This window comes from Eublepharis macularius, chromosome 7, assembly GCF_028583425.1.
Source record: "Eublepharis macularius isolate TG4126 chromosome 7, MPM_Emac_v1.0, whole genome shotgun sequence".
NCBI lineage: Eukaryota > Metazoa > Chordata > Lepidosauria > Squamata > Eublepharidae > Eublepharis > Eublepharis macularius.
This window is the reverse complement of record NC_072796.1, coordinates 11714875-11786963: the sequence shown is the minus strand read 5'-3', so window position 1 is coordinate 11786963 and position 72089 is coordinate 11714875. Positions and strand designations below refer to the sequence as shown.

General features: G+C 46.5%; 1 protein-coding gene across 1 annotated transcript; it reads left to right on the top strand.

The window, feature by feature from the left end:
* Nucleotides 1-14982: 14982 nt before the first annotated feature.
* Nucleotides 14983-53974, top strand: UBE2QL1 (ubiquitin conjugating enzyme E2 Q family like 1). Its single transcript, XM_054985347.1, has 2 exons — nt 14983-15848; nt 52604-53974. Exons 1-2 carry the CDS (start codon nt 15066-15068, stop codon nt 52733-52735), a joined length of 915 nt encoding a protein of 304 aa, XP_054841322.1. The 5' UTR covers nt 14983-15065; the 3' UTR covers nt 52736-53974.
* The last annotated feature ends 18115 nt before the right edge of the window (nt 53975-72089 follow it).

The following is a 72089-nucleotide window of genomic DNA, read 5'->3' as shown; positions in this document are numbered from 1 at the left end:
AGTAGATGAATTTTCACTCTTTTCTTTTGAAAACAAAATTGAATTAATCCACGCCATCCCACTTGTGCCTGTAGTGGACAGGGTAAGCAGGTCCAAACATGTGCGAAGGGGTAAAATACCTCCACCAAGACATGTGATAACTGTAATACACCATTACCACCACAGGACGTGTTCAATATTATGCACCAGGCCATGGAACAAGGTATCAGCTTTGTGAACCCTGGCTGATCCAGGGATGTGGCCTGTTTGTTGTCAAATCATACTGAGGTGCCAGCCAAGGGGAGGGGGCATCCTGCTAGTGTCAGCTATGCACCCCCCCCAAACCTGTACTAAAGTTCCTACGCTGATGGGACAGGGGGCTGGAAGGGAGGAGGATGGAGCCAGCTGCAAGTTGAATGCTCAGGTCCAAATCCAAAATGTTTATTGCAATATATAACCAGCACAATAACAACCTAAATGAATCTACAAAGTACATAAAAGAATGGTATCAGTATCCAAGAGAGCTTAAAATGTAGATAAAAGACACAGGCTATGAACATTTCTAGTTTTGTGCTGCGATTAATCAACTCCGGTGGATTTACTGGTGTAAATATAAAAATATAAAAACAATATAAAAGTTAAAAATTTAAAAGCCAAGCTCGGCGATAAACAAATAAAACATGGAGGACCCGAGTATCGTGTCCAACTGCCTCTGTAACTGATCCTTGTGTGTTCTAAGTGCTATAGCAAGGAATCTAGCACAAGCCCATGTGAACTGTGGAGTTGCATCAGATAATAGCTTCTGAGTGACTTCCAAATCTGAGCAGGTCGGAAAATTCCTAAACAAGGGATGTAAAATTTCCTCCTTGTGTGCTTCCTGGTAAAAACTGCAGTGCTCAGGTCTTATGGGTCTTGCAACAGCCACATCTAACATAGCCAAAGCATGTCAGTTTTAGAGATGGGCACGAACTGGAAAAAAAATGAACCGTGCAGTTCATGGTTCGTCACATTTCATGAACCATGAACTTTCACAAAACTGCCCCAGTTTACGAAGCAGTTCATTTGGTTCGTGAAAATGTCACATCCAGCTCAGCAAATCATCACTTCCGAGTCAGCAGAAAGTCACTTCCAGGCCAGCAGAAGGCCACTTCCAGGTCAGCAGAAGGTCTGCAGAAAGTCCATCCTCTGTTGCCTAGGAAACTGATTGATCGGTGCCAGACTGTCTGCAGTGACGAACCAAAAAACGAATCAGAACCAGCCTAAAGTTTGTGGTGGTTCATCAGAAATGGGCTCTGACGAACCGCCGGTTTGCAAACCACGAACCGGCCCAGTTTGTCACGAACTTTGGTTCGTATTTTGGTTCGTGCCCATCTCTAATCAGTCTAGATGGCTTTATCCTCCCTTCTCTCAGTTCCTAAATATAGGAGCTTAGGTAAGGGTTACCTTTGGGGTGCCCTTTCCCCCATGCTCCTCAGGGCCAAACAATATGTCAGTTCCTTGTTCCCAATGAGTTCTCCTGGAATTGGCAGTTTCAGAGGGCAGACTGTAAGGCATCTCATCTCACAGCGCTTTCCCCCCTCCCAAAATTCCACCCTCCTGAGGCACTGTTCCCCCCCAACTCCATGAATTTCCCAACTCAGAGTTGGCAACTCTGTTTCCAGGCCCAATTCACTTTCCCTGCAGCTACACAGAAGATTTGAAAAACTTGGTCTTAAAAGTCTGCAGAGGCCCAATTTGGGTCAGGGCTATGGTATGGGGAGAGGAGCTCCTGTCCCCGCTCCCTTTCCCCAAGTCAAATTGAGCCCCAGCATACTTTTATAATGACATTCCCAGAAGCTGCTGTGTGGCTGTGGGGAAAACCAGAATAGTTTTTAAAAGACTTCAGTAATTCGGCCCTGAGCCCTTGTACTTAAGCTTTGGGTCATGACCAACATCATGGCACTTATCCAGTCCCAGAATTGCCTTGCCCCCCCCAGTATAGCCTAGGCTTGCCAACCTCCAGGTGGACCCTGAAGTTCTCTCAGAATTGCAAAGGATCTCCAGAGTAGAGAGATCAGTTCCCCTGGAGAAAATGGCTGCTTTGGAGGGTAAACTCTATGGTATCACATCCTCACTGAACCGCCTCCCTTCCCCAAATTCCACCCGCCCCAAGCTCCATCACCAAATCTCCAGGAATTTCCCAGCTCAGAGCTGGCACCTCTAGCCTAGCCATTTTCATTTATATTCCTTATGCTGCCACTGTCTTAAAACGGGGTTGGATTCTGCAAGTCTATTCCATTAGTTAAGGAACTTTCCTCCAACAGAAGGAAACACCCCCTGATGCAAATGTCTTGTGTCAGAGGGAAGCACCTCTGCTAGGTCTACTCAACCCGGTCCGGGAGGAGAGGGGTGGGGAATTAGTCCCGAGGGTTTTGATGGTACCATCCCTAAGTGAAAAAGCTTGATTTGGTATTTTTATAGGCAACATTCAAAGAAGCCATTTTTTTAGGGCCTTGAGAATCTGGTCAAAGGGAAACAGGAAAAAACAAAGGAGCTTTTTTGGCGTGTTTTACTTTAACACGCCCCAAGGAGCAGAAAGGAAAGCTCACACAGAAAAAAAGAAAGAATTGTAGCACCACCGATCAATACAACTAGCAGATCTTCACAGGGGCCTTTGTTAGGCTGTCTGGAAGAGGGCAGGTGAAGGATGTATCTCCTGGCCCAGCCAATATGGATACAAAAGCTGCCAGAAAGGACGCTGTGCACTCTGATGGTGTTCCCAACAAAGATTCAGAGCTACTCTTCTGGCAGTACTTTTTCCTTACAACAAAAATTAGGAGAGCCCTTGTGAAGTCCTTGGCAGGTAGATCCCCAAGTCCCTCACAGCAAGCACTCAGGTGCATTGGTTGAAGTAACTTTTATTAGAGATCTATACAGTCCAAGTGATCTATACGAATGCATTGGCAGAAGTGACTATTCAAAAAGGGGTTGTGTTAATTATAGGGAAACTTCCCGCCCTTTGGGTCCGTTAACATTCTGGCGCGAAAACCCCAAAGAGTTACATGAGAACTGATTAGTTTAGGCTAGGCATAGTACAGAATGAAATCATCTCAGTCTCTGAGCAAAGATACATCGCTCGCCACCCGCAGCTTGCATCCAAGGACACTTGCTGCAGAAGTGAAAGTAAATACAGTGAAGTGAAAGTAAGTGAAAGAAGTGAAAGTAAATACAGACAAATCCGCCCCCCCCCCCCGCACTGGCTCTCTTGTACATTTCATGTTAGCAGGTTACACACTCTCAGATGATCAGTACAGTGCACAGAATATAACTTCAGCAAACGGGTATGATCAACACAAAATACAAAACACATCATTGGCATGTATGCAGGCAGGCATACATGACAGCCGTGCTGGATCAGACCAAAGGTCCGTCTCATCCAACTGGTCATTTCCAACAGTGGGGAAGACCTGTCCTTATTGTCTACCTCCCAGCAACTGGTACTCAGAGGTACATTGGCCTCAACCTGGAGGTTCCATCTAGCCATCAGAGCTAATACCTGTGGCTAGACCTCTTCCCCTGTTCCCACATAAGTTCGTCTAAGCCGCTGGGCATTACCATATCTTGTAGCAGCAAATCCTACATTAAGCATGCAAAATTTTCTTTTGCCAGCCTGAATCTACTATTAACAGCATTTATATAGCCCTTCTAAGAGTATTTGCATACATTATCTTACAGTAATCCTTTCAACAACCTTGCGTCTGTCAGTATTATTTAATACCCATAGAACTTTCTATACCCTTGGTGTCTTAAATTTCCATTAAAACTAACATGCAAACCATTAAAACTAACATGCAAACCACATCCACAGAAAATACTGATTTTTAAAAATAAAAATATCCATCGCTACTAGGGTGCAATCCAGGCAGTGAGGGTTGCTGTTGTCATGGCAACAGGACCCAGAAGTTGCTGGTTGAAGCATGAAAGCTTTCCCAGTAGAGAAAGGAGACCCTACTCTTTCAGCCCCACCAACTCTACAAGCAGACAGGCTAGGGGTTGCCAATCTCCAGGTGGTGGCTGGAGAGCCACTGGAATTACAACTAATCTCCATGCCACTGAGATCAGTTCCCCTGGAGGAAATGGCTGCCTTAGAAAGTGGATTCTATGGTATTATACCTACTTAATGTCCCTCCACAGGGCCCACCCCCAAATCTCCAGGAATTTCCCAGCCTGGAGCTGGCAACCCTAAGACAAGCACCCTTTCAGGTTGGGCTGGAGGCAGAAAGACAGAGCACTAGAACAGCAATCATTTTTAAAGCTTCCCGTCTCCAGGGTCTGGCGATCTCCCAAAATTACAATGGATCTCCAGACTACAGAGATGCATTTCCCTGGAGAAAATGGCTGCTTTGGAAGGTGGATTCCCCTCCCCTCCCCAAACCCCACCCTCCCCTCCCCAAACATCACCCTCTTAAGCTCCACTTCCAAACCACCAGGTATGTGTATATACGTGAGGATTCTGCACTCGTGGTCAATGCACAGACCAAATCTCTACTGGAAGCAATGGCTGGGTTCATTGATAACAATTAGAATGAACACCTGGAGACCTCAAAACCAGTGGGCCAGGGGTTAAGGACTCCTCCACTGTCTTGGTACTACAAGGAACTCTGCATATGCTCTGAGGAACCTTCTACAACTTAGTCTTATAGGTGCTACTGGACTCTTGCTCTTTTCTACTGCTACAGACAGACAGACAAACACAGCTACCCATCTTGAACAGATAGCCACAGTGTTGGATAGGTAGCTTTTTCAGGATGCTTCGCAGCCAAACTGAGGATAGGCACATGGTAAGGGGCAACAGCAAACACTACAGAGGTTCGAGAGAGAGAAAGGACATCGTTCTCTAGGAGAAAAGAAAGACTGCACAGCTGCCAGGAGAAGGCTCTCGAGGAAGAAACAAAATGAAGATAGACGTTGCCATGGGAACCTGAGAAGATAAGATGCACAGAGTGAAATGTCTGGGGGTAAAAGTGAAACAGCAGGCCCTAACATGGAACGATAGCCCAGGAGAGTAGAATGAAGACACTGAATGGCAGCTTTGGCTGAAGAGACAACGGGAGCACAATGTTCTTTTCTGCACATCAAATGGCAGGTAGGATTGACCCATTTCTCCCTGATACAACTTTTGGTTCCCTTGGAGAGAAGCAGGGCTTTTTTTCTGGGAAAAGAGGTGGTGGAACTCAGTGGGTGGCCCTCGGAGAAAATGGTCACATGGCTGGTGGCCCCGCCCCCTGATCTCCAGACAGAGGGGAATTTAGATTGACCTCCATGCCTCTGAGCGGCACGGAGGGCAATCTCAACTCCCCTCTGTCTGGAGATCAGGGGGCGGGGCCACCAGCCATGTGACCATTTTCAAGAGGTGCCGGAACTCCGTTCCACCGCGTTCCCCCTGAAAAAAAGCCCTGGAGAGAAGTAAGTACAGTAAGCAATCCTCACGTGCCCCGTGAAGACCATACTTATTGCCACCATACTTTCAGCCTCTGTGTCCTGCAGTCGTTTGAGCGGGATCAGAGTCTTTCACTAGCTCATACGGAAGTCTTGGTTGAGGGAGACACACATGATCTTCAGCCATATTTATTTATCTATTTCATTTCTACCCTGCCTTTCTCCCCACTGAGGACCCAAAGCAGCGTACCTTGTTCTCCTCGCCTCCATTTTATCCTCACAACCCTGTGAGTTGGAGAGAGAGTGCTGAGAGTGACTAACTCATGCACGAGAGTGGGGGTTTGATCCTGGGTGATCACTACACCACACTGGTTTTTGTGTGGTGCCTGGTGTCAAATAGTAGTGAGTCACCAGGTGATTGCCACTTGCTCTGGGTATGTCATGCAAGTCATGTAGGTGGTAGTGAGCCACCTGTTGGTTGCTGCCTAGGGTTGCCAGGTCCCTCAAGTCTCTCAGCAGGAAACTGGGACGCTGGCTCCTACCCTGTCACCGCTCCTGCTGTAGTGACCTGCTGGCGTGCATGATGATGTCACTTCCAGGAGTGACATTATCACGCAGGGTCAAAGGGTGCCCCGCGTGACAACGTGATGCACACTGGAGAGGGGCAGAGAGAGCGGGTAGCTTTCTCTCTCGCACGCCACCACCGCCGTGCCCCGTGTCCCTGCCTGCGCTGGCTGCACAGGGGTGGCTGCCGCCACAGCGAAAGAGCGAGCTGCGGTGGCCACAGCCTGCTCTCTCACCGCGGCCTCAGCTGCCCCTGTGCAGCCCACGCCGGCAGGGATAAGGGGCGTGGCAGTGGCAGCGGCGGCGAGAGAGTGGGCCGTGGCGGCCACAGTGGCAATGGTGAGAGCAGCCTGCTCTTGCCACTGCCGCCTGCACTCTCTGCTGCCACCACCTGCTCTCATAGCACGAGAGCACGCCCTACACCCAGGGGCGCACAGCGCCCCCCCCCCCGCCAGCAAGGAAAGTGGGCGTGGGGGAGGGGGGATAAGGGGATCCCCCACCCTGGGTGGGGGGTGGTGGCAACCCTATTGCTGCTGGCCCTGGCCCTGATGAGTTCTCTCTCCGGGGCAGGGGGCGCCTGCAAGGGCTCTGCCTCCTTCCTTTTATTAACAGAAACCAAGAGTTGAAGGCTGGCAATATTGCTCTGGTTGCCTAGCAACCCTTTCAATGTCCGCAGAAGGCATTTGTTTCTTAAAAGCACAGGTGGGGCTTCTATACTTTTAGGGTGTTTTAACCCTAAAAGAATAGAAGCCCCATTTAAAAAAAAGATTTCAATGTTTTCTGCAAACCTAGGGCTTTTCTCAAGTTTGTAGAAAGATCTGTCTGTTCCCTGCTCCAATATCTAGATTTAAGTATCCACAGATGGGGCTATGCTGAGAATTATATATATTGATTAGCAGTTATGATGTTTAGTGTTTTTGGGAGAGGAGCACACAAAGAGGGGGAGCACATGAGAGAAGGGTAACATGTGAAAATGTAGTTGTAGTACTTTGGTTTGTGTTTCAGTTGGAAGACTGAATGAAGTCAACGGCTTCATAAAAAACTTGGGCCCAGAAAAGGAGCTGAAAGCAGAGAAAGCCAGCATCATATGAGAAGGCAGAGATGAAATCATGTGTGAAGGAGTTACAAACATAAAAAGAAGTGAGGGGGAAAGAGTAAGAGGCATTCAAGGGGCACCTCTGGGGGCGAAATTGGAAAAGTGCAAGTAATAGACAGGTACGTAGGTAAGAATATAATTTTTTAGAATTTTTTTTAGTTAACATTTCAGTTATACTTTAAAAAAAAACGGTTTAAAATGCTGTATTAGTTGGTTGCAACAAAATTTTTAAAAAGTGCAGAGGAACCAATGTGCTGCTGGGTTTACATACATACATACACATATGTGTGTATGTGTGTGAATATGTTTACATGTATTTTAATCTATGTATTAGGATGTTTTATGATTTTAAATTGTATATATGATAAAATATGTTTTTAAACTTGGTTGTGATCTGCCCTAAGCCTACTGATGTGAGGAGGGTGGAATATAAATTAAATATAAATAAATAAAATAAATAAAGTGAGCTCTGACTCATCAATGTTTATGCTGGAATAAATGTTATGCAGGTGCCGCCAGAATTCTGGTTTAAAGCAAAATTTGAAGTTAATACCAATTTAAAATCTCCTAAAACTGAATCCATAAAGCAAATTAAGCTGAAGGTTATGTTCCTGTGCAAAAAAGAAAATGTTTGACTTCTGAGGTTAGCCCAATTTTCAGCTGGAAGCATTATTAAGTCATGTGTTACTAATGCCTCGCAGCTCAGTGAATTTGGTGCATATAATACTATTTTTTCTCCACCCGCTACTTCAGTTCTGCAACATTCCTGGTCTCAAATTGTGAATATTTATCACTCTACCAACCTTAAAAGCATGGATATTTTATTTTCCATCTGGTTGGAAAATGCTCTTGTGCCTACTAGCCTTTGTTGCTAGGGGATTCTGGACACTTAGGATCCAACTTTAGGCATTTTTACTTTTACTTTTTTGGCATTTACTTCCAAACGAGTGAGCATTCATTAGTGATAGATCCAGAGGAGTTAGCTGTGTTAGTCTGTAGCAGCAAAATCAAAAAGAGTCCAGTAGCACCTTTAAGACTAACCAACTTGATTGTAGCATAAGCTTTTGAGAATCACAGTTCTCTTCGTCAGATGCAACTTGATTGTAGCATAAGCTTTCGAGAACCACAGCTCCCTTCGTCAGATGCAACCTGACGGTTGCATCTGACGAAGAGAGCTGTGATTCTCGAAAGCTTATGCTACAATCAAGTTGGTTAGTCTGAAAGGTGCTACTGGACTCTTTTTCATTCATTAGTGTGCATGCATAGGACTGAAGCCTAATCCCATAGTCCTGAACAGAATTAACCCTTCTACATCCATCAAAGTCAATAGGTTTAGAAGGGCATAACTCTACCCAGGATTGGATTGGAATAATTCTTGCCTATGTTCAGAGATACCCAGGATCTATCTTTAGAGGGAAAGGCGATATAATTCTGTAGTGTATATGGGCCACATGACCATAGATATCACACCTGTATCACAAGGTGTTAATCTGCTGGCATTAACAGAACTTCCCTTGGCAGATTCTTGCCAATGTCTCCCTCTACTTCAGTTCAAGCCCTCACTTTGCACCACACCCCAGCAGTAGAATTGGAAGGAGCTTCGTGGACAGCAGCAGGTAAGGGAAGTTGGAAAGTTCCACTCCGCAAGCTTTCTTTTGCTCACTGTGATTTGGACTCGGTCCTTGGACTGGCTTCCTGGGTTGCATGAAAGCTGTATATGCTTGCAAGTGAACATGTTTTAATTGTTTTGGATGTCGGTTGGCAGGCACGCTTGTTTAAGAAGTAGATGGATTTCAAAATGGGAAATTTGATTTCAACTCAGAATTTAAACTGCCCCGACTGAAAACCCCTAATCAAAAACTCCGCGATTAAAAAGTCACCGGTTTTCTTTTTTGCAGAACGCATATGGAAGTGGCCGAGGGAACGCTGCCAGTGGCATATTGGTAAGCAATGTCCCTGAAGGGCAAGCACTTGCCACTTGCCACTTCATTCCCAAAACAGAAGCACCGGAGGCAGAAAACCACCTCTCACATTTGGACTTTGGGGTGCTTTCCTGTTCCAGACAATGTAACAAATGGTGATTTTAAAAATGTCCCTTGACTAATCCAACAAAGCAATGAAGTAAATTCAGTTGTTGTTAGAGTGAGGCAGGCAGCGGCCTTCGCTGTAAAACATTCACCTCACCACAGATATATCTTGCCTTGGGGAGGGGAAATAATCAAGTATCAATCATCAAATATGATTCATCCTCGAAACAAGCTCCGGGCTTCTAAACAGGCTCTGGAAGTTGTGAAACACACATTGGCTATCACAAAGTCAAATTTGGTTGGATGACATTCAAATTAGTGTACATTTTCCCCACACTTCTCCAGGGCTTTTTTTTCTGTGAAAAGAGGTGGTGGAACTCAGTGGGTTGGCAGCACATGGGACAAATCCTGGCAGGAGGTGGTGCCCCTGGTAGCACATGCGCACGCACAAAGCGCATCATGCTCCCATGTGATGACATCACTTCTGGGAAGTGCCATCATTGTGCAGGGCGCAGCCACCCCTAGGAGCGCTCCCATAAGGGGGGGGAGTTTAAATTGCCCTCTGCACCACTGGCAATCTAAAGTTTCCCCCTTGCTCCAGCTGCCTGGCACCAGTCAGCTGGAGCAGGTGGGATTTTAAAGTTAAATTGCCCTCCACGCCAGTCAGCTGGAGCAAGGTGGGGATTTAAAAGTTTAAAGGTTACCGGCCACATGACAATTTTCTAGAGGTGCCGGAACGCTGTTCCACCGTGTTCTGGCTGAAAAAAAGCCCTGCTTCTCTCAAAGTAAAATTGACCCACTGTTGTGAGTCAGCCAGGGCTGAGTGATCGTGAGGACTCCTCAGGGGAAGAGGAGCTCCGTGCAGCCAGCCTTGAACTGCCAGATGCTAAGGACTCCTCAGAGAAAGGGGAGCTAACAGAAGCTGACTAGCAGGGAATGCCTGCTGATCAGCCAGCACCCCCAAGAGCTGAGGCAGGACCAACGCCCTCTAGCTCTGATCCAGCAGGTAAAACCCAGTTAGCCGACCCCGGCCCTCCAGGTTCACCTCCACCCTTTGAGCACCGTAGACGCAAGCTGAGAACTGAACTGCAGGCAAGGAGGCAAAGTGCACGCCCTCTGGCCAGGCGCCAGCTGCTTGTTGAGAGTGATGAGGAGTGAGCACAGGATAGCTCACTCCTGGCTTGCCATGCACCCCTTGTCCTGGGGAAAGGCGAACGGCACGGGCGGTCTCCCAGCCACTCGCGCTGCCTTTTGCCTTTCCCCAGGACAAGGGGCACGTGGCAAGCCGGCCACCCCTTGTCCTGGGGAAAGGCAAAAGGCAGCGCGAGTGGCTGGGAGACCGCCCACGCCGTTCGCCTTTCCCCAGGCGCGCTCCCGGGGCTGGCAGCGCGCTCCTGGGGCTGGCAACTGCGCCCAACACCTCCTCTTTGGTGGCGCCGGGGGCAGACTACCCCCCTGCCCCCCTGTTGATCCGGCCCTGTTCGGACTTGAAACTCTCACCTGGCTTTGAACTCGTGCACCAACCTCGGACTAGACTCAGACTATCCTGCCTGTGCTGACCCAGCCCACGACACCCACCCTGACCTGTAGAGAAGTATTCTGCTTAAGTTCACATCAGGCAGAATAAAAATTCTCTTCATCTGCTTGGTAAATTCACACAAACATCGCCTGCTGTGGTAGTCAAAGGAGGAGAAGAGTGTGCATTTGCACGTGTGAACCAACCCTAAAGAGCTGACATGCAATTTTTTCCCCAAGCTGCTGCAGATCCTTTTGTTGGACAAATGGGGCAAGCATTATTTTCATAAATAAAATAAATGTACACAACAGCATCATAGGAGCTCTGCTGATATTTAAAGATGTGCAACAACATAGGCAGGGCCAATTGTGTGGGTCATTCCCACCAAATCAGCGGTGTGGGACTCACCTACCGAGAAAAGTGGCTCCCGCAGGACAGCTATAAATGGTACTTGATGCAAGGGAGGCTGTGAAAGAGGGAAAGCTAATATATAAATACCAACCAGTTTGCACTGGAGATCGATTAAAGCACAAATTGATTTAAGCTTTATGTGTGAAAATGACCTTACTCGAAGCTACTGTAGATCCCTGGGGTACCGGGCAAATAGCTTCATTCTGCACAGAATAGAGAGCAGTGGAGCAGTCCCTAAGCAAAGGAGTTTTGCTCAATAACTGCAGGGAAGAAAACGTGACGAGGAAGAGAAGCCCCGTTTCACACACCCATTAGAGATGCGGTTTTGCCAGTACGTCTCAGTGAAAAATTTGGTGTAACGGCCAATTTAAATGAAGCCTCAACATGAATACCTAGACTTTAAAAAAAAATTATTTGTCCCATTTATATCCCAGTTTTCTCCCCAGGAGGGATAACTCAAAGGGGCTTACATCTTTCTCTCCTCCTCCATTTTAGCTCAACAACCCTGTAAGGTAGGTTAGGCTGAGTGGGTGTGAGTGGCCCAAGGTCACCGAGCAACTCTCCTGGCAGAGTGACGATTCAATCTGGAGTCTGCCAGTCCAGTACTCTAACCACTACACCACATTGTTTCATGCATACTCTAGTTACCCAGAACATTTTAATGACACTCCCGTTTCCTCCAAGGAGCTCAGGGAAGCATACGTTATCCTCCTTCCCCTTTTTGTGTTCACAACACCCCCCTGAGGTATATTATTCTGAGAGACAATGACTGAGGACACCCACGGAACATCATGGCAGAGACTGGAACCCACTTCTCCCAGTTTCTAGCCCAGTATTCTAGCCATCACACCACAGTGCCTATTTTTTCGCTATCCCACTTGCACCTCACTTCCCTCTCTTCCTTTTGCACTCTTCCCCAGTCTTTAAGTGGAGTTTGTAGACTCCCTGAGGCAGAGACCCCTCCTCTGTGCTTTGTAAAACAAACTACAGAGAGAAGACCAATGCTGAAAATACCTCCCCCTCCCACAAATGATTTATAACACTCACACACACACACACACTGGCCACAGTGATCTCCAGTGTTGCTTATGCACAGGGCTTTTTTTCTGGGAAAAGAGGTGGTGGAACTTAGGGCCAAGCTACACATGACGAATGACACTTGAATGGCAAGTGAACAGACTCACGTGTATTCCTCCCTGTTCACTTGTGCTCCCCTTGATCACGTAGTAGTGAACAGGGAGGAATACACGCGAGTCTGTTCACTTGCCGTTCAAGTGTCACTCGTCACTTGTCGCTTGGCCCTCAGTCTGTGACAGACCCAAGGTCACCCAGAAACATGGTTGCCAACCTCGCGGTGGGACCTGGCGCTCTTATTACAATTCATTTCCACACCACAAAGATCGGTTCCCCCGAAGAAAGTGAACGTTTTTAAGTGTTGCCTCTGTGGTGTTATACCCTGCTGCAGTCCTTCTCGTTCCCAAATCCCATCCTCCCCCAGGTGCCACCCCCAAATCTCCAGGAATTTCCCAATCCACAGTTGGCAACCTTTCCAGAAAGTTTCTATATCAGTCTTGGCTTAGTGCTTTACAAATTAATGGCATTATTTAAACCTTATTCCTGCTAACACTGGCCCTACTACAGAGGCTACTCATTCTCGGTCTGTCTGAGAAGTATCCTGTTTGGCTGTTGCAGCACCGTGAGTCAACAGCCTAACCTGCCTATGCTCCAATAACTGTTTTTTGGATGTCACTAGACTTCTGGCCACTCAAAAATGGTTATGCATTCTGAGTGTTAAAGAGATCAATCTTATGTATTTGTCTCTGCCCATCTAATCATCCATCCACCAAGACTTGGGTCCAGTAGCACCTTCAAGACCAACTAGACTGACTCTGGACAGCTTATACCCTGGAAATCTAATTGGTCTTTCAGGTGCTTCTGGACCCGAATCCTGCACTTCTACTGCAGACGAATACAGCTACCAGCTTGAATCTGTCTGTCTGCCCCACCCCTGAAAGAGAGACTGCTGAATTGCTACTGATAAGGAAATTCAAGACAATGCATCCACCTGGACTGAATCATAACATTGGCGTCCTGTCTCATTACCAATGCTGATTTCTCCACACCCACTACCCCTGTGCATACCCCACCCTTTTCAATCACGCCTGCTATTGTCATTCATTGGCTATTATCATTCGGCTTCTGTAATCACGCCACTCTCCCAGATATAAGGACAGATGGACTCACGTTCTAGCTGTATCTGAAGAAGTGAGCTGTGGCTCACAAAAGCTCATACCCTATGCCAAATTTTGTTAGTCTTATAGGTGCTACTGGACTCTTTCTGGTTTCTACTGCTACAGTAATAACAACATTTGATTTATATAAAATAATATAATAGTATAATAATAACAACATTCGATTTATATACCGCCCTTCAGGATGACTTAACACCCACTCGAGTGGTTTACAAAGTATGTCATTATTATCCCCACAACAAAAGACCCTGTGAGGTGGGTGGAGCTGAGAGAGCTAGAAGCTGTGACAGACCCAAGGTCACCCAGCTGGCTTCCAGTGGAGGAGTGGGGAATCAATCCTGGTTCTCCAGATTAGATTCCTGCTGCTAACCACTACACAAATCTGTCTGTTTAGCCAGCCAGCCAGCCAAGAAAGGGGTCGCCTCCTAGCAGTGCAGAAGCCCTTTTCCTTCCCACCCAGGACGTCTCCTCTTCTTCCAGGCGGAGTCCTTGCGGCGTGAGGGCGATTCTGCGGGCAGGCACAGACACCCCCGCGGCGCACGGCATCCCCCTTCCCGTGGGGCGAAGCGTGCAGCCCGGGGCCATTGCAGCCCTGCGCGCTCGGCCACCGTTGCCAGGTCAGATAAGCGGGAGGCGCAGGAACAGACGAGCGCGCGTTTGGAAAACGCCGCGAGCAAGCAAGAGACTCGAGGGTCGAAACGGCTGGCAATTTTACATGACTCACTATGGTGGGAATCGTAGCAATCTGCCCCCCCCCCCGGTCCACGTGCTTCGTGTTCACACGCACCCCCGACCCTGGATCAGGGAAGGGTGCGAGAGCAGCGATGCTGTGAGTTGCCAACCTCCATGTGGGGCCTGGGGAACCTCTCAGAATTACAGCCGATTTCCAGGCGACGGGGCTCAGTTCCCCCGGAGAAGATGGCAGCTTTGCAAGGCGGACGTCATACCGCCGCCCTTCCCGGCTCCACCCCCAAACCTCCAGGAATTTCCCAGCCCGCGGCTGGCAACCGGGTCGCCCAAAGCAGCAGCGCGCGCCCTCTCTCGCGCATCTCTCCAGCCGCCCCCCCCCCCCCGGGGCAGCCCCCCGCCCCGTGCCCGGAGCAGCCAGTCGGGGCCCGGGCTGGCAGCACGTGAGCGGCGCCTCAGCCCACCCCCTCTTGCGCAAGCGGCGCGTCGGGGCTTCTCCTCCTCCGCCCTCTCCGCGGGCCATGCCAGCTCCGCCGCAGAAGCCGGGGCAGCCTGCGCGGGAGACGGCGGCGCGCGGCGGGCGCGGGGCTCGCTGAAGCCAGGGCGGCGAGGCTCCGGCTGGCCCAGCCTCGGCGCCGGCGCCCCTCTGCTCCCGGCGCCCGGAATAGCCGCGGAGAAGCGCTTTGCGGAACAAAGGACGCGCGAAGGAGACGCGGGGGAGCCCTCGGCTGCGCGGGGCCGGGTTGAGCGGGCGCGGGGCCGGCGGCGGGGATCTGCCCCCTCTCCGAGCGGGGCCCTGCGGCGGCAGCGTCCACAAAGGAGGAGGCGCCCCCCCCCCCGCCCCGCGGGGGAGCGAATGGCCGCGGGCGCCGAGCGCTGATGCCGCCGGCAGAGGCGGCCCGAGTGCTGCAATGCCGCCCGCAGCTGCATCCCCGACGGCCGCACTGAGCGGCGGCGCCTGAGCGCGGCAGTCCCGCCAGCATCTCTGCTTGCCCCCCCCCCCCGCGTCTCCTCCTTCGGGCCGTCCGAAGAGCGGCGTGGGTGGCCGGCTGGCTAGCGGCGCGTCTCCCCCCGGGGCGCTCCCTCGCTGACTCGCCCCCTCCCCGCGCCAGAAGATGGCTACTCTGCTGCGGAAGATCGGCCTGATCCGCCTCCACAACCGGGACACGGAGGACCCCAAGCACCACCACCACCACCACCGCGGCAGCTTCCAGCAGGGCTCGTCGCTGCGCGGCAGGAGCAACCCCAGGAGCAAGGCGGCCGCGCCGTCGCAGGGCAGCCCCAGCAAAGAGGGCGGCGGCGCCAGCAGCCCGGCCGCGCGCAACAAGCCCAAGAAGGCGCCCGAGCCCGCCAAGGCCAAGCCGCCGCCGCCGCCGCCGCCCCCCGACGGCGCCCGGGAGGCGGGCAGCGGCCGGGAGGCGGGCTCGGGCCGGGAGCCGTCGGGGGGCGGCGGGCGCTCCGGCTCGGGCTCGGCCTTGGCCCCCGCTGCGCTGGTGCCGGCCGGCCGGCAGGCGCACTGCACGCAGGTGCGCACCCGACGGCTGATGAAGGAGCTGCAGGACATCGCCCGCCTGAGCGACCGCTTCATCTCGGTGGAGCTGGTGGACGAGAGCCTCTTCGACTGGAACGTCAAGCTGCACCAGGTGGACAAGGACTCGGTGCTGTGGCAGGACATGAAGGAGACCAACACGGAGTTCATCCTCCTCAACCTCACCTTCCCGGACAACTTCCCCTTCGCCCCGCCCTTCATGCGGGTCCTCAGCCCCCGCCTGGAGAACGGCTACGTCCTGGATGGCGGCGCCATCTGCATGGAGCTGCTCACCCCCCGCGGCTGGTCCAGCGCCTACACTGTCGAGGCCGTCATGCGCCAGTTCGCCGCCAGCCTCGTCAAGGGCCAGGTAAGGGCGGCGCAGCCCCGCTTCCGCCGGCAGACCCCTCCCTTCCTTGGCCTGCCACAGCGGGGGCTGCATCCCAGCTTGGTTTGGACCGGGCCAGCCCAGGAGAGGATGCTGTTGACCTCCATTGCTGTGCAAGATCCAGTCCGATAGCTCCTTAAAGACAATCTAGATTTCAAGGGTAGGAGCTTTCGAGAGGGACCTTTGACTCTCAGAAGCCCCTACTTTGGAAATCAATCAAGGTGGGTAGCTGTGCTCATCTGTCCGTAGAAGTAGGCAAGAGCAAGAGTCCAGTAGCACCTGTAAGACTAACAAAATTTGGGGTAGGGGATGAGCTTTCATGAGCCACAGCTCAGTTCTTCAGATCAAGATGGGTGGCCGTGTCTGTATTAGTAGACAAGAGCAAGAGTCCAGTAGCACCTACAAGACTAACATAATGTGGGATAGGCTATGAGCTTTCACGAGGCGCAGCTCCCTTCTTCAGATACAGCAGAAGCTAGCTGTGAATCACGAAAGCTCCTACCCTACCACAAATTTTCTTAGACTGCAGGTGCTACTGGACTCTTGCTCTGGAAATCAAATTGGTCTTTAAGGTGCTGTTAGGAGGATCCTCCTCTTCAACTGCAGATCCCCCTGAAATTGACTTCGATTGCTGTGGGTGGCAGGGAGTGAGCAAAGACCCTATGCTGGGTCAGGCCGTCCCCAGGAGGTTGCTTAGGGGGCTTGACCCCAGAACCAGCCCTGGCTGAATGTGACCTTGCCAGGAAGGCCTTCCCTTTTTGATGATATCTGGCTGGTATCTTACGAAAGGCAAAAGCCGTTCAAATATCCTTAGCGGTGTTCTTGCTTGTTTAGTGACTTCTTGTGGCACCTGGTTGAACACTGAAGTTCTGTAAAGGTGTTTCTGGTGCTGAGCCCCCCCCCCATGGCTTGGCTGCAGCCCCCCTTTCCCCACTAAGACATTTCAGGCACTGTTTGAGAGGCGCCCCCCCTCCCCCCCGCACATTACACTGCATGCTCTGTCAGGTCCCGACATCCTGTTCTGTGACATTGTGAGGTGCCTCTGTTGGGCCACATGCTGTTTCGTGGCTTACCCCCCAATTCAGTTCCACATCAGTCAGGTATCAAAAAACGGGTTCCGGGCACAGACAAAAGACATTTTGTCTCTCCATTCTTGTCTGGCCGTTGGACCCTTCTGAGTAGTGATCCACGTAATGTGGCGCATAGAAGGAGCACGTTTTGTGTGGCTGTGTGGTTGTTGGCCTTTGGGGTTCTGGAGGTGGAAAAAAGAGTCTGTGAAGAAAGGGGGAGGGAGTTCAAGGGTGTACATCTTTGTTCAAGCGGAAGATGACTGCGGTGTGGTATTCTGTGGAGTAAGCATGAATGTTCCCAGTTACGTGGGCGTTTGCATAGCCTTCCCTGTTTGAGGAAAGTTAGCTTTCTGGGGGAACATAAAAATATAAAAAGAGTAAAGAAAGATAAATGCAGTAATGTGCATTATCTGACATTTTACATTGAACATTTTCCCCTCCTTGGAAACCCTAGCATAGGAAAATTTCCAACATCCTCGATCAATTTAGCATTTTTCTTCGAATTATAAAGATACCAAGTATGCTGTGTAAATTTTAGGTGCTGTGTAAATATTTCAGAAGTTTTTTTAACAACCAAAAGGCGTTGAACTGAAATATTTGGTTAGCACTCTTAATGTGGTTTAAACGTTGTCATCTGATACATTTATAGCTTTACGTGAATGCGGTTAGTATTACAATGCATCTTAACATTTTAAAACATGACAGCTTAATAGCATATGCTCTCCTGCTGTCATTTAAATTTTAAGAAAAAAATTATTAAAAGTGTTAACTTACTCATTTTAGCACTCCTTGAAATTGGGAATGATATGTTGTTGCCATCTGCAAATTTACACCAGTGGGGTTCAGCATTTAACTTCCCAGTTTGCTGTATCCATTCATTATGTCATTAATTCAGTTTAGAAAGGGAAAATTTTCCACATAGCCATGTCATATCAGGAAATGTTCCAGAGTGAATTTTTCTTCCTCTCTTCATTCTTTCACAGCACAAAAATTTGGAGAAATCTGATGAAATTGACTTGCAGGGAAATTTCTTTTATAGAATAATTAACTTGTGTAATTCGCCCGCCACAAGATGGAAAAGTGGCCGCTCTCTCAAAAAGCTGAAAAGAAAAAGAAATTTTAAAAATTATGGCAGCGAGTCCATTGAAAACAGGAGTTGCCCGTGCACTAGGACCACCATATTTTCAGGTGGTTATCGCCGTATTCTGGACAGTGCATTGGATGTGGGTTATCTCTGTTATGTAAAGACCTCTGGCAGGCCACTGTTAGAACTTAAATTTGGCAAAGCGGTCCTTGCATTATGCAAGAGTTCCATTCTGAAAGGTTTTTGATGTGGTGCTTTGTGGTGATGACGTGGAGGTTATGTGCTATGGAACAAAGACTTGCGCTTTGGATGGAGAGCCTCTACAGCTCCACAAAAGGATATGAGGAAATGTAGGATAAAGGGAGGTCGGAAAATGTGCTGGTTGCAAGTTCAAAGCCCCTCTGATTTAGTGCCCGGCTGAAATCCGTGGGTCTGTGCTGCCCACCCAAAGAAACCTGCCTCCCAAAATCTAAGAGATTTTTGCACTGCAAGATTTCCTGTTGCTTTTTGGCTCCTTATAGTCATGACCGATCAAGCTACTAAGGAGAATCCCCTCCTTCTGTCTAAGGTTACATAATGCATCATGTCTGTGGAGCCCAACCCCATGCATGTGAACTCAGGGTCCCACACTGTTACTCCAAAGAAATTGCAACGGTGCAGTACTGTTGAGAGTTACTCCAGTCTAAGCCCACTGACTTCAATGGGCTTAGACTGGAGCAACTCATCGTAAGATTGCACTGAAAGTGAGATACGCCTTCGCAGTGGCGCCTTAGAGACAAACAAGATTTTCAGGTATAACCTTTTGAGAGTCAACGGTACCCTCTTTGCAACAGAGACAGTTCCATTGGCTCAGTTGATCCATTTAATTCCTTTGTGAAGATGTTTTCTGTCCCCCAAGGTAATTTCCTGAGGCAGTGGTAGGGTATTTGGGGAGGGAGAAATCCAGGAAGCTAAATCTCCTTCCCCCAGTTTATTATAATAGGCTCAGCTGTAGTGGCTGCAAACATCTGTTTAGGAAGGCATCAGGAGTCTTAACGCACTTTGTGTCCCTTCCTCCCCATGAGGCATACACTGTGATCACAGATCAAAGCAAGACCTTAGGAGAAACTAGACAAGGCAGTGGGAGATCCATAGATGGATCTGTGTCTGTTATGTGCCGCCAAGTCGTGCATCCGACCTATGACGACCCTATGAATGAAAGACCTTCAAAACGTCCTGTCATTAACAGACTTGCTCAGATCCGGCAAACTGGAGGACGTGGCTTCTTTTATTGAACGAAGCAATCTCGTTTTAGGTCTTTCTCTTTTCCTACCGCCTTCCAGCATTTTTAAAGATAAATTGTGGCTGCTGGACCTCTGATTCTGTTTGGGGTCAAGGTATTGGAGGAGGGAGAAGAGAAGGCGTTTTAATCCTTTCCTCTCCTGAAATGGTCTTGCTGATAGAAACCATATTTTCCCACCACACAGGCGGGAAGGGACAAAAGGTGGGTGGGCTGGTTATGATCAGAGAAATGAGTCATATTGGGGAGAGGAGGTTTGCCAATCTCCAGGTGGTGGCTGAAGAGCTCCAAGAATTACAACTGATCAGGTGACAGAGATTAGTTCCCCTGGAGAAAATGGCTGCTCCGGACAGTGGACGCTATAGGATTATAGCTGTTGAGCTCCAGCCCTCCCCAAACCCCACCCTCCCCAAGCTCCACCCGCCCCAAATCTCTAGGTATTTCCCTACCTGGAGATGACAACCTGACCCCCCCCTCTCCTGCTCCAGCCCAATCGGGGCTCCCCGCGGTTCCTTTTAATCTTCTGCTGGCCTTTTAGGGTCTTGTTTAGCCTTTAAAGGAAGCTGTACCTCCTTGATTAATAACCCTCCCGTCTCACATTTACTGGTAGTGGTTTAGCACAGGCAGCTGTAGGTCACAAAGCACTTTATAGATTTCAGATCTCCCCCCACCCCCCACCCCAAACAGCAGCATTTCCAAGAGCAATCAAGTGTATACAAGTTATTGCAACTGTCTTGTGTGTTTGAGGCACTTTTAAGTGGGACATTCCCCCATGCAATCCACACTTTAAAGTTCCCTGTGGAAGGGAACTCACCGCAAGACCGATTGTTCTGTTCCTGCTTTTAAAAAAATAGCTCTAGCCCACAGTCTTGGGAAAGTTACGGTTCAGTTTTAACCTTTGCGAGGCCCTTTGCTCTGCCAGCAAGCGTCTGACTTTACCTTCTGACAAAATACAATCCAGTTTTGTGGCCTGTGTTTTGTTAGGCTCAAAGCAGTTTCCCAAGGGGAAAGATTCTTTGTCCGGTGGACATCTCAGATAAAGCTTGACCCCCTGCATTTTCTTTCAGACAGGGAAGGACATTTGCGGTTTTCACCTGCTTTTGCCCTGCTTCACCACAAACATCTTAGGAAAAGATGCTCAGATATTGGAAAGATGCCCTTTCAGAACAAATCTGTGACTCCTGAGTTGTGCCTTTGAAATTTTGCCTCCCTCTACCACCCAATACCAGTCATTGATGCCAGCAGGGCTTTTTTTCAGCAGGAACTCGGTGGAACGGAGTTCCGGCACCTCGTAAAAATGGTCACATGGCCAGTGGCCCCGCCCCCTGATCTCCAGACAGAGGGGAGTTGAGATTGCCCTCCGCACCGCCGAGTGGCACGGAGGGGAATCTCAACTCCCCTCTGTCTGGAGATCGGGGGTGGGGCCACCAGCCATGTGACCATTTTCGCTGAGGGCAATTTAAACTTTAAAAAACTCCCCCTTTGTTCCAGCTGACCCAAAGTGACGTCATTGTGCGGTCTTGAGTTCCACCACTGAGTTCCACCACCTCTTTTCCCAGAAAAAAAAAGCCCTGGATGCCACAACGATTTTTACCCTTGAAAATCCACCCTGTGAAAACCTTGAATGTCCATTTTAGGATCACAGATTCTAGAACACCAATTCAATATTTCATTCTAAAAGTGCCTTGCTTAATGTTTTAGGACCAGATGATAGATTGATTAGTCATATGATCTTTTTTGTTACTCACATGGGCAATTCACGTCACTTCCAACCTGATGTGAGCAATTGCTAGTCTTCATGTCCCTACATGCTTCCAAGTTTTAAAAGGTTCTTTCTTAATTGCTTTATGTGATTCAAGAGTAACTCTTTTTGACCCTGCTGTTCATTTATTTTCCATTCCTACATAAGATGACAGCATTGTGAGGAGACGCTCATAATAATCATCTGAAGAAGCGGGCACGAGTCCACAAAAGATTGAGCCGGAATAAAAATCTGTTAGTCTTTTTAAGATTCCTCTTAGAATCAGGCAAAGAACCCTGTGGGAATTTCAAGGTGACCTACTGTTCCCCTCCATCCTAAATGAGGTGGCTTTTGCCTTGCACCCCTGTTCTTTGTTATTCAAAGACATCAACTCCTTGAGATTTACACAAACAGCTAAGACGGGAAAAAGCAGTATCAGTAATATATTGGAAGCATAAAGGCTTGTTTTTCTCTTGCAGTGCTCCGTTCCCTAAAATAGGTTTGCATTTCTCGCTGCACTTGAATAAGAGATGAGACGTATAAAATCTATGAAGCCAGATTAATCTGTTCTGGTGTCCCCAGCACAAACAAAACAGCTCAGTACACACCAGTTTAAATCCAATATTTATCATGACACTTAGATTACTTATTTCATACCTCTTTCTTTAATCAGATTGGGGAGTAACCAGAAATGGTATCGTTTTTCAAGGAAAATACCTTATTTAGGTATTAGAGAGTTTTCCTAATCTGCTAGTTCTTTGGAAATGGATATTTTCCTGGGAATCTTGTTATGGTTGTTCATTCCTAGATTGAATAGAAAAAGGAATGCCTGTTCGTCAGTGAAGGAGTTAAATGATAGTCATCCCAAAATAGTTTATTCCAGTAAAAAGAGAAGGTAATGCCGCACGTGATGCAAAGGGGGAAACGAGAGAGTATGAATTGTTTGGTGTTCTCAGTGATTGATTGGTAATCTGAATTATGGCTGTCTAGGAGTCAGCCTCACCACGGTGTAATATGACTCGCATTATATAACCTTGGCGACTCTGTTGCATAAGACGAGGTTGTACAGCAGCAGCTCCGGCTAGGAGAGACATTTGAGATGCTCGATTCCATGTGCAGAGCCAGCCTTTCTGAATGGTTCATTTAACTGCCCAGCCTGAGTGAAAACGCTTCCCATCTGCAAGGAACGATGTGCAAAAGACATCTGCTGATTTGGTGAAACAGTTAAAACGATACTAACTTTGCATTCCTTGGTAGGATCCCCCTAGGGTTGCCAGGAGGGGGGACCCAGTAGTGCATCCCCCCCACCTGCATAGTGACATCACTTCCAGGAAGTGATGCAGGCGCAGGCATGGGAGTGTTAGCGTGCTTTGCAAGCGGGCTGATTTGGGCACCAAATGGGCCCAGTACGTCCCATTTAAGGCCCAAATCAGCCCATATATTTCATTTTACCCTTTTGACCCTGTTTCCAAATTCATGTGTGACATCAAGTTCTAGATATTACAGTACTGGAGAAAAGTTTTCTCCCTATGCACTTGCCTCATGAGTCACAATTTTATAAACCTTTATCGAGTGTGGCTCAGAGGGGAGGACTTCTTGACATAGAATTCTTTTTTATATTGTTATTCAGTGGCTGATAAACTAGTAGAAATTGTTTGCATTAGCAGGAGGCAACTGCTAAACTGTCATTGGTTTTATAGATAAGGTGTACAGTCTTTACCAGTTGACTGTAATGAACTAGCAACAAAGCCCGTTCTGGGAAAAAATACAACGGGCTCTAGAAAAAGGAGGGCGGGCAGGCAGGCATTCCCTCCTCCTCCATCACTGGTCCCAACGGGATGTAGGCAGGGGAGTAGGCATGGCCACATCCTCTGCACCTGATCCTGACCGAGTGAATGGGGGGTGGGCATTGCCACCTGTTCTGCACCAGATCACGGCTGGGTGAATGGGGGGCAGGCGGGCGGGCATTGCCTCCTACTCCACACCTGATCCTGGCTGGGTGAAGGGGTGGCGGGCTGAAGGGGTGGGGAGGAATTGCTGCCTGCTCCGCACCTGATTCTGGCAAGTTCTAGCTAGAAGTTCGACTCTACCCTCTGCCGTTCTGGAAGGAAAGTTTAAAGCTGTCCCTTACTCTCTTAGGCTTTGCTCCTGTCTCCTAAGAGAAATTGACTCAATGGAGCACATCTTCTTTAACTGCCCAAGTCATAGTAATTAGAGCGGAATCCATCAGTCCATTAGTAGAAAGATTCCCTGGAAGTTCAAATAAAATCAAACTTGATTATCTTTTGTCTGATCAGAATCACCAGACAACATGTCAAGTAGCGAGATCCTGTGCCCAGGTATACAAGCAACGTAAATCACATAAGGCAGACTGAATGTATTTTAACCTTTTAAGCAACTAATTTATGATGATCTTATTTTTTTACTCTTATATTTATTAATTGTTCTTCCCCTGTATCCAGTCTCAACTGTTTTTAAACTGATTTGCAAATGGTTTTATATGTACTGGTCGCAGACTGTAATAATAAACTTGACTTGACTTGACTTCTGGCAAGTTGAATAGGGGGGCAGGCATTGCCTCCAACTCTGCAGCTGATTCTGGCTGGGTGAAGTGGGATGGGGCATTGCGGCTTGCTTTGCACCTGATTCCAGCAGGATGAACAGGGGGCAGGCTTTGCCTCCTGCTCTGCGCCTGATCCAGGCTGGCTGAAAAGGATGGACATTGCCTCAAGCTCTGCTCCTGATCCCGGTTGGGTGAAGGGGGGTGGGCATTGCCACCTGCTCCGCTCCTGATATCAGCTGGGTGGATGGGAGTGGGCATTGCCACCTGCTCCGCTCCTGATATCAGCTGGGTGAAGGCAGGGTGTGGGCATTGCCACCTGCTCTGCTCTTGATCTCGGCTGGGTGAAGACAGGGAGCTGGCATTGCCACCTCCTCTGCTTCTGATTCCAGCTGTGTAAAGAGCAGATGGGTATTGCTACCTTCTCCACTCCTGATGTCAGCTTGGTGAAGATGGGGGGTGGGCATTGCTGCCTGCTCCATGCCTGATCCTGGCCTGGGCTTCCCCCGTGGCATGCCCTCTGTAGGTCTGGCTGCCTCATCTGGGCTTCCCTCCACAGCAGCACCCTCTGGTGGTACACCAGGGTAAGAAGTGAGTTGTCTTGAATACGCTTAGCCTTTTATACAGTAGCATGATTTGAGAGCCGTCAGCTGTTTGATGCAATTCAACAGTGGACATTTTTTCCAAAGGAAACCTGCTTAAGGTTTAGTTTCCATAGTTGCCTCATGGTTGGTTAGAATAGGGCAGTGGTCTTCAGTATTTCCATATTCAGTCCATCTTCCAAGATGGCTCTACTTTTAAGTCTTTTATCTTTTATGTTATTCTTGCTTTCGTTCATTCAATCAACCTAGCCAGATGTGGTCTTTTCCTTCTTTCTCCTTCTCATTGTTACAATCCATCAAATGAAGAACCAACGGGATTGGCTTAGAATTCCTTGTAAGTTTATTGGGGCTTCTCAGTAAGAATAACAATGATAAGCAAGTTTTCCTGAAAGATCCTTTGCTCTCCAACATTCGTCTTTTTATGCAACATGCGGTAACATCCAACATGTTGGGAGGCCATGCTCTCCATTCCTGTGGATTGATAATGAGACTGAAGAGACTTATGCATGCTATGCGTGAACTAGAATTATTCTCGGAATGTGTCCCGGAATCCCCTGGGAGGCAGAAGTCCAAGGTAGAATGTTTGAAAACCCCTAGGGTAAGCTATGTGGCAGTGAGTCATTATGCCATCATAAAATGCAGTGACCTCCATAATTGCAGAAATGTTAAACTCAAAAGTTTGTACATCATAATGATCTGATTCTCAGCCTCAGATCAACAAAAATGGTGCCCATGATTTGAAGATGAAAGCGGGATTTAGTTGGTCATTAAACATTTGTGCAGGACTAAAGAAGTACTCGGTTCTCATCTGCTTCAAGCTCTGTTCTCCTCTACTTCAACCTCCCAGGCAAATGCTATCTTTTCAGAAGCCGTTGAAACATTGGAATAGACCTCGAGGCAGAATAAACACTGGTGAGAATTTTCAGATAAAATGATGAATGCTTCTGGAGCACAGGAAAGAATTTTAAGTCTTTCAAACACCTCAAGATCAGTAAGTGTGGAATCCTTTGCATAAATGCCAGTTGCCAACTTTCCATAATATTCTTTCATGTTGAACAAATGGAAGCCAGGATGGGGCTATGTAAATGAAGGGACAGGGATAGGCAGATAAGAGAAAGGAGGCGTTATGTTTAAAGGCTGGAGACATTCGCCACAAGGACACCCTCCGGTGGCATCCCATCGTGTCCTCATTGACGTGTCCCCCGAGTAAAACCATGTCTGCTATGGAGAAGGTAGCAAAATGAGAAAAATTTCCCTTCCATCCTGCTGGCCCAGCCAACGCTAACAACGAGTCTTCAGTGGTCTAAGAAATTAAATGAACATTGTAGTATTGAAAGGACACTCATGAGATAGCTGTAATGGATAACCTGGGCCCATCATGCCATTTTATGAAAGGCAGGTTGAGGAAGAAGTGGAAAGTAACGACATAAAATTTATTAGAATGGTGTAAATGAAGCTACGTCTGCATCGCACATTTGAGACAGTCCAGCCAAAGTCGAGCACTCTTAAGTCAACTTGACTTCACCTGTGAACATCTCTTCTGCTGACAATTGTGGGACTTCCTAATGTTTCCTGTTGGCTGGATTGTGCCCACTCAGCTGCGAGCAACTTGTCTCTTAAATAGAGATGTGACTAAGGAGGTAGGTCCATGGAACAGCCCTTCTGTTGGCGGAGGAGAAAAATCCCTCCCTCCCGCTGCACTCGCACACTTTCCCCCTTAGGGTTCAGAAACATGATTGAGAGGGCGGTGGGCTGCGGCATGAAGGGACGTAATGCTGACTCCAGCTTCACTCCCCTGGCAGTCATTTAGATCCAATCCTATGAAATCTGTTTTCAATCAGGCATAAATAGTAAAGGAAATAATAACAGTATAGATCCTTAGCATGAGAAAGTGAGCCTTTTACATACAGAGCTTTGTTTGTGCCGACACACACGGGTACGACGTATTAGCACCTTTATGGTCAGGGCCACAGTCCAGAGGCTGGCAATGGAGAAGGCAGCAGGAGGGCGAGCAGTCTATGCCACCCCTGGCAGCCAAGCTAGCATCTCTGCTGCAATCACTGATGCCATTAGCAGACGCTGTGGGGATGAATGGCCTGGGAAACGACAGGCTGAGCTGTGCCGGGGAGATTGTCCCAGCCCCCTGCGGTCCCCAGACTCAGGAGAGAAGCTGGGGAGGGGAGGCATCTAGGGTGGCAGGTGGACCAGGGGTGAGGAGGGGGTGAGGGGTAGGGAGGAGCCTGCTGGCACCAGCCGGTCAGTAAAGCTAGTATGGTATAGTGGTTAGAGTGCCACACTACGATCTGGGAGACCCAGGTCTGAATCTCCACTCTGGCAAGGAAGCTTGGCTGGGTGACCTTGAGCCAATCATACAGTCTCAGCCTAACCTACCTTACAGTGTTGTTGTGAGGATAACGTAATGGAAGATAGATCCAGAGGAGTTAGCCTTATTAGTCTGTCGTTACAAAATAGTAGAGTCCAGTAGCATCTTTAAGACTAACCAACTTTATTGTAGCATAAGATTTTGAGAACCACACCTGTCTTCAGCAGATCTGACTAAGAGAGCTGTAGTTCTCAAAAGCTTACGCTACAATAACATTGGTTAGTCTTAAAGGTGGTACTAGACTCTTTACTGTATTGGAAAATGATATAAGCCACTTTGGGACCCCAACGGGACGAGAAAGGTGAGATATAAATGTAAATAAAAAATACGTACTGATACGTCATTTTTTACCCAAAAAGCACTTGTTTATCTGTCTGTCTATCCATCCATCGAGATAACAAAACCTTGTTATGAAACTTTGAAAATGGAGATGGGCAGAAATGTCAGTTGTGTTTTTGAAGATCACTCCTTTCCGTTCTTCTGTTTTCTGTTCCATCCTTCCCTCTGTGCCTCAGGGTGCTTTGCCAGAGCTGGCCCCTCCCCCACCTCTTCCTCAGCTGTCTGTCGAAATCACCAAAGATTTTCCTGAAGAAAATACATTTTCAGCCCAAACAGGGAAAAAGGACTGACATCTGTCAGGTCTGTTGCCCACAGTCCCTCCATCTTCCCTTCATTTGCAGTCATCCTGTGTGTGTGTGCATGTGTGTGTGTGCAGTTTTTCACACAAGCCATCCAGCTTCTGGGAAGACAGCACGCTTATCTCGGATAGCTCACCACAGCGGCCTTGGGACGGTTCCTTCCTATTCTCCCACTGACTATGCCCAGCTGGTTGGGCACCGAGGGTGGGGGGTTCGCAGGGAGGGACTGGAACTTAGTAGCAAGCATTCCATACGTCATTCTCAGCAAGAGTTCTGTGTACAGCCAGGCGCTTTTAATTGCTTCTGTGTAACCTATGGACATACATACGCTTTAGTTATGATTTCTCAATAAAAATTAAATTAAAATTCATCTTGGAGCCCATGCTGCAGCACCCAGACGAAAATTGCAAGTTCATTGTGCAAGTTGACTCCAGCGGCATGGCAGCGTGTGTGTGTGTGTGTGTCTACAACCTGATGCAGAAGGCAAACTCCGCCCCTGTGCCTATCTATCCAAAAAGTTTACTGATGCAGAATGCAACTGGAGCGTGTGGGAAAAAGAAGCGTTTGCTGTTAAACTTGCTCTTACTACATGGAGGCAGTGGCTGGAGGGGGCTAGAAGCCCATTCGAAGTTTAGAGGCTCTCCGCACCCCCAGAAAGCTGAATGCTAAACAACTTCGCTGGGCTGAATTCTTCTCCAAGTTTAATTTCACACTCAATTACCTACCAGGGCAAGCCAACTTCCTAGCAGATGCCCTGTCACGAATGTCCCAACATGACAGCCAGAGGGAAGAAATTATTGACACAGTGTTTTCACCAACCCAACTGGGAGGGGCAGTGACAACCCGTAGCCAAACAGTGAAACAACAACTCAATAAGAAACTTGATCTCTCTGACTGGAGAAGGCGGGTGAAAGAGGAAGTGGAAAAAGAGGGCGAAGGCATGCCTCGCAACGAGCTCACACTGAAGCGGGAGAGTGGTACAAAGGCAACAAACTCTATATTCCACCCAGTCTACGCAAGGAAATTCTTCAACAGTACCATGACGCCAAATTAGCTGGTCACTTCGGCTACTTAAAAACCCTCCAACTAACTCAGCGCCAGTTCTGGTGGCCCAAAATGAGACAGGATGTCTCCCAATACGTATCCACCTGCCCAGTCTGCATAATGGGGAAATCCAGAAGAGGAAAAAAACCCAGGACTACTCCAACTGCTAGAGACTCCTTCCAGACCTTGGGCTGTGATCTTGATGGACTTCATCACCGATCTATCACCCTCCAAGGGGTGCACATGCATATTGGTAGTGGTGGATCTGTTTTCCAAACAAGCACACATCATCCCTTGTATCACTATCCCAACAGCCAAAAAGCTAGCCAAGTTGGTTGTTGTGGGTTTTCCGGGCTGTATTGCCGTGGTCTTGGCATTGTAGTTCCTTAGGAACTACAATGCCAAGACCACGGCAATACAGCCCGGAAAACCCACAACAACCATCGTTCTCCGGCCCTGAAAGCCTTCGACAATACGACGCTAGCCAAGTTGTTCATGAAACATATAGTGAGGCTTCACTCATTTCCTATCAAAGTGATCTCGGATCGAGGAGTGCAATTTGTGGCCAACTTTTGGCGGGAGCTCCTCCAAGTTGCCGGCATCGATCAAGGAATAAGCTCCGTCCATCATCCCGAAACTGACGGACAAATGGAACTCACTAATCAAGTACTGGAACAATTTCTACGCTGCTACATCAACTATCAGCAAGACAACTGGATAAACTTTCTCCATTTTGCTGACTATGTGTACAACAACGCAGTACACAGTTCCACGGGGGTTTCCTCCTTTAAAATAGTGCACAGATACGAGGGACAAGCCCTACCCTTTGCCACCAACCCAGAAACTCATAAGGCAGGAGACCTAGGAGAATGGTGGTCCTCCTTAACAGCTCAGTGGAGTATCATCCAGGAGACCTTAAAGAAAGCCGAAGAGGATTACAAAAGGTATGCAGATTGGCATCGCACCAAACAATGGAACCTGCAACCCGGCGACCGGGTGTATGTCTCCACTAAAAACTTCAAAAGTAATCAGCCCTGCAAAAAACTAAGACTCAAATACATGGGTCCCTTCCCAGTAAAAAGAGTAATCAATGAAGTGACAGTAGAACTTGAATTGCCAAAGAACCTACGCCAAGTGCACCCAACCTTTCACTTTAGCCTGCTAAAAAAAAAGCTCCCCCACCCGATGAGTGGCACCCTGAGAGAGGCGTTCCACATCCAACCCTAATTGATGGCCAAGTCCACTATGAGGTGGAGGAAATCTTGGACTCTAAATGGAAAAACAAAAAACTTTACTACTTAATCAGATGGAAAGACTTTGATGAAAGATTCAGGGAATGGGTCGAACATTCCCATGTTAACGCTCCATGTCTCACAACTAACTTCCACAAGAAATACCCAGCCAAGCCGGGGCCAGGGGGGTGAAGGGGGGGGCCTTTGAGCAGGCAAAATATCAGGTCTGTTGCTCACAGTCCCTCCAGCTCCTGGGAAGACAGCACGCTTATCTCGGATGGCTCGCCACAGAGGCCTTGAGACGGTTCCTTCCTGTTCTCCCACTGACTATGCCCAGCTGGTTGGGCACTGGGGATGGGGGGGGTGGTTCGCAGGAAGGGACTGGAACTTTGTAGCAAACATTCCATACATCATTCTCAGCAAGAGTTCTGTGTACAGCCAGACGCTTTTAATTGCTTCTGTGTAACCTATGGACATATATACGCTTTAGTTATGATTTCTCAATAAAAAAACCTTGACTCAAGAGAGCTTGGTTTTCTTGCTGCTAGGGGCTTCAACGTATCCTGTTTTCCATAGACTGACATAATCTAAAACTGGCCATCTCTTGATTAGGAACAAGCTCTCCACAGCCATAAACCTTTTTATTGTTCTCTGTTTCGCAAAGATTTGCATCTCCAAAACCTTGATCAGTTTCATTCCCTTCGTAGAATGCCGGCTGCTTTCCCCTCCAAATTAATGTGTGCTGCTCACCCAGTGTGTTGAAAGTGCAAGATTGGGGTGCCATAGCACCGAAGAGACTAACTAGATTTCCAGGGTGTGAATTTTCGAGAGTCAAAGATCAGACACGTGGCATGGAAAAAGATAGGCGTTTTAAAAATTCAGGTAGAGAGCATTAGATTGTCAGAAATCTATAATACATGTTGTATTTAGGTCGATAGAACGCGGGTGCAAATTGCATAAAATTAGCATCTGTAATGCGAGAAAAATCCTATGTCCTGATTCAACCCTGGGGGGATCCATTGTTCCAGATCTGCAAATAAACTCAGTTTCAGCAATCTTGCCTTGTAATTTTCCTTTGAAGTTTCTCTGCTTGGTCTCTGAGGTCAACCATGGAATGTCTTGGCAAATTGAAAGTTTCTCCCACTGTTTTTTGAATGTTGTGGTTTTTGATATCAGATTTACGTCCATTCATTCTTTTGTGAAGGGACTGACCGGTTTGTCCAATATAGAGAGTTGAAAGGCATTGCTGGCACTTAATGGCATAAATAATGCTGAACAGATGAATGAGCCTGAGATGGTATAGCTGGTGTTGTTAGGTCCAGTGATTGTTGGAATGAATATTGGGGGCAGAGTTGGCATCTTGATTTATTGCAGGCCCTGGTCCCAGAGTTCATGTCCAGACATTGTTTAAGGTTGGGGGGCTGTCTGTGGGCAAGAAAAAATTTGCCACCCAGTGCCTGTGAGAGAGCAGTATCATTGTCCGGCATAGATTGCAGGTCATTAATGATGCATTAACTGGTTAGAGTTGGGAGCTGTATGTGATCATCAGCGGTGTTCTCTTGTTGGTCCATTTGGGCTTATCTTATAGCACGTCATCCCTTGGTATCATTCTGACTTTGTTGATTTTTGTCTTGCTACATCCGGTGGGTATTGAAAATCCAGAATGGTAGATTACGCAGCTGAGAATCTCTGTCGGAAGCATTGGAGCAGATGTGGCTGTAGCATAGAGCTTGGCTGTAGACATTGGGTTGTTTGGTGTGTTTGGGATGGTAATTGGAAGCATGTAGATAAGTGATCCGCCCTGAGCCTGCTTGCGGGGAGGGCGGAATATAAATACGATAAAATAAATAAAAACAAAATGTTTGGCGATCCGTAGGTTTTCTTTATAAAGTGGTTCTTAAGTTTCCATCATGTATTTGTCCAGTGGTGTTAAGAAAATGTCCTTACTGTGCAGATTGATTCGGGGCCAGGTTGATGAGAGTTTCTTGGTTGCCGGAAGCCTTAGTCAGTTTCATTGTCAACACACCAGGGAAAGCTGAGCGTGATTAGGCAGGGGCACAGCTCTGAGGCTGGGGGCAAAAGGAAATTGATATAGAATCCCCACCCTCGAGGTTCCTGGGTGTGTAGAGCAAGGGAAAGAGGAAGAGATCAGGGCGATGGCCTGCCCAAAGCACAAAAGCAGCACATAAAAGCTGAGTTGGTTGCTTTTAATAGAGGTGTCCTATGATGCCACAGAGCTGACAGTTTTTAAAAGAGACGTCCTATGATGTCATCATCAAGCATACCTGATCGGAGGGCGCCCAGCCAAATCACCATGTGGAATGCTGCCACCAAACACCTGTAAAGCTGATTGCATACAGCTTTTTCTCCCCCCTCCCCTCCCAAAAGTCCTGAGCAAATTTCATGGCAATCAGAAGAGAGGATCAGTTCAATTAAAAATAGATGATCACGTCAAATATTGATTGTGTGTGATTTTTTGTGTGTGTGCAAAGTTTGCAGTAGCCCTATAGTTACTTTGGTATGTGGAGGGGCTAGTAAAAATTTTGCATGCTAGTAACTTTTGTGGGGTTATTTGCAAGGTTGTATTAAAAACAGCTCACTCAAAATACAAAACCAAACAAGAAACTTGTTATAGATAAAATACGGTGAGTAGGGGTATCACCCAAGTGTTTAATTATATTTGTGCTTTAACTAATTAATTAATTAATTAGATTTAAATAAATTCATGTATTTTGAAGCCTTTAAAATAAGGGTTTACAACAAACGTGTTAGAAGGAACGGTCACCTTTAATACTTGCATTTCCTATTACTTAAATTTCCTATAACCAGGGCTTTTTTTCTGGGAAAAGAGGTGGTGGAACTCAGTGGGTTGCCCTCAGCGAAAATGGTCACATGGCTGGTGGCCCCGCCCCCTGATCTCCAAATAGAGGGGAGTGTAGATTGTCCTCCGTGCCGCTCAGCAATCTCAACTCCCCTCTGTCTGGAGATCAGGGGGTGGGGCCACCAGCCATGTGGCCATTTTCAAGAGGTTCCGGAATGCCATTCCACCGTGTTCCAGCTGAAAAAAAGCCCTGCCTATAACCTAAGATACCAAAATAGCCCCCTCTCCCTCCACACTGTACCCCAGGTCTTTAATTCTCTGAGTAAAATTTCAATTTCACCACTTAAAATTGGCTTCCACCAATTAATCAGTTCAAGCTTAGCTTGATTGACCTACTGATCAGCAGTTACATGCCTGATAATAACATATCCCTAAACAAGGGATTGCAAAACAGTAATTAAATACTTGTCTTTGTCAAGATAGTTGAATTCCAGGCATAGACATCTAGGAATTCCAGGGAAATGGGCTAAGGCAACACATAGGCATTGCTTGATTTGTGCATCTGTAATAAACCCAGAACATTTTAGCCTGTGTGAAACTTTTTCAATCACCTTAAAGGCAACTGTGAGTGAATATCAGACTGTAGTATGTCGTGGCGGTGAGCTGATGAGAAAGTCTGCAGACTCTGCACCCTCCCCTCTCTGCTACCTGATTTGAGTTGTGAAAGATTATGAGTTAGGCAGCTTGAGACCTGACTTCCTTTGATCTCTAAGATAGTCTAGATAGAGACATGGCCAGGAATTGCCTATTTAGCAATAAACCCGAGTTGGGAATCTTCATCAAAGCAACAGGGTTAGGGAGTGATTAGGTTAGGAATGGGGACAGGAAGGAGGATGCTTAACCATCCTTCCCTCTTTCCTGGAAGCCCTCTCTACGTGCCCCACCCCTCGCGGCTTTTCCCAGTGATGCAGCAATAGGGTTGCCAGCCTCCAGGTGGTGGCTGGAGATCTCCTGGAATTATGACTGATTTCCAGGCCATTGATGGCATTCCCCTGGAGAAAATGGCTGCTTTGGACGGTTGGCTCTATGGCATTATATTCTAATCAGGTCCCTCCCCTCCCCAAACCCACCCTTTCAAAGCTTCACCCCCCAAATCTCCAGGAATTTCCCAATCTGGAGCTGGCAACCCTATGCAGCAAACATCTTTGGAACCCCAAGTTGAGGAAAAAGATCTTGATGTGTGTTGCAGGGTGTGTGTGGAGAATACAGTGGGAGAGGAAGGATTTGAGCACTCATTCCTCTTACCTTCTCTATGTGGCAAGTGGACCCCTTTACCCAGCTGCCTTTTGCCTTTGTGTGTGTGTGATGTGCCGTTAGATCGCCTCCGACCTATGGCAACCCTATGAATGAAAGACCTCCAAAATGTCCTATCATTAACAGACTTGCTGAGATCCTGCAAACTGGAGGACGTGGCTTCTTTGACTGAGTCAAGCCATCTCGTTTTAGGTCTTCCTCTTTTCCTACTGCCTTCCACTTTTCCTAGCATTATTGACTTTTCCAGAGAATCTTGTCTTCTGATGATGTGACCAAAGTACGATAGCCTCAGTTTTGTCATTTTAGCTTCTAGGGAGAATTCAGGCTTGATTTGATCTAGTACTCACTTATTTGTCTTTCTGGCCGTCCATGGTATCTGCAAAACTCTCCTTCAGCACCACATTTCAAATGAATCAACTTTCTTTCTGTCAGCTTTCTTCATTATCCAATTTTCACATCCATACATAGTAATGGGAAATGCCATAGTTTGGATTATCTTGATCTTGGTTCCCAAAGAGACCTCTTTATCTTTAAGGATCTTTTCTAGCTCCCTCAAAGCTGCTCTTCCAAGTCTCAATCTTCTTCCGATTTCTTCATTGCAGTCTCCCTTTTGGTTGATGATTGAGCCAAGGAATAAATAATAAATAAGTAAATAATAGTAAATATTCTTATGCTCCCTTGGTTGAGAGTAGATGCAGAGGAGTTAGCTGTGTTAGTCTGTAGTAGCAAAATCAAAAAGAGTCCAGTAGCACCTTTAAGACTAACCAACTTTTTTGTAGCATAAGCTTTCGAGAATCACAGTTCTCTTCGTCAGATGCAACTTTATTGTAGCATAAGCTTTCGAGAAACACAGCTCCCTTCGTCAGATGCAACCTGACGGTTGCATCTGATGAAGAGAGCTGTGATTCTCGAAAGCTTATGCTACAATAAAGTTGGTTAGTCTTAAAGGTGCTACTGGACTCTTTTTGATTTGATTGAGAGTATGGGACTTACTCAAGCATGGAGAGGCAGTCTTTTTTGAGGAAAGTGTTACTTATTTGTAGCACCATGACCGAGGAGGCTCCGTTCCTCTCCCCCTCCTTTAATGCATTTAAAGGATTGATGCTGTTATTTGTAAAACAGTCATCTTCATTTTCAGTTCAATTACATATTGAGCAGTGGACCAAGATTTGAGAGTCTTTCTTATTCAAACTGAGTTTTTTGTCAACAGCTGGGCAGTATGAGAAGCTGATTGGCAGGAAACCAATGTGTTTTTGATGCAATGGTAAGAGGTTGCCATTTTTCATGCACCTTGACTTGGGTAGGCTGTTTCTGTAAGTGTTAATGTCATTTCTTGGGTGGGAAGGCATCGTGGTGTAGCCCAATCTTGTCAGATCACAGAAACTAAACAGGGTTGGCCCTAGTCAGAACTTGGAGACCTCCAGGGAAGACTAGGGGTTCTTTGTAGAGGAAGGCAATGGCGACCCACCTCTGCTTCCTCACTTTTCCTGAAAGCCCCTTGATGAGATCTCCATAAGTTGGTTGATTCTTGACAGCATTTTTATCCATAAAGGAATCACTTGCTACATTTTCAGAGTATAGATCTCAAAATGCATTTACACTTCAAAATTTCATAAATGGGCCAAATAGAACACTTTTATGTGCTGATAAAGATACGAATGATGCATTTTATGTTGGCAACACAGGAAGATTACTTTAGGCTTCACAAGGAAGTGCTGCATATTGATGTTTCCCCCACATACATATCCCTGGTGGTAAAAAATCCCCTCACATTATTTCCCCCCTTCGTTTTCAGTACAGAGCCCCGTAGCGCAGAGTGGTAAGCAGCAGTACTGCAGCCCAAGCTCTTCTCACGACCTGAGTTCGATCCTGGCGGAAGCCAGGTTCAAGTAACCGGCTCAAGGTTGACTCAGCCTGAGTACCCAGTTTCCTGGGGGTAAAGTGTAAATGACTGTGGAAGGCAATGGCAAACCACCCCATAAACGTCGTGATGCGACGTCTCCCATGAGTCAGTAATGACTTGGTGCTTGCACAGGGGGAGTACCTTTAGCTTTACGTTTTCAGTATTTCTGTAAATCTCCATCTCTATTCTCAGCCTGTCCTGAATCTCCACATTTTGTCATTACCAAGTTTTCCACACATTTAACTGTCCCTAGGCTTCCTCCAGCAGCTTGTCAAGCAGACAGAATTTCCCCCATCATTTTTGAATGTATGAAGCTGCCTGGTGCTAAGAGAAGCCCAGTAGCTCAGGGCTGTGGAAGTGGCCATAGCTCTTGGAGGCCCCAGTCAGAGGACTCTCTCCCAGTGCTCCTTCTAACAACTATAGCCACATAATGTACCTCTTCTCCCCACTGACAGCTAACTAAGACAGGTTATTCCAGCACTTTCAGAAGGTTACACTTTGGTAAGTCTCTTAGGGCCAAACTAGAAGTGATGGCACCCATGGGTTCAACCTGTGGACACCAGAACATCTAGTCTGGCCATAAGCCGGAGATTCCCAATCTTTTTCAGCCTGTGGGCACATTTAGAATTCTGAGATAGTGTGGTGGCCATAGCCACAAAATGGCTGCCCCAGGAGATGGAGCCAGCCACAAAATGTCTGCCGCAACTTAGCTTGAATCACACACTGAAGATCCTTGTGCTGTGGTGGCAGCATCTGCCAAAGCAATCTTTTTAAAAATCTGCACAGCCAATCAGAAGCCTTGCTGGGCAAAAGCCCCAGCTGGCTCTGCCCTAGCAATGCCAGGTCCCCTGGGGTCTGGGATGGGGGAGCGGAGGAGGAGATGTTGGCATCTGCACTTGTGAGCACTCTGGAACACTCCCACATTGTGCCAGGAATGGCATCATTCTCAGCATGACATGAAAGTGATAGCCTAAGCTAGGAACTGGTTGGCGCCTGGAATGATGTTGTGCCTAGTGCGACATGAGAGCACTCTGGAGCACATAGGAGCATGCTTTGCACTCACTGTCTTGTTCCCGCACTGTTTCCCCCAGATGAGAGGTAATGCGAGGGGGATTGGGGGTGGAGAATCCCCCACCCCTAATGGGGACTGGCAACCCTACTTCGCCCACTTTTTAAAACACTTGGCAGGTGCCAGGAAAGGTATTGATGGGCACCACTCAGGGCTGCTGCCATAAACCACCAGAGATCCCCACTGGAAATTGCTCTGTATCCTTGTGGTCTCTGGCCATATATCATCTGAAGAGGCTACTCTTCGCCTCTCTTGGAGATCACAAGGAGATACGGAAAGCAAAATGGAGACCAAGTTGGTTTGGGCTTTATTATTACTCAAACTCTTTACTGCAGCACTTGCACAAAAGCTGATGCTGAAGCCTGAAACGGGCTTTCAAAGACAAACACCAGCCAGGAGGCCGCCATGTTCTGTGACATGTTCAGATTCAGAACAGCCATTGTGTACTTCCTGTGGAGCATGTTACAATTGTCTGGCCCCCAAGAGGGCATGGATAGAAGACTCCGGAGCTGAAGGAGAAAGGTTTTTATTGCAAGAGGAACAGTTGAAGAAATAAGTGCATCTGTGGATTGAGTGGCCTCAGATAGAAGCGCAGCCTTCCCAGCAAGAAAGATTTTCATTCCACTTGCCCACAGTTTGGCCTGGATTTAGCTGGGTTAACTACTACATTTTTATCGAAGGAACTCAGGGAAGCATATACAGTTCTTCATTCTTATCCTGTATCCTTACAACTGCCCTGTGAGGTAGATTAGGCTCAAAGAGAGAGACTAGTCCAATGGCCTACAATTTGCTTCATGGTTGAGGCAGGATTTGAACCTGGCTCTCCTAGGTTCTAGTCCCGCATTCTAATCATTGTGCCATATTAGCTGTCTGTTGTGTGTGCTGTTTCAATTGCTTAACACAGCCAGGCCCTGAAAAAACAAATGGTTTCTTAAAAGGGCAAACCTCAAGGGAATGAAAGTTATCCTGTAGTTAGGAACAGGGCTGGGTTCAGAAGAGGAAAATATGGAGCTACAGGGCCTTTCTATAGTTTAATCTTATTTTATACTCTGAGGTGGTTATAAGGTTCCCAGGGGCCCCCCAGTGGCAGGAAACCTCCCAGGGGTTTGCACCCTTGCAGATCAGTAGGTAGTGGCAAGTCCCTAGAGGTCTCCCGCCACTGGCAGGCGCTCCAGGAGCACGTGGGGCACTCCCAATTTGGCCCCGCACAGAACGCAGGAGTGCTTCTGTGGCTGGTGGGTGGCATCCCTTGCAGGAGTGACGTCATTGTGCAGGCGCTGGAACATGCTGCCAGCATGAGGCAAGTGCCGTGTTCCCACCCCCTCCTGCCGGGAGGGTATAGGGACCTGGCAATCCTAGGTGGTTGTTGATGGTAAAACAGATGAAGAAAATCGAGTTGAGGCTCTTGATCCAGTTGTGATTCTGAAACATCTATCAGACAGGACAAGACTTGAGTCTCAGACTTCAAACAGTTCCCTTTAGTTGCTCAGCAGGGTACAAAATGCTTCCTTTCCCAATCCGTGGGGTGCAAGCAAAGCACTGTATCTTCCCAGTGCCTCAGTAGGCTGCAAACAAATGCTATCTTACAGTGAGGTCTTCCCGGATAGAAGCCAAACAACCACAGAAATGTTGAAACAAGCAAGGAAACAAGGTCACACCAACATAAAGAGCTGCTGTAGCATAGTGGTTAAGTGGTTTGGCTGTGAATCAGCACTCCACTGGTTCAAATCCCACTACTGCCATGAGCTCAGTAGGTGGACTTGGGTAACTCACCCCTCTCAGCCCCAGCTCCCCAGCTGTATTGTGGAGATAATAATAACACTAACTTGTTCACCGCTCTAAGTGAGGCACTAAACTCTCTAGAAGAGCGGTGTATAAGTGCAGTTATTCTTATTATTATTATAAAACTGAAGTTGCAATCCAGATAAACTTTTCTGCATCTGGAACAGCTGTTTCGATTGCACAAGTAGAATTGTGCAAAATCAAGCTGGAGCCACTAAGCTGGTTGCACACTAGTTGCACGTTGCTGTGCGAATGGGCCCCCACTGGGGGAAAAGGCAGTGGATAAATGAAGCCATTAAAATAAGTGAATAATGGTTTGCACGTCCACATGCAGAAGTGCAAACTGCTCACTAGTTCCTAAATCTTGGCCTTAGAGTCCTAACTCCAGGGTTTCTCCAGTCTAAGCCCATTGACTTTAATGATTGCTCTCTCTAAATATCTGAAAGGCTGTCATTTGGAGGAGGGCAAGGAGGTGTTCCAGTTGGCAGCAGAGGATAGGACCCGAAGCAATGGGCTTAAATTACATGCACAAAGGTACCTGCTGGATATTAGGAAAAACTTTTTCACGGTCAGAGTAGTTCAAAGGTGGAATCAGCTGCCTAGGGAGGTGGTGAGCTCCCCTTCCCTGGCAGTTTTCGAGAAGAGGCTGGATGAATATTTGTCAGGGATGCTTTAGGCTTGTCCTGCATTGGGCAGGGGGCTGGACTAGAAGGTCTCTATGGCCCCTTCCAACTCAGTGTGATTCTGTGACTGGAGTAACTCTGCTTAGTTAGGATTGCACTGTTGGTGTAGTTACAGGGCCAGTCAGTAGGACAAAGCGGTAAAGCTTTTCCTGGACTGTACTACTTCGTTGTTTGAGGGGGGCAGGTTTAAATGTTTGTTTTTGTTTAAAAACTGAATATGTTTTTAAAAACCCGCTGTGATAATAAGAGTAGTTAAGCGTAGTTATATTGTTTTGATTTTTAATGAAAGAATATTCAAACATGCCACCCTCCTTCTGCAGCCCGAGGTGGTACAATCCAGGAAGAACGTTACCTTTGGACTCGGCTGATTATGTAAACGCTAATCAAATGGGGTCCAATTTATTTACTATTCTGTACCTGTAAAGTGCTTCTGGAGCCCTAATGAGACATTTTGAGCCCTGTGTGATGCTGTGATTATGGGTAGAAACTTGTCCTGCCCAAATCCCACTGGCTTCACCCAAGGAGTTCTCCGTCTGCCGTAGACGCTAACACAGCCTGGTTTTCCTGCCCCCCAAACCCCTGCACATCTTTGGGGTTGAGAAGCACCCAGGTCTTCAAGACCCAGCAGTCTCTGCTCCTCCTTCAAGGGAGGTCTCCAGAATTCTCTTTTTGTGATCAGCAGATGATCCATACTGCAGGGCTGATCTTTTTCCACTGGAGCGCTCCGGTAGCGTTGCAGTGCATTCCTTTCAAAGGCAATAAGGTTGTTGTTCCACAAGGCTTTTTGCATGCTACCAATTTGGAACAAATGTGACAATCAGAGAATCTGGATCAACCCACAGAATCCAGATCCGGCAAAAGAAACCTGCATATCAAGGAAGAAGACATTCTTGGAGGATCGGTCCACCAGTGGCTTTCAGCAAAAGGCAGCCTCCAGTGTGCAATATCCTGGGGGAAACAACAAAGGAATGCTGCCTTATCTTGCTCTGTTTGGCAGGCTCCCAAGGGCGTCCAGTTGTCCACAGTTGAAGATAGCGCTGGGCTAAGTAGACCCTTGGTCTGATGCAGTAAAGGCAGTTCATCTGCTTGTAGCCGCATGCTAAATCCATCAGCTCAGCCTTCCCTTCATGATATCCATTGTAAACAATTTCAAATGCTTGAAACCCTCAAACCCCTTAAAAAAAATATTACACATACTGCCATTGGGGTTATATTTCTACCCAAAGACAAGATTCCATTGTATTGTGGTAGAAAAGGTCACACAGAAACAAAAATATGTGGTGGCAGAAAGCACTGGGTTTGACAATACAAAAACATCCAGCGTCTGAAGATAAATTTCCACATGAGGCAGAATGTATCCTTTGAGTGTCTGCGACCCTCCTCTTTTGAGCATTGAATAACTCACTAGTCCGGTGTCAGTCTTAGGGTGTCAGTCCCTGGCACTAAGATCCCCAAGTCCCTCACAGCAAGCAAGGAGGTGCATTGGTTGAAGAAACTTTATTTAGAGATCTATACAGTTCAGGTATGCACTCATAGGCAGAAGTTGGCAGAAGTAGTTATTCAAAACAATAGAACTACTGATATAGGGGGATGTTCCCGCCCCTTTGCATTCAGGCACAAAACCGAAAAAGTTACATGGGAACAAAGCAGTTTAGTCTAGATAAAGTACAGAGTGGAATCATTCCCTCCTGTGAAAAGATACAATTCAGTACACAGCTGCAGCTTTGGCCCAAGGCTACTCAGCAATGAAAGCGCGTATTTCTTAGGGATAACAAAGAGGCCACTTGCTCTCCTAAAAATTAGTATTAGCAATCTAGACACCTTCAGATGAATTATATAAAATGCATAAGCTACAGTATTGAACGTTGGAATTATAGCAGTATAAGATGGAGTGTAAGATATACAACACAATGATGGCATGGATGCTTATATCAGTCTCGGTATAAAATGTAAAATACAACAATGGTATGGGTGCCTGCAGAACACAATAATGGCATATGACACAACAACGGCATGGATGCAGAATACAACAATGGCATGGATGCTGGCATACATGATATCCTGTTCCTTTATAATGCTATAATTTCACTTTTCATTTTGAACAAACAAAACATGTGTGTTGATCTTCACGATATTAGCAAACTAACACAAACTGTTGTAAATTTCAAATAATATCATATAACAATTTGGTGTAGTGGTTAAGAGCGCGGGACTCTAATCTAGATTCCTCACTCCTCCACTTGAAGCCAGTTGAGTGACCCTGGGTCAGTCACAGCTCTCTCGGCCTTACCCACTTCACAGGGTGATTATTGTGGGGATAATAATAACATACTTTGTAAACTGCTCTGAGTGGGTGTTAAGTTGTCCTGAAGGGCAGTATATAAATTGAATGTTGTTGTTGTTATTATTGATACCTGTTTGCTTGTGGGGTTATTTTTCTACCCCAAAACATAAACATATTTTTTTGGTGGTGAGAGATACACAAGCTCTTTGGTTGTGCCGATCTGTTGACAATTTTAACACTTTGCTTCACTGCAAACATATTGCGGTGTTGTTTTTTGGTTATTACCAATGCAGAGCCAGTTTCCTCTGCATTCTGCCCCCCTCCAAAAACTGGGGTGCCATTATCTATCCCTTGTTAGACAGTCAAATGCATTTTAACTGTTGTGAATAGGAAGGCAGAATGGAATTATTTGGTTTGTTTTGATTAACGTGGTTACATACTATGGATGTTCTGTGGATAGAAAAGGTGCAACGTTGCTCGATTCCCATAACCATGGTAAACCCCAAAGCAGGTTCTCTGCTGTCTATGAAGGCCCATCGGTCCCTGCCTGTTTTTTTTTCAGGGGTCCCAGGCAACTGCTGAGTGAATGGGAAGGTGGGGAAAGATTCACTTTTGCTAGCCAGGTATCTCTAGGACACAGTCAATACTCTCCTCTCTGTCTTGAAAGACTATTACTTTTATGTTGTTTTCCAGTATGTCTAATTATGGGTGTCTGTTGTCTTCTTGAAAGCTAAAAATGTAGACTTACTGGTAGATATGGCAGATTTATTGGTTTCACCTCTGACCTCCAGCTTCATAACAAGAATTTTCCATTGCCAGTTTCCCTTTTATTGAGCGACTGTCAGGCATGAGCTTACCAAAGCCAGAGCAAAACATGGTTAGTCATAAACCACCTGGAAATGTTTTTCAGCAAATAATTGCATGAGGGGGGAATCCCCCCCCCGACATTCCAGGATATTCTCGATTATTGGGAGTTCTACTCCCTTTCTGGTGTAAAAAGGGAGCATTTAATCACTTTTTCTTCAATCTCAATTAATGCCCTCCCTTTGAACCGTCTTAAGACTCAAACAGAGCATATCCCTTAAAAGTTTATCGCATCCTGTCATTTGAGGGAGGGATTGGGGTCAGGGTATGTCTCAGGGCATGCATACCTGACCCCAACATTGCCCTCTAGGCTAGGATATCATAAGCTACTAGACTCAAGCCCAGTCTCCCCCGCCCCCTTTCCCCTTTGTCTTGCTTACACAATGTTCTTCAGGCTGGTTTTTGGCTTCTTGTAGGTGAGGGGGGGAGTACATACTAATATTTTAATATTAGATAAAATGATAGTTTGGATCCACTGTGCGGTTGCGAGAACGGAGAGACTTTCTGTCTACGGAGCACAATTTCCCCACCCCCTCCTTCCAGCTGCAGCCCCAAATGCTGCTTCTGGGGAATGGGGGGTTCTTAGAACAGCTGGGGAGGCATTAAAGATCTGCTGGAGGAGTGGGGGGAATCAGTAAAAATCACTCTTCTCCTGTGCATATGACAGGAATATGGATTTGAAGAAAGAGATTTTATATACCACTTCAGTGCCTTTCAGTATTACATGCCTTGCACCTTTTCTATGCTCAGGAGCCATTGTAGTATTCGTAATGCAACCTGCAAGAATATGACACTTGAAACAAGAAGACCAAAGAAGAATGTATGTAAAAACATGATAAAACTCTGTAAGAATTGAGGACTAAACAATATACTGCTTGTAGAGATGCACCTGTAGAAATGTCACACAAATGTTATATTATCCTATAGGATTCTAATAGGAATCAATACAAGAGAGCTTTTTGTAAAACTGATTAATGTAGCAAGCTAGGTCAGCCACTTTTAGCATTCTCTCTCTCAAGGCTGCAAAAGAGAGGAACAGGCACAAGGACAGAAAAGTGGAGGAACATTCCTTTCCACCCACAGAAGGTGTCCTTCCGAGAGGAACAGGCACAAGGACAAGATAAGGAACTGCAAATCTTGGAATTAAGTGGCTGACCTAGACTTGCGTCTTCCAATCAAACTAAACCTAGACACCTGTGTCAAGACTACAAGCCAATAAGATAGCAAATATTAGAATATTGTAATATTATTATAATTAACCTGAGGGTATAAATTGCTTTGCACTTCTGTTGTAGCTTTGATGAGCTTTGGACACAAGGAGACCATCTACTCCTGTGTAAAATTGCTCCTCCATTGTTTAATTAAACAATCTCTTTTGCTTCAATTCAGCAGGACTCTGTGGTGTGTCTCTCTCATCGTGATTGGCGAGAGGGACACCTAGGGCACAAGTTTGTGCATAACAGTTCTGCCTGATCTGCATTAATTACTTGAGGAGTCCACCAAATAAACAGAAATTCCTCCCTCTCTTCGAGGCATTTCACTGTCCTACTGTTGGGTCCTTGACCATCAAGTTTGATCTTACATGGAACAAGCAGGGACCCTGCCAGTTCTTGTGGGAGGACCTCATTTGTCCTGTATCCCCTCCCCCATTATTTCCTCTTACCATTCCCTGGAAGCCCCTGCAGCTTTCCCTTTTTCTGTTTTTCTTTCTCTTTTCCACCAACAGCTAACCTGCCTTCGTCTGCTCCCCCCCTTCATCTTTCCCCCATTCATTGACATCTTCTGTGCAGGCACACAAACCCTCCCTCCTACCCCGCTGTGTTCTTCCAGATGTGGGAATAGCAGCGGCACAGGAGAAACTGAGGGTGAGGGGGCGCCGTCACCGGATGTCGTGTCGGCGGGAAATCCCGCGCATGCGCATTCGGCAGACGAGTGCCCCCTGGTGGACTTTTGCTAGAAAAAGAATTCCGGTTGGCAGGCCTGCGCATGTGCAGTCCCATGTGTGCCTGCACAGAAAACGTCAATGAACAGCAGTTATGGTAAGCGCAACTCTGTTTTTTCTTTAACTTTCATGCAACTGTCCTCAGTCTTCCATGTCTCCTGACAGCTTTGTATGTTGTTTATTTATTTACCTTCTTCATGTATACCTTTCTCCCTGGAGACTCAAAGCATCCTCTCTTCCACTTTATCCTCACAACAACCCTGTGAGGTAAGTTAGGTTCGCAGTGTGTGACTGGCCCAAGGTCACATGGCAAGCCTCTATGGCAGAGTGGTGATTTAAACCTGAGTATCTCAGATGCTAGTCCAACTCTGGCTTATATACGGGGCGTACGTATATCAAACGGTTCAAGGCCCAGCGGAGACACTATAGATGAGTGTTTTTACTTCTCAAAACAACTTCCTGCAAACCAGTAGACCAGGGGTGGACAAAATGGTAAAACATGACCCACTCCGTTAGTGGACTACTAGACAATTCTCCTAGTGCCTGCTGGTTACTAGCATTCTTGCAAAGAGAGCTGGTCTGGATACAGTTAAGGTGTTACTTATTTTGCTACAGAATTTAAGAAGTGTTCTGATGGTCTACTTGCTCAGGACCACTTCACACACACAAGTCATCCCGTGTGTGCGCAGAGTTCCTGGCTATGGACTTTTGCTTTATAGATTTTAATGGGGAGAAGTAGAATACACCGGACTGAAATCAGCCTAACTCATGGCTGACTCCTAATAACATGGTCATTTTCCTGAATTTCTTTCATTAGCACTGGGGAAATTAGAATTATGTGGTATTGTCAGAATCTACAGAACAACTTTGGGGCTATCTATGAATAATTCTCATTCTTAGTTCCCTCTCCCTTTCTCTCTTGCTTCCCACCACCCACTTAACCAACTCCCCCCATTTTCAACCTTTGCTTGTAATCTCCGTATTTCTTTTCCATCTTTCTCATCCTTTTTTCAACCCAGGCTCATTGTAACCCCCTGTATACATCTCATCCCTCCACCACCTCACCCATTGCCCCTCCAGCCCCTCACATCCTCTCAGACTACCCCTGCCCCACCAATTGCCTACTGTTCTTCCAGCATTGTCAAGGCCTCGGCCTTTTTTTAGCCATTCCCCCCCCCCCCCGCGACATCTCCACCAAGGCCCTGCTGCAGAACATGATGAGGTGGTCATCTGCCAAGGTTGCTAAGGCAACCAAAATAGTGGTTGAACTCTTGCAAGAAACTGGGCCCAGTTTGGGTTGCCTCAGCAACCTCATCAGATACCCAACTGTCTGCCTAGCGTTCTGCCACAGGGCCTCAGCACAGGAAGCCACTTAGGGGAACTTGAGCCAGACAGCATGGGGTCTGCCCCACATTCCACCTCAGAACCTCTACAGCGAGGTCAGTGTCGCTGAGGCTCTGTGATGGACTTCGAGCAGGAGCTCTTGGCCTCTCACGGCATTTCTTGGGTGATAGAAATGTTCCAAAAAATCAGTGGTTCGAATGTCCCTTAGCCAATTCAAAGAAGAGACAGATACAGAGTCCTGTGAAAGAAGCGAAGTCTGCTACGTTTATTAAACGTGGAGGAATGTTAGTTACACGGAGAGTAAAAAGATCACTCGTGCACCACGCCCATCAAAGCTACAATAGCTGTGCAAGATGTTTTATACCCTTTGATTCATTTCAGTATTGGGGGGTCCCATTGGCTCAAGCCTAATTGTGACTCTCATTGGCTTTTCCCAGTGACCACCTCCAATGGTCCAGTGGTCCCTATTGGAAGGATAATTCTAGTCAGCATCACAATTACAGTATTTCCCAATTTGCATTTCTTATCACTTTAGTACATTGTTTTAATCTTTTCACGGTACATCTCTTTCCACTCTCATACTTTCCCATCCATAGGGCTCTCCCTATTTCCTGCACACCTGACAGTGTAACATTTTGCCAAGGGCGCCTAAGTGTCGCTTCAGCAACCTTGTACCATGTAGGAGGAGATTGCTCCCTCTCGGGTATTGACGGAGGGGAGCAATCTCCCTTCCTCTGGAATGTACAGAAAGTTACTTTCAGTACCCCGCATCTATTGCTGGGTACTTTTCACAGCCTTGGGAGAGTCAGTTAATTTGACTGACTTAAAGCAGGCTCATTCCTTTTACTGAGGGGTTTATTGCCCACTCCTCTATCTGAGGGCAGGTGTTTGGATCCTCCAGTACTCAATTGTTCTGTAGTTACATTTGATATGAGCAATTCAGGGAAAGATTTTCCTTATCAGTCTCTAAGCATGGCATAAGTATAATGAGTACAGGTGCATCTTTTTGCAGCAAGCTCGCTTGGTAAGCATATCTATTGCCCTGGGTTATTTCGCTGCAAGCAGCAACTTTACCTCAGCGTTCCCAGTGCCTAATATACATTCATGTGTCTTCAGAGTTAGTTCTCCGCCTAATGCATTAGTATATTACAATAGTACCTGAGAATAGCATAAAATTGCATAGGAACAGTAAAGGCACATAAAATGTTCCAATTAATCGAATCCTTGTATCGGGGTATGTAGAGCCTTCGCTTTCTTTCGTTCCAACCCGTGTTTCATTCGCTACGTAGGGGCCAGGACTTTGCTTTTAGATACATCAATCCTTATTAGGTCAGCCACTGTAAGCCAGCAGGTTTGATTTCTGACACAAATACTCTAGTTTGCCTCATAGGAACAGTTGATCCAAACCCATTTTCTGGTTGACGCTAGAACTCTGGCCATACAGTTGCCAACCTCCAGATGAGTCCTTGAGATCTCCCAGACTCACTAGTAATCTCCAGACTACAGAGATCAGTTCCCCAGGAGAAAATGGCGACTTGGGAAGGTGTACTGTATGGCACCACATCCCTGTCAAACTCTCTCCTCTCCCCAAACCCCATTTTCCACAGGACCCACCCCAAAGTTCCAGGAATTTCCCAACCTAGAATTGACAAACTCTATCTGGATGTATCTTTTGGTCTTAAAAATACAACGGGGGGAGGGGGATAAGGATTGGAGCTGTGCAGGGCTTTTTTTCAGCTGGAACGCGGTGGAACGGAGTTCTGGAACATCTTGAAAATGGTCACATGGCTGGTGGCCCCGCCCCCTGATCTCCAGACAGAGAGGAGTTGAGATTGCCCTCCGCACCGCACAGCGGTGCGGAGGGCAATCTCAACTCCCCTCTGTCTGGAGATCAGGGGGCGGGGCCACTAGCCATGTGACCATTTTCTCCAAGGGCAACCCACTGAGTTCCACCACCTCTTTTCCCGGAAAAAAAGCCCTGGAGCTGTGGCACTGGAGAAGGGGAGGATAACCCCCCCCTATGATATTTTCCCAATTGAAAATGCCCCCTACCAGCTCCTTTAAGCCCGACCTGGGGAGGGGGAGGGGGGAGCAGATTTCTGTAATCTTCCTGTCCTTTTTCCCTTCTGCAGCTTAAAGCAGTCTGGAGGCCATTCTCAATTGAGAAAATAGATGAGAAAAAGTAAACTCTCATTCTTGCCTGGATCGCAACCCTGAGAGATAACAGCTTCTCTACACTTCAATTATGTGTTGATGGCACTGATTACAGATCCACAAAGTCATTGGCAATTTTGGCCATAAATTAGTATACTCTCAAAACTACATACCAAGAGTAAAAAATAATAAAAAGCATGATTTAATTAAAAGTATATTTTAAAAGTAAGGCCAATAAAATGTTAGATAAAAACCAACAAATCGAAGGTAGGCTTTCTGATATAAAACCAAAAAGTTTTCACTTCCTTATCAGGAGAAATTGCCTGGTTGATTACCATGGGAAAAGGCCTACTCCATGTGTTTGGACTTTGTTGTAGTGGTTGAGAGTGGCAGGTCTCTAATTTGGAGAACTAGGTTTGATTCCCCACTCCTCCGCTTGAAGCCAGCTGGGTGACCTTGGGTCAGTCACAGCTCTCTCACCCCCACCCACCTCACAGGGTGATTGTTGTGAAGATAATAATATCACACTTTGTAAACCACTCTTAGTGGGCGTTAAGTTGTCCTGAAGGGCAGTATATAAATCAAATGTTGTTGTTGTTGCTTCTTTACGCTAAAACTTCCATATCCATAACCATTAAATAACTTCATTTACTGGGATCACGATCCACAGAAGTGCTATGCTTTGCTCTAGAAAAACCTGAGGTTGAAAACCCTAATAGGGTCTCTTCCCCTGTAATCAGCACTAACTTGAATAAATGGGAGCCCTCCCCAAAGGGCCTCAGAGTCTCCTTGCACAGGTGCCATTAATTTTAACAAGCGTAAGAATGTACCAAGAACCCCCTCCCCAGCATCCTGTTTCAAAGGCGGGCAGCCAAAAGCCCCCAGGAAGTACATGTCATTTCACAGGTATCCCACTTCTGAGCATCATCATGGTTAACAGCTGTTGCAGGATATGGTGTGGGTGGTGTGCACCCAAGAGTGCTCAAAGAACTTTCCAAAGAACTTGCAGAGCCTCTGTCCATCCTCTTCAAGGCCTCCTGGAGGACTGGGGATGTGCCACAAGATTGGAGAAGAGCGAATGTTATCCCAGTCTTTAAGAAAGGGAAGAAGGATGACCGAGGAAACTACAGCCCGGTCAATCTGACTTCTGTTGCTGGGAAGATAGTAGAGCAGTTTTAAAAGGGATCGATCTGTAAGCATCTGAGGGACTGCTTAGTGGACCGGGGAGGTCAACATGGTTTTGATCCCAACAGATCTTGTCAGACCAACCTGATTTCCTTCTTTGATCGAGTGACAAGCTTACTGGATTGTGGGAACTCTGTTGACGTAATTTACCTGGATTTCAGTAAAGCTTTTGTTAAGGTTCCCCATGATATTCTAATGGGTAAAATGGAAAACTGCGGACTGGACTATAGGACAGTTCAGTGGATAGGGAACTAGTTAGAGGACTGCACCCAAAGAGTGGTGGTCAGCGGCGTTTCATCAGATTGGAGGGAGGTGTCCAGTAGGGGTGCCACAGGGCTCGGTTTGGGGCCTGTTACTTTTCAATATTTTTACTAATGATCTGGATGAAGGGGTAAATGGGCTACTCATTCAATTTACTGATGATACCAAATTGGGAGGAATGGCAAACACCCAAGAAGATAGAGTTAAAATTCCACAAGACCTGAATACTCTGGAGAAGTGGGCGGTTGTGAACAGGATGCAATTCAACATAGATAAGTGCACAGTATTCCATCTGGGCCACAAAAATGTGAAGCACAAATACAGGATGGGGGATACACTCCTGGGTAGTAGTGTATGCGAAAGAGATCTTGGAGTAAGAGTGGACTGTAAACTAAATATGAGCAGTCAGTGTGATGCGGTGGCAAAAAAGGCAAACTCAGTCTTGGGTTGTATAAGGGCCATCAAAATCGCAGGAAGTCATAGTCTCTCTCTATACTGCCTTTTTCCCCACAGTTCTGCTGTATTGATCATAACCTGAAGTTGAAAACTTGCACAGAGTGTAAAAAGCTAGGCTAGAATATCCCCCCTGCCCCAGCCCTGAGATGTGCTAATTTATTTTTTTTTTGGCAGGGAATTTTTTTGCACAACAAGTATTCAAACTGCTTCATTTTGAAGTGGCATAGCCTATTCTTCCACCATGGATTTCTGACATCTAAACTGGCTGATATGTCAAGGTAGCCCATCAGGAATTACAATTTGGGACCCTTAAACAACACTCCCTTCACTGAAACAGAGGGATGGAAAGCGCTTTAAAGATTTTCATGAAACAAGTCCCCTCCCACACTTCTTTTCTACCAGGGGCAGACTGGCTATTTAATTTACAGGGAAATTGCCCAGTGGGCTGTGGCCCTTGGTGGATAGAAGCAAGCAAAGCCAAATTCGAGCAACTCATGGGTCACTGGGCTTAGACCCTTCTTTGGTAATGCCTCAGGCACCACTTAGCTTAACTTGTTCCAGGGCTGTTTTTCCCTTTCCAGTCCACTGCTGCATCCCATCTTTGCCTTGCTCCTGCGCCCCACACACAGCATCCCTTTAGGAGAAGGTGCCCCCAGACTCATGGTCATTCTCCTTTAAGCTATTGCTACTGTCTAGCCTGGGTTTTCCTTAGAGAGCCGCATTGTTTCATTTTGGGCTTTGGCATGTTGCACGAGGCAGTCTGGGGTGAAGGAGAGCAAGAGGACACACACGTCTTCCGGCATCTTTTCAATCACGGGCTGTCTTTTGCATGAAGACTCTCATTTAGGGGAGGGCAACACCCCTCCCCAACAACTCAGCCCAGATGCCTGCTGAAGAATGGAATGATGAATCACTCTGTTTTCCTTGCCAACATCCATAACGGTTCCTTGCATTTTTTAAAAATGTCCATCTTCTGAGTGACGGTTCTTGACATTAAGAATTCAGAGGTTGAAGACAACAAGGTAGGATATTCTGCCGCTGCTCTGCCCCGGCTTCTTGTAACGGCATCAGGTAGTTTTTAGAAACTGTTTTAAGGGTGTTGGCTTGTTATTGGCAGCTGGTGAGTGGCTTTGTTTTTAATGGTTGCGTTTTAATGGTTTTGTTTTTATCATCTTAATTGTAAAATGTCTCCAGCAAGAGGCAACATACAACTTTTATAAAATAAATAAAGTGAAAGAATACTTCCCCCCCCCCCCCAATGCTCTCATAGGTCCTAGCTTCAGGCAGGGAGATGCCAATTTTGCCAGACCTCAGAAGCTAAGCAGAGTCAGCCCTGGTTAGTACTCGGTTGGGAGATCACCGAGGAAGTCCAGGGTTGCTGCACAGAGGCAGGCAATGGCAAACCACCTCTGTTTGTCTCTTGCCTTGAAAACCCCAGCAGGGGTCACCAAGTGGGCTGCAACCTGATGGCACTTTACACACTCACACACACATACCCAACACTCTCCCCTCCTCTTGAAACAAGAACCTAATTGTGGAAGGGGGAAGAACGGGAGGCTATGCTGGCTTCTCCAGGCATGGATAGAACAGTGATAGCGTGTAGAGGAGAGGACAGAATATGTGTGCGCGTGCGTGAGTGTGTGAGAGAGAGTAAGTTGGGGGTTAACAGAAAAGGGAAAGAAATTATTAATAGCATAGAAACATAGAAAAGAGCAAGAGTCTCCTTCTCACTTCTTCAGATGTGACTCACAAAAGCTCCTACCCTACCCCAAATGTTGTTAGCCTTATAGGTGCTACTGAACTCTTGCTCTTTTCTGCTGCTACAGACAGACTAACACGGCTACCCATCTTGATCTAGAGAAACATACAGATCTTAAAAACGTGGCAGGCTGAAACAAAAAAGCCTGTCTGAAGAGAAATCTTAACTTTATTGAATATGTTGTGGCTGTCCCCCTGGGATGGTAAAATGCTGCCATGCCCTCTTTTCCACAAAGTTACTGAGTCTTGTCAGGCCATTTCACACTTACAGGTGAAAGAAGCACCTAGGTGATATACAGGGCTTTTTTTTCTGGGAAAAGAGGTGGTGGAACTCAGTGGGTTGCCCTCGGAGAAAATGGTCACATGGCCGGTGGCCCCGCCCCCTGATCTCCAGACAGAGGGGAGTTGAGATTGCCCTCTGCGCCGCTGAGAGGAGAGCATTCTCAACTCCCCTCTGTCTGGAGATCAGGGGGCGGGGCCACCAGCCATGTGACCATTTTCAAGATGTTCCGGAACTCCGTTCCACCACGTTCCCGCTGAAAAAAAGCCCTGGTGATATATAAATGGCAGTGTAAGTGTACAACTTGTGAAACTGAACTCACAAGGCCACTTAAGGTGCCTTCTCTACATTAAATGAGACACATTTTTTTCCTGATACTTATGAAGCTGAAAGCACAAAACGTTACTGCTTTGGTATTCTGCATGCACTCTCCCCAGGAAAGCGATAACCGTCTCTTGAGGTTTTTGTACAAACTGGCAACAGAAAGGTGAACATTCAACATAGAGCGGAACTACAAGTGACAAAAGGCACAGATTGGACACTTGTCTGCTTCCCTCAAGTTTTGATGGGAAATGTAGGCAGCTTCGTGGAATGTTAGACAAGTGACAGTTGAAAAGTCCATTGGACAGCCGTCAGAGAGCCAAGCTGCAAGACCAGGATGCCTACATTCCCCATCAAAACTTGAGGGAAGCTGACAAGTGTCCAACCTGTGCCTTTTGTCACTTGTGGTTCCGCTCATAGATGCCAGTTGATGTTTCTAGAACCTTGAGTGCAGTCTTGATTGACCCCCCCCCCTTGTCATATTTATCAGATTTCTTTGCAAAGGCTGTTTCTTTATATTGTTCTATTCTGTGTTTCAATCTGGTCTGAATTCACAGCAGATTTTCTAACCGGTCCTCTGAAATTGGCTGTGCCTTGGTAGGTGGGATGTCACACTGACCTTTGCGACTGAAATTTTGGGATGCTGAATTCCAATTTTCTTCTTCTGACTTCTTTCAATGCAGGGCCGCATCTGCAGAAAAGCTGGGAAGTCAAAAAAGTCCTTCAGCCGTAAAGAAGCCGAAGCAACGTTTAAGAGTTTGGTGAAGACCCACGAAAAATATGGGTGGGTCACTCCTCCGGTGTCCGACGGCTGATGCTGCTTGTGACCTGTCCATCAGACGCTAAATGAGACACCAACAAAAAATGAAGTACTCTGACATCTCCTCAATGCGCATACCACACATTCATCCTTTTTCTACTTCAGCTTCTGTTAGAGATCATGAATGTCATGGAGACGTCCAAATTATTTATGAACGGATCTGTTTACAGGGGAGGGGGCGGGAGGGAAATGCTGTATAAGATTATATTTTGAAACTGGCAAAAACGATCGGATTGATTATCTTCGAAGTCACTTTAGAGCAGATGTTGCGATTGTATCGCCTGCCCCTTCTCCATCCAAGCTCCGCTGTCGTCGCCACCGCTTCTTTCTCTGGCCCAGCAGCACCAACCAGCAGTCCCGGAAATTCCATCCGCTGTTGCTCCATCCATTTGTATGTTTAAAAAAATGAAGCTGTTAATATTTAAATATGGAAGCAAGTGCATTGCAGATTCATGGTTGCTGTGCTGTTTTTAAAATCTATGTTTCTGAGCAGGTCAACCTAACTTTGAAGATGTGTTTCTTTTGTGTGGAGCTGTGGTCTGCCGTGGCTGAATTTCAGGCCCCATTTGTGCTCTGTGATATGACCGTTGATTTCCTCAAAAACAAAATACCAGGATTCTAGCAAAGACCCAAGCTCTAGTGTTGGAAACGGGAAAAAAGCATGCGTTGGTCAAAATTGTGCTAGCTCCGGTGATAATGTAGTGTGTGGTTGCACAGTGCAAAAAAGCATGATCACGGGGAGGTCAAAATGGTTTGGGACGCAGATCCACCTGATCCAAGAGGACAGCAAGGGGTTGGTGGCCCAGATAACTTCTATCTTCCTAGTAGGACAAGGTACTTAAAGAACTCCATATTTACCTTTCCACCTCTGCAACAGCCAAACAAAATAAAATGAGACTAAATACAGAAGAACTAAACTTATGGTACTCAAATTTTTTAAAAATGATGTACCAGTTACAAAAGCTAAGTCAGATTTTTAAGAACTAAGGCATTTCTATGACTATTTGCATGCCTTGATTCTCCCCCCACCCCAACATAATAGAGACGTTATGTCCTTTCAGCCCCAATGTCAGAGAGAATCGACTAATATATAAAGGCCCAGCAGGGTCATTAATGAGTCATGTTCCCCCTTCTACTAAATGAGTTTTGAAGACTTCATACAGCGTTCCTAAGAACATGAAGGATGAGCTTGGAAATGTGAAACCTAACTGTGTTGGACACATTCTGAATAAAATCAACCAAACCATTTGTTTGCCTTTCCGGTCATTCTTTTGAAGAACTACCACAAAAAAACTAGAAATGTTACAGTTACGTTATGACTAGAGGTGGGAATGAACCAAAATACAAACCAAAGTTCGTCACGAACTGGACCGTTTTTTGGTTCACAAACCAGCAGTTCATCAGAGGGCATTTCTGATGAACTACAACTATTTTTAGGCCAGTTTGTTTGGTTCGTTTTTCGATTTGTCACTGAATACAGCCTGGTGCCGATCAATCAGTTTCCTAGGCAACGGAGGGATGGGCTTTCTGCAGATCTTCTACTGCTACGGAAGTGACGTATTAACAAACCGGTTTGCAAACTGGGCAATTTCATGCTGGTTCATGTTCATGAAACGCTACGAACTGCAATGAATCACCATTTTCCCGGTTTGTGCCCATCTATAATTATGACTACAATTGGCAAACATGCTGGAACATGTTTAAATGCAATGACAAGGTAGAGCACATCTTAAGCACGACTCCCCCCCTCCCAAGAGATCCATAGGGCTTGTGTAGGATTGTGTGTTTAAGACCGAGGCCAGAGTTTACCAAGCAGTTTTCCATCATGCACAAGTGCAAGATCAAGCTTCAGATACATGGGGATATGTGTGAGAAAGATTCCATGGGTGGATTGGCCATTAAGGCCACCTGGAAAAGTCAGTGGGACTGATGGCCCGAGGGACATCGCCCCCCTCAGGGGTCACCTTGACCCAACTAAGGGGCAAGTCTTGATCCTTGGAGTTATTGCTGCATTAAGCCAGCAGCCTTCTCGCCATGCAGGAGAGGTGAGGAGCAGCCGCTGCAAGCAAGCCAGCTGCACCAGACCCTTGTAGACCAGGCGAGCAACCTCCATCATGACCAAGTGGGCTTTTCCTTCTTTCCCCTTCTCCATCAAGGGTGGATGGGGCTGGGGGTGTGCCAGGGGCAGGGCCCTATCCAAGACTGTTTTGGCTTCCCAGTCTGCCCGTCACCACATGCACATGTAGAATTTGATTTGCTGTTATTGTCACCACTGCCAAAGGGAAGCCACTGGTCAATTTTAAACACGGTTTGAGAGCCAGTTTGGTGTAGCAGTTAAGAGCCGGAACTCTAATCTGGAGAGGCAGGTTTGATTCCCCACTCCTCTACTTGAAGCCAGCTGGGTGACCTTGGGCTAGTCACAGCTCTCTGGAGCTCTCTCAGCCCTGCCCACCTCACGGTGTTTTTTTGCAGGGATAATAATGACATACTTTGTAAATCGCTCTGAGTGGGCATTAAGTTGTCCTGAAGGGTGGTATATAAATCGAATGTTGTTGTTATTATTCACCAGCTAGTAGAGCACAGCTATGATTACGAGCAACCAAAATTCCAGGTGAACTTTTAGTTCTCTCCTTTTCATCCTAGACCAAAGTCCTGGGCCGATTCCACACGGCTTACCTGAAGCCAGGACGTGGCGCAACGTTGCGGATCATGCCGGGGAAAACGCGAAAGATCGTGTTTTCTCGCGCAAGTTTTGCGCAACGTCGCTTAAAACTTGAGCGAGAAAATGCGATCTTTCGCATTTTCCCCGGCATGATCTGCAACGTTGCGCCACGTCCCGGCTTCAGGTAAGCCGTGTGGAATCGGCCCTGGTTGCATTTGAACATGATGCACAGAAAAGGGAGGAGGGAAGAATTCAATGAACTACAGATCAGACAGAATTGCTTGCTAGTTTAATTCAAATTGATCCACAATGAGGAGAGAGAAAGGCCTGATTTAAAAGGCACCTCAAGTCTGTAACCTCTTTTCAGTGTACTTGTTTAGCCGTGGAGCTTGTGACAGTAGTAAGTAGGGTTTCTCTGAGAGTGCACATAGAGCATTATTTTTTGTGCTGGATAAGCAGACCCTATCCCCTGGATCAGAAAAGGAATTTTAAAAACGGTTCTGCACCTCTATTTAGAAGTTAGCCACTGGTGGAAACAAACATTTCAGACCAAAATTCTAAATCAGCACTTTTATTACTATTAGAGATGGGCATGAACTGGGCAAATGATGGTTCATTGTGGTTCATGGTTCATCGCAGTTCAACAAACCGCAAACCGGATCATTTGATTCTTGAATACGTCACTTCCAGGGCAGCAGCAGGTCTGCAGAAAGCCCATCCCCCCCCCTTGCCTAGGAAACTGATTGATCGGTGCTAGGCTGTCTGCAGAGACGAACCAAAAAATGACCCAGCCTAAAAACCCTTGCGGTTCATCAGAAATGCCCTCTGACAAACTGCAAGTTTGCAAACCAAAAAAAAGCCCGGTTCATGACAAACTTTGGTTTGTATTTTGGTTCATGCCCAACTCTAGTTACTATTTTATATTGAAATCTGCATAATTGCAACCTGCAGACATACAAACAGCCAAGTCTAACATACCTTTCTCTGGTTGCCGCTAAAGGGTCTTTGTCCACATGTGACAAGAGAAGTGTTTAATGCTTTGCATTGGTGTGCCCGTGTGCATTGTTCCAGCACATTAAGGCATCATGTGGCGGCTGCATATGTAATACAGTGCATGCAAACATATTCTGAAGCCTGTGTGTGCATTAATGAAAACACTTTGTGCTTGTTCAGAGGGTGCTTCATTTTTAGGTCGCTGAAGAGCTTCATTCCCCTGAAGAAGGAACATTATACATTCTTAACAATCCTCAGCAAGGTGGCATATGTTGGCACTCCTGAAGTGAAACACAGAAACTGTAGCAAGCACTTCTCTTCGTTAACTCAGGCCCTTTTCACACACTGTCGTGCAAATCTCGCACGAGAAAACGCAATTTTCCACGTTTGTAGCACAATGTTCCATGTTGTGAGTCCCGGTAAGCAGTGTGAAAAGTCAGTGATCTTTCTTTCACAAAAACATGCAGACAAAGCATATCTTATTTTACTGAAAGAATCGCCACCTGCACCTAAAAGACAAATGTTCGTGCCATGCTACATCAGAGGACCACAAGTGCACAGACACGGGCTGGCAAAGGAGAGGACAAAATGGGACTTTCAAACCAATGTAACTCAAGCTTTGTGATGTAGTGTATTTCTACTCACCCAGTGGCTTTGGGATGTAATAGGACATAACACTCGTGCACAGGGCTTTTTTTCTGGGGAAAGAGGTGGTGGAACTCAGTGGGTTGCCCTCGGAGAAAATGGTCACATGGCTGGTGGCCCTGCCCCCGATCTCCAGACAGAGGGGAGTTGAGATTGCCCTCCACGCCGCTGAGCGGCGCCGAGGGCATTCTCAACTCCCCTCTGTCTGGAGATCGGGGGGTGGGGCCACCAGCCATGTGACCATTCTCAAGAGGTTCCGGAACTCCGTTCCCCCGCGTTCCTGCTGAAAAAAAGCCCTGCTCGTGCATACAGAGGGTTGGGGGTTTTTTTTAACCGATTGAGTCAGGAAATATTATTCAGGCAGAGAATAGTAGCTTCCTCGACAACACAAATGCCAAGCTTCTCCCTCTCTCCATCTGTTACTTAAAAGCATTTTGTGCTGCAATTTATCAGAACTCTTGTCAGGAGCAATGAGGAAAAGAAGAGTAAATCACTGGATCAATAGCAACTCAGCCATATATCCACTGCCCTCAGTTCCTGTTTCATGAGTTTTCAGCAAGTGGATCTCGGAATCTGAGCTGATGTTTTAAAGATTTTAAGAATAGGGTAGAGAAAGAAGGGAAGAGGGGACAGAGAAAGAGGGCTGACCTATATGGTTGGAAAAAAATAGATGTAGGTCGCATGTTGGGGGTTCACAATAAGCTCTTATTCTGAACAAAGTTAAAAGCGGCTGTCCCATCTGCTCATGTTTTAATAATGGTTTTCCTGAGAGTTGCTGCCTCCTTTTTTGCTGGAAGATTCTCATTTAAAGTGATGGTGAATGTGATGGAGTGTTGCATTGAGTGTTGCTTTTCTCACATTGGTTCTGTTCGGTTTGAAGCCTTTAAATATGGCAGTCCCATACACAGAAACCCAGGATTTAACTATTAATTAACAGATGGTCCCATCGGCACAGCCCCCCTACTTTTGAAAATGTACAAGAATCATATAGACCATACAAATAACGCACATGAAGCCACAAAACATGCAGTTGTCCCTCTAGAAAATTAGCAGGACGACAGAGTTGCTACATGTTTTTCCTTAAACTTGGTTACAGCTGCGAGCCTTGGGCTAAGCACCAAAGATCCCAGATCCCTTTGGCTCCTATTGGAAAACATCACAGTAAAGATCAAAGTTCTTTTCAATGGTCTATTCCTCGGCCTATTACCGCAGGCACACATCGCCTTTTCACGTTTATTTGTTCATTCTGCAGAATCTAGTGGTTGGGACTTTCCTGGACTTCACCACTCTGAAGGCCATGAAATGACTGTTGGAAAGCTTGAGAAGTGAGGAGCTCTCCCTGCACAGAGAAAAATAGCATATCAGGGGAAAAGTTTTGAACATTTTTGCTGGTTTTGCATTTGCAGGAGATTTTAGATGGTGAAGCATTCAAATGAGTCACATGCACACACCTTGCAATTGGGTGAGGTAGTTCAGGAAAAGCTTTACCACCTGATTGTGTAAACTGAGGCAAATCACCAGGAAGTGCTTGTTCTTTTTTTTCTTCACAGCTGGCCTGCAGCTTGTAACTTCACTTCTAAAGATGACTTTGGTTGATGCTTTTGTAGCAACCATATCCACAGAGACCGACCGGGCAAGCTGCTGCAAGAATGAAAAGGGGCCGTAATAGGAAAAGAGGGAGAACCTTTCAAATTGCACCAGCAGTTCTAGATGAAAACGACATCCTTGGTATTGTAGAGCTGCCTGCCAGTCTCTTTGGCATTTGTTTGGCCGTCATTGCAAAGTCCTTTATTCAAAACACAACCAGAAATGCCATGGTTTTACCCTATAGTTACTGATTTGAAGCCTTTGTGACATATTGTGAGGGGGTGGAGGAATCAATAGAATGGGACCAATGCTAATTTAGAAGCCTCGCTCCTGCTCCAATTCGTTTGCATTTTTTTTAAAATTGTAGAATTGTTTAGTAATAAATTCTGTTCCCGCCACCCACCTCAAATTCTAGATCACAATTCAGTGCTACCCATCTGTTAACATAAAAGGGATAAAAATACATTCCTCTGGAAATGAAAGAATGCTAATTTAAGAAAAACCACAGGCAAGCAGAACACAAGATAAATACTAGTAGATGACAGTGCCTCTGGGTTTACAAGCAGGCATAATGTGCCACATGTGGCAGAGAACTGTTGTCCGTGCGGCGGCATTTACACAAAATGGTACACTGAAATGTTCAACCAGTAATGACTCGCACTGCTGAAGCCAAACACCCATGGCTTGCAACATCAGTTCATGCCTATCTAGTGCCTGGGCCAGGGGCTACTCTGGCTTTGCCTTCCTCTGCACAGACACTCTTCTGCAATGTGGCAAACTATTTAATGGGATTAGCACAGCACATTGTGGGAGGATTTTTTCCAGTGGGGGGGGGGGAATCAAGCCAACTTAAAAGCAGAGTCTACAATCTGCAAACTATATACAGGGTGCTGGATAGCTCTGGATCATCTGACACCTCCAGACACATGATCTCCCATCTCAAGAGTCAGAGGACTGGCAGACCTGCAGACCCACAGAATGCGGCACTGGCAGTCACTGAAAAATGAGAGAGTAAGTCCTTCTGTCATGCCCCCCCCCCATGATCCCTTGTCCCCTGCTTCAAGCCCGGGGGACCTGGCAACCTTATGGCAAACCTATGGGGTGGTGATGGTGGCAAAGAAACAATATTCTTCCTCCACCATTGTGTCTGCACAGTGAAGGCCAGTGGAGCTGTTCCAGCTAGGGTTTCCTGGTGCCCACCCCCCTGGAATTTGCCCCCTTGCCCACCAATCCATCAGCGATCAGCAGGAGGTAGCAAGCCCCTCGGAGGTTGCCCACCACCGGCAGGCACCCCAGGAACATGCGCAGTGCACATGCTCCCAGTGGGCACGACAACATCACTCCCAGAAGTGACCTTGTCGCACTGGCTGTGGGAGCACTCCTGTGCTTTGTTTGGCACCAATTTTGGCCCCAAAAAGGCCGAATCAGCCCTGCACAGAGCACAGGAGCACTTCCGTGGCCATCATGATGACATCACTTCCTCGAGTGATGTTATCACACAGATGCCAAAACACCTGCATGAACAAACACACCGCCAGCACAAGGTAAGTGCCCGGTTCCCTCACCCTCCCGCCTAGTTCCAGCTGGTCAGAGATCTGTTGGAATCTGGTCTGCAAAAGAAGGTACACTGCTCGGTGGGGCCCACTAAGACCATTTTGCTCAACACTGCAAATCTCTTCAACCTGAACTCCACATGAGCAGTGACAAGATCAGATGATGCTAGGATGCCATCTTGTCTGGTTCTCTGGGATATTTTTCACTTTATTCAGTCTGAGGATGTGGACAGGATCCTTAGAGGTTTGAGGCTTAGCACCCGCTTGTATCACCCTTGCTCTTCATGGCTAATTAGTTCTTCCTGGGGCAGGGGGAACTGGTTAACTAGGCCCAAGGGGTTGTTAAGGCCTCCTTGAAGGAGAGGGTTGTTGCCCCAGCCTTGAAACAGGCTGCGGTGTACACTATGGTTGCCATCAAAATACAACGGTTCCCCTTCTCAAGAATAACATCAAGTATGGAAATTTTACATATTTCTTCCAATGGGAGAGAACCTTAAGGAAGTAACGAATCCACAACTCTTCTTTCAGCAATAACAATTCACTATTCAACTCTTCTTACAACAAATCTTCTTTTCAGCAGTAACAAAGCAGTTTGACATATTTCTTCCAATGGGAGAGAATTTGTTACTGCCTTAAAGTTCTCTCCCATTGGAAGAAATATGTATGAACTGATTTGTTACTGTTCTGAGAGAAGATCTGTGAAATTGTTTTTAACAGTGTGGTATCTGTACCCTTCAGCCATGTATTTTGTACTTTATTCACAAGTCTATTTGTGCCTGGGCTACTGTCCTTATTACCAATATGCAGATAACTCTTAGCACTATCTCATGCTGCCAAGCTGATTCCAGAGAGGCTGTAAAAATCCTGAACTGGTTACTGGAGGCAGGTTTGGAGTGGATGCAGGCTAACAAACTGAAGCTTAATCTCAACAAGATGCAAGCACTACTGCTGAGTAGAGATGGGCACGAACAGCAATATGAACTAAAAAAAGCCACAAAAAGCTCAGCTGTTCGCGAACAAGCTGTTTGTGAGGCCTCAATCTAAATGAACAGGTGGTCGTTGCAAGCCTCGTTTGTTGCTGTTCGTCAAGCCAGACAATCTGGCACCTGCAATCAATTCCCTTGGCAACCAGAGGCAGGGACTGCCTGAACTCTGTCTGAACTCCTGCTGTTGCCCTGGAAACCCCAACCTAAGCCCAATTTAGCTTGATAGGCAGGTCTTCCTTTCAAGTGTGGAGCTCCAAATTTGTTACAAGGAAGCAAAGAGCAGGGGGAAGCGGGGCTTCCAGCTCTGGTTTTGCAGACAGTGAGGGAGAGAAAGTTGCTGTTGGCATTTTGAGAGGGAGGCAGGAAGAATGCATTGGAGCTTGAATTTTCTTTGTGTGTGGTGGGATAGGGACCTACCTCTTCAAGTTCCAGGGCTGCTGCCAGGCTCTGGGTCAAGCTATTATTTATTACTGGTACCTTTCCTGCTGCCTGCTCAGGTAAGGTTTCTGGGAGTGGTGTGGTAGGGATCTACCCCTTCAGGTTCCAGGGCTGCTGCCAGGCTCTGGGGCCAAGCTATTATTTATTATTGGTACATTTCTTGCTGTCTGCTCAGGTAGGGTTTCTGGGAGTGGTGTGGTAGGGATCTTGATGGCTGGAGGGAGAGCCTACTGGCCCCCACGAACAATGAACAACAAACATGTTCGTGAACAGGTCATATTTGTCAATGTTCATTGTTCGTTGTTCGTGGATGGCAACGAACAACTAACACCATGTTCGGGGGGGGGGGTTCTGTTCATGCCCATGTCTACTGCTGAGTGGAAGGTCTGACCTGGGATTTAAGGCATCACTCATTCTGGATGGGATTGCATTCCCCTTCAAGGAACAAGTATGTAGTTTGGGCGGTGCTCTTGGACCCAGGCCTACTGCTGGATAAGCAGCTGTGGCTGGGGTGCCTTTGACCAGCTTTGACTGGTCAGCCAGCTGTGGCCTTTCCTGGGCAGGAAGTATCTGGCCCCTGTGGTGTGTGTCCTGGTTAAATCTAGTTTAGAATACTGCAGTGGGGCTGCCATGAAATGTTTTGGAGACAAATTATTTTTTATTCTTACTGTGAAAAAGTTAAAAGATAGAGCAAAAGAAAGAAACCAGGGTGGTTCCCAACAAGATCTGTTGGGAACAAAACCATGTTGACTTCCCCGGATCACTAAGCAGTCCTTCAGATGCTTACAGAACAACCCCTTTAAAAATCTGCTCTAATATCTTCCCAGCAACAGAAGTCAGACTAACCAGGCTGTAGTTTCCCGGGTCATCCTTCTTCCCATTCTTAAAGACTGGGATAACGTTCGCTCTTTTCCAATATTGTGATACATCCCCAGTCCTCCAGGAGGCCTTGAAGATGATGGACAGAGGCTCTGCAAGTTCTCTAGAAAGTTCTTTCAGCACTCTTGGGTGCACACCATCTGGCCCAGCGGATTTGTATTCGTCCAGTGCAGCCAGCTGCCTCTCCACAACCTCTCTGTCAATGTCAACTAGCCCCCCAGGTGTCCTGTCATGTCTCCTACCATCTCTAGATGGGCTCAAGTTCTTCAGGGAGAAAACAGAGGCAAAAAAGACATTAAGCCTGTCTGCTTTTTCTCTGTCCTCCATCAGTTTCTCCTTCCACACCCAGCAGTGGTCCAATTGCCTCTTTTACCTTGTGTTTGCTTCTCACATATCTGTAGAAGTTTTTCTTATTGTAGCAAGCCCCCCTGGCCAGACCCAGCTCATACTGAGCTTTGGCTTCTCTGATGGCTAATCTGCAGTACCTAGTAACCCTCATATATTCCTCTTTAGAGATTTGTCCTCTCCATTTCCTGAACATTTCCTTTTTCTCCCTTAGCTTATTCTGGAGCTCTCTGTTCATCCACACCAGTTTCTTGGAGCCCTTACCATGTTTCCATCTTGCTGGAATAGTGAGGGCTTGAGCTTGCAAAAGCTCCTGTTTGAGAAGGGCCCACCCTTCACTCGCTCCTTTCCCTTCCAGCACACTCCCCCACGGAATGATTCTCATCAAGCCTCTGAATTCATCGAAGTCGGCCCTACGAAAATCTAACCTTCGAGTCTGGCTACGAACTTCCTTGGCCCCCCACAGCAACTGGAATTCAAGGAGGACATGGTCACTTCCCCCTAAGGTCTCCACCACCTTCACCTCATCTACCAATTCTTCCCTGTTGGTTACTATTAAGTCTAGTATGGCTGAGCCCCTTGTAGCTTCCTCTACCATTTGAAAAAGAAAGTTATCAGCCAGGCAGGTCAGGAAATTGCGTGAGTCTTGTCGCTTTGCTGAGCTTGTCTCCCAGCACACATCAGGGAAGTTGAAGTCACCCATAATTCTAAGGTTCTGATGTCTGAATACTCTACCAATCTGTTCAAGGAGGGCAGCATCCATTTCCTCTCCCTGGTCAGGCAGCGGTCTGTAGCAGACTCCAACAACAATGCCCTTTGTCCTTCCTCCCCTTATTTCCACCCATGTACTTTCCACTGGGCTATCAACCACATTCTCCAGAACTTGCTGACAATCAAGCCCTCTCCTCACATACAATGCCACTCCTCTTCTACACTTCCGGTTTCTCTTGAACAACTCATACCCATACACTACCACATTCCAGTCATGGGAATCATCCCACCAAGTCTCAGTAATTCCTACTATATCGTAGCCCTCTGTTTGCAATAGAAGCTCAAGCTCTTCTTTCTTATTACCCATACTTCGGGCATTGGTATATAGGCACTTGTAGCCTTGTACCTTTGTTTGATCTGTCCTACCCAGGTGGGCCTCCACTGTTATCACTTCTTCATTGAAATCCCCATGTTGATCGTTTCCTTCCCCTTGCGGCATCAGTTTAAAGCTCTCCTGATGAAGCTCTCCAGGTTCTTTCCAAACATTTTCTTCCCTGACTTTGAGAGGTGAAGCCCATCATGTGCTAGAAGGCCTTCTCTAAGGAAACTTATCCCGTGGTCCCAGAACCCAAAGCAATTCACCTTGAGAATGGTCTGCTCCCTTTGCATACAAAGGCAGCTATCCTTGCTGCCTTTGACAGCAAGGATAGAAGAGAATACCACCTGTGACCCCACTGCCTTCAACTGCCTTTCAAGAGCATCATAGTCCTCTTTAATTCTTATCGTATTCGCGGCCGTGTCATTCGTTCCCATGTGAACCAGCACAAACGGGTACTGATCAGTCAGTCTGATCAGTTTCGGCAGTCAGTCTGTAATATTCTGAATTCTGGCTCCCAGCAAGCAACACATCTCTCGGAGTAGGGGATCTGGCCTGGACACATGACGTCCCATACCCCTGAGCAGAGAGTCTCCGATGACCACCACCTTCCGTTTTCTTCCACTTCCATCTGGCCCCATGCCCTCTTCACTCCCCCCTCCAGGTTTTTTTGGTTCTCCTTCCACTCTCATCTCTGTCACCATCTCAAGCACCTCAAAATGATTCTTGAGCTCCAGTGGACCAGTGTGTCACCTTAGTCCACATCTTCCGGTTTGTATTGCAGAACTGAGAGGAGGCTCAGAAGGGAGATCGACTCTTCCTTCTTCTCTTGGACTTCTTTCTTCATGCTTGTGCAGAGCCCCCAGGCTCTTCTCAATAAAATCCCCCCCTTCCTTGATTTCCTGAAGGGTGGTGATCCTCTCCTCCAGGCTCTGAATCCTCTCCTCCAAAAGCCCGATCAGCTTCTCTTCCGGGAGGAAAACAAACATGGCACACTCCATGCAGGTGACTGGAAAGGGGCCTTCTGTCAACATCCTCACCTTCCAAGTATATTCCAAGAGTACTCTTCTAGCTGCAGGTCCCTTTCCTTCTCCTTCTCAGAGCCCAGATGGCTGTGAAGTGCCTCTGGTGAGGAGGAGCCTAATTCAATCGAGGCTCACTCAGTAGAGGGTGGGGCGAGCAGTTAGCCTCAGGCAAAATAGACACTCTCCAATTAGTAACAATCCCCCTCTGCAATCAGCTCCAGCTCATGCAAAAAAGACATATAGAAACACTTACTCCAACTGGCACTGCTTCACAGCAGGCTCTGCACACTCACACAGCCCCAAACACTGTCCTCCCACACCGTAACCTCAGTAAATTCCCCCAGAAGTTAAGGAAGGCAACTGAAAGAGACTCACCACTCCAGCAGGTCCCTTTCCTGCTCCTTCTCAGAGCCCAGGTGGCTGTATAGCAAAGCCTTTTACCCGCCTCCAGCTAACACTGCATCTTCTGACACGTGTTCTTCATGTGTCAGATGTCTCATGTAGAGAGACTCTAGATAGATAGGCTGTAATAAGATGTCACCTACCTTTAAAATGTCAAAGTTCCCTTTACTTAGAAAGGAACTAGGAGCCATTTATGGGCTGAACAACACTGATGTTATACAAGATGATTTAATGAATAAAATGTATACATAGTTTCCATTTGGCCTGAATATCCTGATCAACATTTTAGAGACAAAAATGAAACCCTTGTGTTTATTTTCAGCTCCTCGATTATCATTAGTGCACTTTGCTAGAGGATCTTCTCCACTTGCTCTAGGCAGAATTAATTTACTATGCAACCCTGCATTGGAGGATATTCATGCTTTTACTTAGAGATATACTAGGAAAGCATAACAATCTCGGGTCCATTATCAGCAGCTGAAAAGGAACCTCACCAGCTGCAGAGTGTGACAAGACAAGCTATGAACCGCACTAGATAAGATACACCCGAGCCTCAGATTTGGCTTCTAGAAACTTCGGATGAGAGGGCTGAAATCTAAAGATTGCAAAGGGGAGCCATGTTAGCACATTGTAGCAGAATAAAACAACAGTCCAGAGGTACCTTAAAACTAACATTTATTTTAATAGGAGCTTTTGTAAGTCAGAGCTCACTTCTTCAGCTATCACACAGGGAAGATTACAAGGGCGGGGGAAGCAGAAGAGGCAGAGAGCTTTAGTGTCAATTCTCTCACGACTCTTTCCAGGGTAAATTGCAACTCTGGCAATCAAAATGTACCATTTTTTTAAAAACCCAACCTTTCAGGCAAAAGAGGAAGAGAGATTTTTTTTAAGACAAGTAGCAAAAAAGAATCAGAACCATCTATCAGGACCAGCAAGTTTGAATGCATGAAGAATTCGTAGGAAGGGGGAACAGGCTTTGAGGATGCTCGAGCACAATCCCCTCTCCTGCCTAGCCCTTTAAGAACCAGATGGCACCTTCTTTGCAGCCACTCGCAGTTCAAGACCTGCTGCCCACACCCTGCTGTTGGGGCATCAGGAGCGCATACAATCCTTGCTCTTAGCCAGTTTGGGGATTAGCTAAAACACCTACTTTCCTTCAGGGGTAATCCATCTCAATCGCTGATATCAATGCACCCAGCCTTTCCCCATTTAGAACCCTGGGATTTATAGATATTTTAAAAAACTATTTAACTATTACTGTTCACTCAACCCAGTGGTATCAAACAGCTGCTAAGGGTTTATGTTTAGGAGGTTAATGGGAAACTACCCACATAATGATAGGATTAATGTAGTTGTTTTAGATTGTTTCCTTATTTCTATAACCACAGCCAAAAATCTAGCAACCCTATAGGTAACCCATCCATCTTCATTGCTTGGAATTCCCACCCCAGTCGAAATGAAGAGGCAGACACCAGAGTTGGGAACTAAAGGGCCGCTTTCTTGAATAAGAACGTAACTTGTAAACATGGCAAGGGCCTAACTAGCAGTACAGGTCAGGCCCTGGGGTCGTTCTTGGACGTCTGCCCTGGCCTGTCTGGGTGAGCCACCCTCTGCCCTGGGTGCAAGCCATCCATTGTATGGCTGTGCCCTGGCCTGGCCAGGCAACATGGTTTCCCCTCCTTAAAGCTCCACCCCCCCAACTGCAAATCTGGGGGCAGATTGGCTTGTCCAGGGGTTTCCCACCAAGGCATCTGTCCTTGCCACCAGGCAGCAAAGCTCCTGACAGACCTCAATTCCCCACCAATAGGGATATGCCAAGGGTGCTCACCTATCCCCATCTTTCCCCTCAACTTCTAACCTGCCTGGGGAGTGACCAAATGACCCACCTGAAGCCAATCCCCCCCTCCATATCAACAGTGCAAGGTAGGTGAAAAACTCCCTCCCAAAAGGCCAATCAACCCTATATGCTGGGCTTTTTTTCATCTGGAACGTGGTGGAATAGAGTTCTGGAACCTCTTGAAAATGGTCACATGGCTGGTGACCCCACCCCCTGATCTCCAGACAGAGGGGAGTTGAGATTGCCCTCCGTGCCGCTGGAGCAGCGCAGAGGGCAATCTAAACTCCCCTCTGTCGAGATCAGGGGACGGGGCCGCCAGCCATGTGACCATTTTCGCCAAGGGCGATTTAAACTTTTAAAAATTCCCCCCTTGTTCCAGCTGACCCAAAGTGACATAATTGGCCCTGAGCACATGCGTGCCCTTTGTGTGAGCACATGTGGTACCAGGGGCACCACCTCCCGCTAAGAGTTGCCCCCTGTGCTGGCAACCCACTGAGTTTCACCACCTCTTTTCACAGAAAAAAAGCCCTGCCTATATGTAACCCATCCATCTTCATTGTTCAGTAGCTTGGAAGCCTTGGGAGTTGGAGAAACAAAATCTTTACTAATTAGGGGGGAAATCATAGCTCCTGTCTACGTTATAAACATTCAGGACAGCTTAAAAGTATGTGTTCAATGGATTAAGGTTGCAATTACATGTTCTCTCGAAGTAAGGAATACCAGCATATCTACTTGACAAGACTGCAGATGGTAAAGCATTAAGATGCGCCGACATAAAGGCGCATCTATATTCAGAATATGTTAAATCATAAAAATACGTTGGGATACAAACTGGTAGGGGAATGTCAACTATCCCCGTTTAGAACCTTGGGGTTTGTAGCGGTATAGAGCTTTAGGAATGTCAGCTGTTGGGTGCGGCAAAGCAACTACTTAATTTGCATGCTGGGAGGAGTGTATGGATGTTCCCTATAAAATTGGTGGATGGTGCATGAGGGTTGTTTGTTTTGAACAGGGGAAAAAAGGGGGTGGAATTCTTTGTGCTTGCTTCATGCAATTGATATATTGCTGGAAAGGCCTCCGTTGAAGAAGCTGCAGGCAGGAGCTATGACAAGAGCAAGTTTTATTGCACTCTATTTCAGGGCTGTCTTGCTGAGCCTTTTTTCCAGGATTTATTATTTATTTATTATATTAGATTTTTAGCCCTCCCTCCCTGCTGAGCAGGCTCAGGGCAGAGCACAACATTTTAATTTACATAAAAACACATAAAAGCAGATAAAACATTACAATAAAATTTAAAACACTACATACAATAAAAACTTCTCAGGTGGCGATGGAAGAGTTACTTCATTTCAGACATGACCCATATATCCAAAGCTGCTCTTTGCTGAAAAGTTGATCCGCAGACTGTCTCTTTGGGTTAGAGCTGATTGCATCTGGTGTCAGCCCTCCTAGTCCGATGACTGAATTCACTCCCTGGGAAGAAACTGGCCCAGGAACCAAAGAACTACAGTGCACTTCAGATTCTGCAAGGGGCTGATCGGCCTTACATCCCTGGACTCAGGGCCTTTTGGGGGGGGGGGAGTTCCATATCCAGCATTACATGTTTTGTTTCTCTCTGTCATAACAAATACAGTTGCACTTATACCCAGGTGTGCAAGCACAAAGTGGAGTGTTTTAAGAAAGGAGACCGTAGACCTTGAACTTGCTCTTGATTACGACAACTGGGTTACATAAGCGGGGCGGGGGGCAGAACGCATTAAAAAGGAAAACAGAGTCAGTTCGCCAGAAGAGTGCTGATTTTCAAATCACTATGCTGGCACTACGAACTAGCGCAGAGAAAGTGTGTGCATGCATTCACAGATTTTTTGGGGAAAAGGGACTAATTATGTTTTAAAAAATTCAGTGACTTCTGGAATAAAAAAACTATACACTAAAGGACACCCTTTGAGAGTGTCTGCAGCTGAAATTTAAATAAGTCCAATAATTCAGCTTTTTAGGATAGATAAGGATAAGACACTGCTGGTTAAGTCTAGCCCCTGGGCATAGAGGAAGTTAGTTTCCAGCCCTCCTTACTGAATAATAATTCATATTATCACCATAGAGTATTCTTTGCCTGAACAAAGAGGGCTGCTGTGTTACCGTAGCTGAACTACTGCTGACGCAGTTGCTGTATGAAATTAGCAAGAACGACGATGTTATTCCAGGATGGGTTGGGAACTAAACCTAATGAAGGTCCTATACTGTTGGTTTCCAAATGATCCCCAACTGGGTGGCATCCCAACCTAAGGAGTGTTGTACCAACACTAGTCTTTTCTGGTTTTTGTGTGCTGTCTTTTTTTAACGCTGGTTGCACTGGAATGCAAATTACAGCAGCCCTGAGCATGTGATGAACGCCTTTCCTTAGTCCAAGAACATTTACCCTCTCCTTCTCCCCCCACACTTAGAATTCAGGAGCAGATTGCCTCTGGGCACATGTTTAGCCAAGGGGTTTCTGTGTACGGGCTGAGCCTACAGTTCTTTCCCACCATCAAAAAAGAAAAAAAAAGTCCACTTCTGGTTTTCTCTCTTCTCTAATAGTTCAGTTCTTCATATAAAGACTTTTTTTTTCTTTTTGAGTATAGTGGAAGATGAGTTTTAAATCTTTGAGTGATGTAGCTTATCAGTAAGCTAAGAGAGTGAATGGAAGGCGGAAAATTTCTTACAAATATTTTATCTGGTTTCCATCTTCTGTCTGATTTTGATAAACTAAATTTTATACTTTCAGATACAGACTCTTTTATTTCGAACAGGATGGCCCTCTATGCCCTGGCTGCTAGGAAAATAAGGGCAAATATAGCAACCAGGAGAGTAAACACCTGATATAGATTGTCTTATAAGCTGCTAGAAATTATTTGGTTTTAATGTTAACTTTTACATTTTAGGTAAAATGTGTTTTATAATAATTTTATTTATATGTATGTAATTATATCTATATTCTTGTATTTTTTTTGCTTCTAATGGTTTTGGATTGTGAAGGCCTATGGCCATATACAATAAACCCATCCATTCATTCAATGGAAGGCGGCATGTGATAGCCTAATCCCATCAGATCTCAGAAGGGGTCGGTGCTTGTGTTATGCCTGAAAGGGGCAACCTCCTCCTGTGCCCCACCCAATAAGACACCAGAGGCCAGGAGTAAGGAGGGGGTCAGATTTATTTAGTTGTTGAAACAGCAGAACCAGGCCTTAGAAGCCCCCAAAATTGTTTCCCTCTGGCTCCTCCCTTGAGCAGCAGAGTTTTTATAACAATTATGATATCACAATATCATTGCACTTAAGTACAATATGATCGGTTCATAGTACACGTTGTAGTTAGAAATTTTAGTACATGTCACCTTTTTAGTGCAAAGTCAGCTCATATCACATTTGCGCATGTGTGATCCTACAGAATAAGCCACTGTCTTGAGTATGTTACCTTTTAAGAATTCCTTTCTGCCGGCATGTATCTGGCAAACACACCTCATTATACCGTTATCTCTGAGACAGAGCTCTGAATTCTTGCTTTCAGTACGCAGTGTAATTAAACACAACTTCTTAAAGTAACTAAGCAATTGCAAATTGCTTATAGCAGACACATAAGAAATCGCTGCTTGTATTAGATCCATCAGCATAAATTAATTGTTATTGTAGGTGAGCTTGGCCGTGATACGGGGAACCATGGAAGACCCTGCAGAGGAACACAGTGGCAAACCACTTCTGCTTCCCATTTGCCTTGAAAGCCCCTTGCTAGGGTTGCCGTAAGTGGTTGCAACTTGATGGTTCATACTTGCCTAAGGGAGTGAGTGGAGGACAGAGCAAAGCACTTTGCCCTAACAACTTCTCCAGCTCTTGATCCCTCCCACCCTACCAAACCTCCCTCGCCACTCAGGTGAGCATTAGCCTCCCAATCACAACAGGCTAGGACAGAGAATTGCTATAACAGAGAGGCTTATAAGGGAGAGACAAAGTAGAGCAAACCAACTCACTCACTCCAAGACAAACAAAGTCAATGATTCTGTAACAATGTTTGCTCTAATTCTTCTTTGTGAAAAAAGTGCAAAGTGCTATGAATAAATATAATAAAGGACAATTTTTACAAAATCTCAGCTCATAAATACAAGCAATTCATAAATAAGTAATTTATACACGGCTACATTGGATACAAACAATTCTTGAAAAAGCATAACAAACCACCAACATGTTCCAATTATATATACATCAATTAAGTATAAAATTCCATCCTATTAAGAGAGTGTATTACAAAAACTCCAGTACATTCCATATACAATCGGTAATTTCAAATCAACGCATTCCTGAATAGCCCAGTGTCAATACTGGTACATTTCCAAGTTCAATTCAGTGAAAGAACGTAGACAGCTAGAAATCTTAGGCACGTCTCACTGGTAAAAAGATGTGGCTTCTTAGAAGTTGCCCAGCCCGACAAATCGCTAGCAGACTTTTGTTTCACTGTAAGTGCTTTCTCAGGGGCTGTAACATCTAAACAAAACGTAAGCAAACTTAATTCTCTGTTCCTCCTGCTATTATAATTTTTGACTAATCATTTTTTTTACTCACTCGTGTGGAAAGTATATCATTCTCACCAGAAGTACCTGGACGGGCTTCTCCGGAAACAATGTCCGTTAACTCTAACAGTTACATCTCACTTTTCTCATTCTGATTTAAAGAAACCATAACTTCCAAATAGTCATCTGTATTTAAAGAAAACATGATAGATCCAAATCCACATTTAAACCCTGCGGTACTAGTGTCTTTAAAGTGAAAATCCAAAAGATTTCACTTTGGAGTAAACAACTTGTGGAAAGTTGTCCCTCTTTATTACGAACTACTTCCAAAACAGAAAATCTTATATCTCGTTCACTATGATGGGCTTCC

Coding starts and splice junctions, on each gene's coding strand:
- UBE2QL1 (XM_054985347.1), top strand. CDS start 15,066: ATGGCTACTCTGCTGCGGAAGATCGGCCTGATCCGCCTCCACAACCGG. Junction 15,849..52,603: donor CCAGCCTCGTCAAGGGCCAG/GTAAGGGCGGCG, acceptor CTTTCAATGCAG/GGCCGCATCTGCAGAAAAGC.